Here is a 59,747-nt window from a genome sequence, read left to right as displayed (position 1 = left end):
CTTTTAGTGAAGAAGAAGGGCGGAATTTTTGAGTTTTTTTTTGCTCCAAAATAGAGAAAAGATGAAGCTTTGAGGGAATATTTATTTTTGGATTGAATTTTCTTTGATTAAGTAAGTTATTATCTTAAAAAAAAAAAATGCTTTTTTGTTTGTTTTCTTTGTGTTAAAATATGGAACTTAAAATTTTGAAACTCGAATTTCAGGATATCACACTACTAACCCTTATCTTGATCCCAGTTAACTATTACCTTTTAAGTCTGTAATTATTATATGAAATCTAACCATCTTACTTAGATATACCTAACAGCATTGATTGACAGTTAAACATCAAATTACTATTGACATTATCTTTTCCTAGTCACTACTCCTCTTTTGGAGTAGTAGCATACTCTGATAAGATACTGTAAATTTAGAATATTGATATACGTAATACTGAAATTTCTGAAATAACTGATTAAACTGTAACTAACTGACTGACTGTCTAACTAATTATCTGAAAGCCTCTAAACTGTCTGAGGAGTTGATGGGACAGACCCCCAAATAACTCTGACTAACTAAACCTGAGAAAGTACTGGAGTAACTGACTTCTCATCTTTTCTTTTTTCCTCTCTTCTAAACTATATAGATGTGCGGAAAAGTTTTTTGAATGATAAACACCCTCCACTTCTAACTCTTTAGGTTGAGGATCCGAATCAGCATGGTACTCCTATGATGAAGGGATAACAAAAATAATTTTTTTTCAAAAAAAGAAACTAGATTGACCAAGTCCAAATTAAAGCACTAAGCTTTTGTCACGTGTTAGGTCGATAAAAAGGTCAAATCATATCGAGTCTGCAAGAAGCTGTTTTCAAGGCTTGAATTTATAACCCTCTGATCACGCGACAACAAATCTTCCTATTGCCTACGCTAACAATTACTGATCAAGAAAATCTAACAAGGAGATCGACTCCATCTTCAGACACTTCTAGACATGTACAAGACTACTAATATCACTAATAATCACATCATACTCAGTGTGATCTCACTAGCGGGTTCTACAGAGGTTAGTATGTACCCATACTATAACCCTACCTTGAAAAATATAATCATAATAACTACAGAATCAATTCACCCGACTAATCACTTGAAAAATATTATCATCGATCATCAACACTGTTGATGACACTTTTGGAATGTAATTCATCAAAGAAATAATTTATATAACTCTTATATGAATTGATAGTTTTAAATTAAAACAGTTATACACATTAAGACGTTGAAAATCATTTTAATTATATTAACTATTTAAATCTGAATACAATTTCTTAATATTTTGATGTATTTTCGATTCGAACGTTTTAATCATAATAAAAATAAATAAGACCTAATTTTTAACTAAACCAAATATTAAACACCATAAGTTGTCATCATAAAAATCAATTTAGTGCATAGCTAACTTAATATTCAACAAAAAAATAATTATGCTGGAGACCATTTTTTTTTTTTCCATTTATCAATTGTGAATTGGTCCTACATTATTAATTAGATTGTGGTATATATGGTGAAACTTGCCTTTTTGGGACATATATATTATATAATCTCCTACTAAGATATACAGTATTAAAAAAAAGCAGGAAAATAATAAACACGCTAAAATTCGTCCACATAGCAAACGCACCTTTGAAGTCAACCACTTGAAAAGAAATTAGGAAAACTGAATTTTTACATTATGATTTTTTTTTTTTTTTGCATTTATTTTATTTGCAGCCGCAAAAAATAAACAATTAATTTTAGTCAAGACTATAGGCCAACCGACCAATTAATTTAATACATAATATGGAATTTTTCATTACTCAGTCAAATTACTCGCCAAACATGCCTTTATTTTCTTCTTTTTTTTTTCCCCTACACCCCACCCCCCCTCTAACCTTACCCCACCTCAACAACACTTTTCAATTCTCACCATACACTCCATGAAAAATAAACACAATATGTACGTATATATAAGTAAATATAACCCTTGATATATAATTCATCTAGAGCTCTCACTCCCTCTCTACTTCTTAAAAATATTATCTTTTTTCATACAATGCTTAGGTTACCAAATATTCCAAATCTGAACTTCCCTACATTTTCAGAAGAGTTTTTCCCTAAGCCATGTATGGTAAGACCAAATGAAGGTATTACAACTGCACCTGCACCACCACTAACGTTACATAAACAACAACTACGTGTCAGTCCCAAGCTATCTCCTGCGATATCCACTAAGGAAATATCGAAGAAGATTGCTCATAGTGTTACTACTAGTACTGATATTGCGATGGATCGTCATTGTAGTAATAGTAGTGGTAGTAGTAACAGCGATAGATTGGCTTCCATGTGGAGAGAAGTTCAAGGGTCAAGAAATTGGGAAACCCTAGTAGATCCATTGGACTCTCTCCTCCGATCGGAGATTATTCGATATGGAGAGTTTGTGGCTGCTTGTTATGATGCATTTGATCTTGATCCAAGTTCAAGAAGATACTTAAATTGCAAGTATGGGAAGAGGAGGATGTTGAGTGAAGTAGGGTTGGGTGAATCAGGTTATCAAGTGACAAAATACATATATGCTACTCCTGACATAAATGTCTTTCCAATTGGTGGCAATAATATAACTATTGGCACATCATGTGGAAAATGGATTGGTTATATAGCAGTATCAAATGATGAAGAAACAAAGAGACTTGGGAGGAGAGATGTGCTTGTTACTTTTCGAGGAACAGTCACTAGCCCTGAATGGATAGCCAATTTGATGAGCTCGTTAACTCCTGCTCGTCTTGATCCTCATAATCCAAGACCTGATGTTAAGGTTGAAGCTGGATTCTTGAGTTTGTACACCTCCAATGAGGGCAAAAAGTTTGGCCTTGCAAGTTGTCGCGAGCAATTACTATCCGAGGTAGGGAGAGTGCTAAGTAAGTACAAAGGGGAGGATATGAGCATAACTTTGGCAGGTCATAGTATGGGGAGTGCATTAGCCCTCTTACTAGCTTATGACATTGCAGAGTTGGGATTGAATCGCGACAAGCTGTTGAATACTACTGATCAAAGTACTGTACCTGTGACCGTTTTCTCCTTTGGAGGGCCAAGAGTTGGAAACTCAGGGTTCAAGGAGAGGTGTGAAGAGTTGGGTGTAAAAGTGTTGAGAATAACAAATGTAAATGACCCCATAACAAAACTTCCTGGGGTTTTTTTGAATGAGAATTTTAGGGTTTTGGGTGGGAAGTATGAGGTACCATGGAGTTGTTCATGTTATGCACATGTTGGTGTTGAAATCTTGTTAGATTTCTTCAAGATGCATAACCCTTCATGTGTACATGACTTAGGTACTTATCTTAGTTTGCTTAAGTGTCCAAAGAGGTTGCAAGTTCAAAGAGAAGAAGGCATTGATTTCTTCAATAAAGCAAAGGAGTTTGTCACTCAAAATAAATTAAACTTCAATGCAGCCTTGCAATGGAAAAATGCTGCTATGAATATGGTGAACTTGGTTCAATCCCAAAGGACTTAGAAATATTATGGCATGGTCTAGAGTGATATGTTTAACCTAAAACTATATAGATAGTTTTTTTTTTTTTTTGGGTTGAATTATATATAGATTTTGCATCCTCTAGAAATAAAGATTATGAGGTTTGCAATACATATATTGTACAATGATTGTAAATAACGCAAGAAAAATAAACTAGAAATAACATATATTGTCTACTTTGCTTATTAGTGTTATTTTAAAATGTTAGAGTTTGCATGTTGCCCGAATTTTGTTGATCCGGCCCTGAAAAGATCGTGGTGCAACCCATGTTTGAGATTTTTTTGGGGGGTATGTGTTTGGGCTTAGAATTTTCTTGTACGCACGTATTATATAAGTGTGATTTAGAGGGTTGGTTTTAATATGACGGTTCTTGTGTGTTATTGAAAACTTTGGCTCCAGCTCCTTATATTCCTCTATGATACAGTGAATTTCTCCTCCTCTGCCCGTGGATTTTCCCGTCAAGAATTTTCACGTAAATCTCTGTGTGTTCATCTTGTTTTTCTTTTGCTTATTCCTGTTTGATTTCATAACATTAAATATTTGATTTAGCTACATATATATGGAGTTTAAGTTAACCAATCCTTCACTATACTTAGTTATCAGAGAATTAGATTCACAATTTAAACTATATGATTTTAGAATTTTAGTAGAACTAACTCAAATGCTATATTAAACATGGGTTCTAAATATAATATACACATATTTAACGAATTTTAAAACACAAATACAAAATTTTAGATAAATTAAATCTAGTTACTGGGTTCAGCCGAATCCGTACATTGGCTTCTAGCTAGCTCCACCCTAGTTAATTATAGAGTCACCGACCAAAACATTTCCAAAAACAGAAAACAAGAATAAAAACAAAAAGGGGGATCATATGGTGTATATTAAAGTTCACAATTATTTCATGATGATTATGATATGTTATTTGATAAGCAGTAATAGATTAATTCTCAAACAAGGTCAATAGACAAGATCGACGAAATAAATTAAAAAATAACCCAAACCATATCTTAACCATTATTCCTCCGTCCAAAACTTATGTTCCTATTTCTCTCAACCTATATCCATTTTGACTAAAAATTTTTATAATCAAATGGAAAAATGCTCTGTTTTCACGCTGAACTATACACGAAATTATCGTGACACACCCGAACTTTAGGAGGGTCCTATTACCCCCTGGATTAATTAAAACCGTATTTTTGGCAACCTTAGTGCCTACGTGGCACATCAATGAATCAACACACTGAAGGCCCATGTAGGCACACGTATGTGCCGTGTATGTACCACGTAGGCTCTAAGGTTGTCAAAAATACGGTTTTAATTAGTCCAGGGGATAATAGGACCCTCCTAAAGTTCGGGTGTGTCTCAGCAATTTCGTATATCGTTTAGGGTGGAAATAGGGCATTTTCTCTAATCTAATTGAACTCAAGTTTCATAAAATTTAATTTAAACAATATATAGGAAAGACATTGCTAGTTACAGGTTAATTCCTATATGGTTCATATTGGCTTTATCCAAAACAATGCTATTAGCAAGATCTATCTTTTTCATATGAGTTTATGTTATGTAATATATATTGATGACGTGAAAAAACTATTTATACAATTACTCACGAAGAGGAATAAATGCAAGGGGTTGACACTTGACTCTATAAATGATGAAACATTATTTTGAAGATATTTGGAAATTAAAGAAGAAAGGTGGAAAAAGAAATCAAGAAAATGAGGGAAAAAACAAAATGTTTCACGATTTGAAATTAATTTAGACAAAGGAATTTCAAATTGGATCTTGAAGAAGAGACGGGTCAAGAAGCTAATAATTAAGTAGCTTTTCTCTCTAAAAAGTCCCTCGAATATATCTTTAAAAAGTCAATGTAGAAAGTATCATATTTATTTTTTTACGTAGTATCAGATCGATCATTTCAGTTCAGATTTTTCAATCTCGAGACTCCTCATTAAATTTGTCTACACTTCAGATGTTCAGTTGTGAGCATGAGCCATGAGGAAGGAGTACTGCAAAGAGTCGTCTCACATGGAGGGTCGTCAAAGGGATAGATGGGTGATCTCGTTAGATGGTTTAGAAACTTCTTGACATTCTATTGTTATATTTTCAAGTTTACTTGCACCTTGATGTGCACTACAAAAACAGAAATGTATTTTGCTACTAACTTCATCGCTAAATTGCTCGTAACTAACAAAATTTTGTAATAATTTGTCACTAAATAAAATTAATGATGAATTTTGTTATTCAATTTCAAAATTTGGTCGGTTGCTAATTCCTAATATATTTTTAGTAATGTGCAAAAAGTAGGAAGGGTATACCTTTTTCTCCCTAATTGGCCTAATTATTCTTTCGACTTTGTATCTACATAAGCTTTTTTTAGCAAATTTCAACAATGTTTGAGGTGGACTTTTGTGATTTTCATCTTTGAAGTTGCATCATTATGCTACACACATGCACATATAAATATATATATTTGTTTTTTCTCATGCATATAGTGTATGAATTATAATGTAAACATCCAATAATTTTAGAAAAGGAAAACGATAAACTCCAGGAAAAGGTGGCTCACCAAGATTAATAATGAAATAGTAGTTTGTTGTGTTCTATTCACACAAGTATTGGTCAAGGGCTTATACATATAGTCAGATTGTTGGAAAAAAGTCTAAAGATCAAGAGGGCATCTCCGACCAAATTAAAATGAGATTAAAAGAAATATTGTCATCAGATTAAAAAGTCTTTTTCTTTTTTTTGCATGCATCTTAAAAAAATATTAATTATGAGGACTTTTTGATTTTATTTTATCCTCATGTAAGTCTTAAAATATAATCTCTTTTTACTAAATATTTATTTTAATAATTTTATGTTTAATGAGATAATTTATTTTAGAATCACTAAGTATAATTTGAGATGCGTGAAGTAAAAGAAAGACAATGTTTTAGAATATAATTTGGATTCCTACAAAAAGAATTTCGAAGTGTACGTAAATTATTGAAAGGCTGTCATGCATGAGTGAGAATATCGAGGTCGTAAACTCATTTTGTATTCTCTCTCTCTCTCTTTTTTTTTTTTTTTTCTTGTTTTTCTTTTTAATATAGTAAGAATTAAAAGGATATATTTTACATAATAAATATAGAGTTTAGTCACGTAATATCCACCGATAATATGTATATATATATACACACAACAACAACAAACCCAGTGTATTCCCACATAGTGAGGTCTGGGGAGGGTAAGATGTACGCAGTCCATACCACTACCTCCGGAGAAGTAGTAAGACTATTTCCGATAGACCCCCGGCTCAAGATAAGATAAGTAATCACAACCATACAAAACGCATGGAACAAGATGACAAGACATAAAAACGCCCCTACAATGGAAAGTAAACAAAGAATAGTAGGCACTCGCAATACAACATGCAACAAGGTAGCCTAACAAGAGTAATACACCAAATAGGTAATGCCCTACCCTACCTACCCTAATAGTCACTAGCCTTTTATCCTAATACGCGTCCTCCAGCTCTTCCTATCTAGGGTCATGTCCTCAGTAAGTTGTAACTGCTCCATGTCCCGCCTAATCACCTCTTTCCAATATTTCTTTGGCCTACCCCTGCCCCGCTTGAAATCATCCAAAGCAAGCCTCTCACACCTACGAACTAGTGCATCTGTGCCCCTCCTGATCACGTTTCCGAACCATCTCAAACGGACCTCCCGCATTTGTCCTCCACCGAAGCCACTCCAACCCTCTTCCGGATAGTTTTATTCCGAACCTTATCCCCCTAGTAAGACCACACATCCAACGTAACATCTGCATTTTTGCCATCTTCAATTTTTGAATATGAGAGTTCTTGACTGGCCAACACTCCGCTCCATACAACATGGCCGGACGAACTGCCACCCTGTAAAATTTGCCTTTAAGCTTGGGCAACACCTTCTTATCATGCAACACCCCCGAGGCGAGCTTTCACTTCATCCATCCCGCCCCAATCCGGTGAGAGACATCCTTGTCAATCTCACCATTCCCCTGAATCATGGACCCGAGGTACTTGAAACTATCCCTCTTACACACCACCTGAGAATCCAACCTTACTACCACCTCGTTCTGCTCCCTCGAGCCACTAAACTTACATTCCAAATATTCGGTCTTGCTCTTACTCAACCTGAACCCTTTAGACTCAAGGGTCTGTCTCCACACCTCTAATTTATCATTCACACCTCCCCGAATCTCGTCAATCAAAACCACATCGTCCGCAAAAAGCATACACCAGGGCACCTTTCCCTGGATACGCCGCGTCAACACCTCCATAACCAAAGCAAACAAAAAGGGGCTAAGAGTAGATCCCTGATGCAATCTTGTCAAGATCGGAAAATGCTCTGAATCTCCTCCTACTGTCCTCACCTGGGTCTTAGCTCCATCATACATGTCCTTAATTGCTCTGATATACGCCACCGGGACCCTACTCACCTCCAAACATCTCCAAAGGACTTTCCTAGGGACTTTGTCATATGCCTTCTCCAAGTCGATAAACACCATGTGCAGGTCCTTCTTCCTTTCCCTGTACTGTTCCACCAGTCTCCGCACTAGGTGAATTGCCTATGTCGTAGAGTGCCCAGGCATAAATCCAAACTGGTTCTCTGAAATAGACACTAACCTCCTCAACCTCTATTCGACCACTCTCTCCCAAATCTTCATCGTGTGACTCAATAACTTAATACCCCTATAGTTGTTGCAACTCTGAATGTCACCCTTATTCTTATACAGAGGGATCATAGTGCTCCATCTCTAGGCCTCGGGCATTTTCGCCGACTTGAAAATATCGTTAAATAGATCCGTCAACCACCTTAAACTAGCCTCGCCAGAAAACTTCCAAAAATTCATGGGGATCTCATCAGGTCCCGTCTCCCTACCCCTTCATATCCTACGAACAGCCTCTTCGACCTTCTCCACCTTAAAACGTCTATAATAACTAAAATCACGACACTCCTTTGATTGCTCTAGCTCACCTAACTCAATAACTCTCTCCCCTTCATTATTTAAGAGCCTATGAAAATACGACTGTCATCTCTTCTTAATGTGACCATCTTCCACCAACACTCTACCATCCCCCCCTTAATGTACTTCACCTGGTCTAGGTCACGGCCCTTTCTCTCTCTAGCCTTAGCCAGCCTAAACAACCTTTTTCCCCTCCTTTCTCCTCTAGCCTCGCATACAAACTCTCAAACGATGCCGTCTTAGCAACCGTAAGCTTAGCCTCCTTACTTGCTAGCATGTACTCCTCCCTAAACACCCGCTTCTCTTCTTCATCCTTACTCTCAATCAATTTTGCATACGCCTCCTTTTTAGTCTCTACTTTCTTCTTTACCTCTTCATTCCACCACCAATCCCCCCGATGGTGACCGGCTCGACCCCTGGATGTACCCAACACTTCACTAGCAGTCTCCTTGATGCACCTAGCCGCCCTATCCCACATACCATCTATGTCTCCCCTACACTCCCGCACCCCTATACCTGCCAACTTCTCCCTAATCTCCCACGTATTCACCGGCATCAGGCCGCCCACTTAATTCTTAATCTCCCCTCCTCACCCCTACTCTTCTTACCCTTCTTTATGCCCAAGTCCATCACCAATAGCCTATGCTGGGTCGAAAGATTCTCACTCAGAATGACCTTACAGTCCTTACACAACACCCTATCCCCTTTCTTAAGTAGCAAAAAGTCAATTTGGGTCTTGGCTATCGCGCTTCGGAAGGTGATCAGGTGATCGTCCTTCTTTGGAAAGCTCAAATTCACCACCACCAACCCAAAGGACCTCGCAAAATCTAGCAGAGCAGCTCCCTCCTCATTTCTCTCCCCAAAACCAAAACCACCATGCACATCGCTAAAGTCTCCCGGTAACGCCCCGATGTGCCCATTAAAATCCCCTGCTACAACAATCTTCTCAGAGCTAGGCACACCTCTTACCACCTCATCCAAGTCCTCCCAAAATCGGATCTTCTTCTCCCCGCTCAAGACCACCTGCGACACATACACACTATATACGTTCAGGGTAAACCCCCCAAAGACCAACTTAATAGATATCAGCGTATCACTAATCCTCTTTACCTCAACTACCTGCCCTCTAAGCTCTTCATCTACTAAGATGTCAACTCCATTCCTACGCCTCTCGCTTCCAGAGTACCAAAGCTTATAATCATCCACATCCCTAGCCTTAGACCCTACCCACTTAGTCTCCTAGACACACGCAATATTGATCCTCCTCTTCCTAAGAATCTTCACCAACTCTATGAACTTTCCCTAGAGAGTCCCTATATTCCAAGACCCAACCCTCAGCCTATCAACTCTAGCAACACGTCTTTGTCTACCACCCTTAACACCAGACCTTGTTCCCACTCCCCCACCTGCTCTACTCACACCCCCCACCCCAGCCCTGACCCTCTCGGACATGACCCTATTCTACCATCAACAACCACCACCACTACCCCAAGAAAATAAAAATAGTGATAATAAAAATAACAGGAAGTATAAAGCAACGACAGAAAAAACAAGGCACACGCAAAGTAGATGGAATAAACAAGCAAACAAACAGTCAAGCAAGCAAGCAACAGTCAATCCCACAAATTAAATGAATTCAAGATATGAAATACTTAGGAAAAGTAGAAAGAACAGAATAATACAAAGAAACTAAATTGCCAGACGTAACTAAAATGTAGGAATTAACTAAAAGTCGAAGTAACTAAGAAAATAACAAAAAATAACAAAAATAAAAATACTATAAATACAAACAATAAAAATAGTAAAAACAATGTAAAGGAACCAAAAATAAAATTATAAAGAAACTAGAATATCAAGCAACTAAAATAGTAAAGCTTAGATATCACCGGAGTACTCCTGCGTATGTTGGTCACGGTAATTTTGGTGTCGAAAATTGGTCGCCGAAAATAGTCTAGCTGTGCGTCGCTGGAATGTCACCTGAGATTCCTTTCGGTGTTGCGGGGAGCTGGTCTCCCATGGACGTCTTAACTCTTGTATTAAACCGGTTCAGACCAGTCTTCACCCTTCCACCGTCGCCGGAGTCGAGCCGGTGGAAACCCTAGCTCCGCCGGAGATGACAGAGGCGCAATGACAAAATGAACTGTAAGGGATAGGGGACTTGGGGGGAGGGAGGGGGGAGAGAGAAAGAGAGAAGAAGAGTGAGGGAGGAAGCGAGTGTGGCTTCACCTATTTCCGGCGCTTCTACACCATTGCCGGCGTCGGTCGGTCAGACAGTGACCGTTGAAAGTGATAAGGAACGTTAAGAGAAGAAAGAGAGAATTGAAGTTAGAATTTTAAGTTTATGACACCTTAACTGACTGCATTCTTCTTAAATTATTTGTGTTTACTAATTTAATTCTTTTAAGAAATACAAAATTTGAGGTAAAGCTACTAAATTCTCCTAACTCATAAACGAAGAATCATAGATAATACCCTTGTATCAAATTTTCTTTAATACTATAGTTTTAAATAAGGGGAAATGACAGAAACGATACTTCAAATTAAACTATTTTCATGAAAATAGCCATGAAATTTAAATTCCACTTTCTAGCCATTTCAATTTACTGGCTTGTTCTATACCGTTTCTACACACCTTCTATACAGTTTCTATACAAATATTATATATATAAATATTCTATACGAAAATTATACATCTTTGATACATAGTTTATACAATAACTGTACATTTTTTTACACGTTTTATACAATAATTATATAATTTTCATACACTTTTTATATATTTTATACATATACATATTTGATAGAACTATACAATTTCTATACATATAGCATATACAGATACATATTTTATTTAACAATGATATCATTTTTATATAATTTAATTATTATTTCTAAACAATTAAAAAAGCAGAATATTTAATCAGTTAAAAAATTTATAGCAGAAAAAAATTGAAATATTTTTAAAAGGGTCGAATTGCCGAAGTTGAATACTATATCATTATTGTATATACACTGTATCGGTATAGTAGATGGATTGTATATAGACTACGTAGGCCAAAATGATCCAAATTGAGAAAGAATAAGAAATAACCGCCATAAAATGACGTTTTTTTACCCGACTGGATATTATATGTCCATATGCCCAAACTTAAACTATTATTTTTTAAAAAGGCTACACAATGTCTTTTTCCCTTTAAATAAATGAATAAATCACCTTAAGACACTAAAGGAGCTTTGGCGTAGTGATTTAATTAGTAAATTAGGATCCGGTAGTTAATATAGATTGTGATGGGATGGTTAAGATTTCTCCATTTTTAATCAAAGGTTTTAGGTTCGACTTTCGAACTCTTAGAATTAAAAAAAACAATTGCGAATGCTGGGTCTGCAATGCACGAATGTGAATTTTTCAGGCCCCAATACGAAATACCAGATACTGAGTGGAAAAAAAGGCAGCTTCGTGCACTAAAGCTCCTGCTATACACAACATTCGTGGAAGGGTTACGTTAGACCACTAGTGTCTGTTGTACGCGGTGTTACCTTGCATTTCTACCAGAAGTTATTTCCACGACTTGAACTCATAACTTCTTGGTCATACGAAAACAATTTTATCAGTTACTCCAGGGCTCCACTTCGCACCGGACAAAGATTTTAAGACATGCATCTAAGCATGGGTTCGAACCCTTGATCATGATTAAGCAAATGATGCGTCATACATTGAATTGGACTATAGATAATTTAAATATTTTGTTGCAGCAATTTGTATAGTAATATAACATTAAAAGATCTGATTAGGGACATAATCTAGACTTATTAGGCTTCTTTTTATCATTATTAAATTTACAAATATTAAATTAAAGCTGTCTGGAGATTAATTATATGCATGTTGAAGCTGACGATGCTAATGGAAGTCATGGTCAACGACTTCAACATAAATCATTTTTCAAAATATGATCTCCTTTATAATTATGAAGATCCTAAACAACACAAATGTACCAATCTAGAATTAACTTATTTGAGTTTGAAAAATCAAAAATAATTTATCACTTAGTTCTTAATTTGCACTTATTATTAATTATATATAGTATTTTATCAAAACATTGAATTTTTTTTATTTAAAGAATGATGATATGAGGCGAGGCGTAAACCTCGAGGAGTTGGGTCCTTTAATTTTTAATATTTTATAAATTAATATAATTAAAAATAAATATTTTATAGAAAATAGTACATAATTAATCAACTCTCACCTTCTTGTGACTCGATCAATATATTTTAAAAGAGAGCAAAAAAATTAAATGACTTGAAAGCTCGTCTCAATGCGATTTGAAAAGAACTAAAAGAAAAGAAAGGAACTAGGAAGAAGAAAGTACACTCAGTACCTTTCGATACTATTGCCTTCCCTCAATGCCTCAAAATGTTTTTTGGCTATGCCTCACCCCAAGGCGAACCTCAAGACGAGTCTCGGACTGCCTTTTAAAATACACATATTTTGTGTATTTAAATTAGCTATTGGGTTATGTCAAACACATATAAACCTATCTCTGCCCCGACCAAATCCTGACCCATTTACCCGATTTATCAAATTAGATTGGTTTACGTTTGAATTCATGATACAAGTTGGGACCATCTATATGAATCATGCATTATTAATCACATTTTTTAATTTAAATTCTTCTCAATCCTCGGATTTTTTTATTTTTATTTTTTAAAATGTTCAAGTTATTTTAGTTTCATCTACGAGCTAATGACATCGATTGGGATAATATAATATATTTTGGTAAAGGGAAAATAGTAGAAGTACTGTATATTGATTATAGCAAAATGGAATACATGTTTTTCATCCTTGGTAAGAATTAATTAGTTGATTTGCTTTATCTTTTTGGGACAATCTTTTTCCTTTAATTGATTATCACAATCTGAAAAAGAAAATAGACAAGTTGAATTTATTTACAAGCCAAGGTCTAACACACACAATATTCATATGGAGTACACATATGTCTTGGTAATATTTTCCTTCTTTTAGGATTGAATATTAATATTATATTATATTGTATAGTATAATTCTCTTAAAATGCATTTGCAAGTATAAGAAAGAAGACAGAAGGGAAGAAATATATTTCACTTTTTTTTTTTTCTTTTTTTGTAATGTTTCATGAGGTTAAGAAATAGGCTGGTTAATTAATTATATATTGGGGTACAAATTTTATATGATTTATTTCACAGGAGATTATTCTCAAGTTAAGATATATACCAGACCCGTAATACACATAAAACATGAGATTTTTTTTGTATTATCAATTTCTTCTTATATGATGTGTTTGATTTTGACAATTACTTTTTTTTGTGTGTGTTTGGTATATAAATAAAAAATATTTATATATAATCTAGACAAATACTATGGAAGATGGAGGTGGAACAGGGGCGGAGATGGGGGGCTATAAGAAATACCACTTACGCAACGTGTTTCTTTACTTGTAGTAGAAAAGTCATTTTCTTCGATTCTAAAGAACTTGTTTTTCTAAAAAAAGTGCTTTTCAAAAACTTCGACCAATCAAAAAAAAAAAAATCTCCTTCATACCATACATTCTGTATATTATTTAGTAGTTTAGTATTTTAAATGAAGCCAACTAATATAATTCTCTCAATTTTTTTTTTTAAATGCATACACACGATCGAGAATCACGGTGCTAATATTTCCTCTTAGATATACTAAAGTAGACAAGTAAAAATAAAAATTTATTTTTAATACAGCAGACCAATAAAGCGAACATTTCTAAAAACGAACATATATATATATGCATGTATGTATGTATATATGTATGTATGCATGTATGTATATTTTAAGTCTTGACCAACCTAAAATGCACTAGCTAGCTATTTGTCAAATTGTTGAACTAGTATACTACATATCTACAAAAAAAAAAGAAGAAGTATACTACATATATACACCTTTTAATTCTTCTAAAGATTTTTCAATAATCAGCATTATTATTATTATTATTTTGTTGTTTCCTACAACGTACGATCTAGTAGTACTATATGAGGACTTTTAGGTACAAATTGAAAGAGGTGCCAGCAAATTAAAGATTAATTAGTCCCCTATTTTAGTAGCTATCCAATCAATCACAACAACTTGATATAAAGATTAATCTCCTATTTTCTAGTAATTATTCATTTAGACATACATATATATAATCTTAGCAGCTATAATTTCAACTTCAAATTTGACATATATGATTAATTTGAAGCGAAAAGTAAGTTTTAGAAACTTTCAAATTTTCATCCACATAATTTTTACTTTATATTCATTTTCAGACACAACGTGCTACAAGTGTAGCGAAAACACTAGGATTATTTTTACTTTTGAAAAGAATAAGAAAATCATTAAGTTTAATTAATGGATCGAACATGGTATATATACTTATCAATGAGTTATATTTAGGGATGGACATGGTATGGTATAGTACGGTATTTAAAATTTTGGTATGGTAATTTCGGTATTTGATTTTTAAAAACATTATATCATTACCATACCATATTAATTTGATATGGTTCGGTATTTTGACGTTTCGTTTCGGTATTTTGCGGTATGGTAATCGGTAACCATAGCTTGTTTAACTTCGACAATATATACTTGTATATTAGAGTATTATTACTTCGGCTTTTCTAAAGCATGTCTTCATTGTATCATAATAGTACACATTAATGATGTAGAAATATTGAAAAAGAAGTACAAACGATTCCTTTTATTAGTCAATTACACCAAAAAGACATTTTAATCAAAATAGAGTAGCGAAAGTTTCAATGTCTAAATATTTTTATACTAATACTAAGTATTATATTTGTGTGTCTCTCTCTGTGTGTATATATCTATATATATAAAAGTTACTTATGTAACTATATATATTCTTCGGTATGTCATTTTTTTAATACCAAATACCATACCATATACCAAAAAAATTTAAAATGTATATCATATACCATATCAAATACCATAATATCAAAACCACGGTATTAAAATTTTCGATTTGATATGATAATTCGATATATATCATATCATGCCCACCTCTAGTTATATTAGTCAAATTCCTTTCATAAAGGTCATCAATATCCATTAAATGAAAACATAATCTTCAAAAATTCAAAAACATACAAGCATTCTGCAATCTTTTAATATTCCTACATTTATATGGATTAATATAATCTATCTGATTTGCTTAATTACTCCAATACTCATTTATGTTGGCAGTAAAACTTGGTAGCTTTTGTTCAAATGTATACATTTTCATAAAGATTATTTCAATACTCAAATTTCATTATTTTCATTTGATTTGTTGTACAATCTTATTATTATAATATAACTATATACATATGAGGACTTCTATGTACAATTTGAAGGACTTTTATGTTCATAAGAGTACTTTTTTGCTGGCCAATGATTAATCCAAATTTTGTCAAACTCAGTTATTTCACAAAATTATAATTAGAATAATAATAATTTACGTTTGGTTACAATTTCAAAAGAGCTTATGACAAAAAAAATTAACTTTTTTCAACTTGTGAAAAGTTGACGAAACACTTCAACTCTCTACAATAACCGAAATATATATATTTATATATTTTTTAAAATATTGATCAAACATGCATCTTATAATACTTACGAAACTCAAGTGATCCTAGATATGTATAATACTTGAGAAGCACGATTGTTTATACGCTACGTATATCTTTTTGACAACAATTATTTGGATAATTCATTATATTATAATTTTATTTGTAAAGCCCAATTATTCTCTTAATATTTTGGATTGGAATTGGGAAACAATACCTCTTTTTAAATGTCAAAAAGGACTATCCTTTAAGTCCAATTATTTCATAAAGTTTCAATATTTGACTAATTTTATACTTTCAAAAGATGGTTTGATTTTGTTATTTCTCTTTATTCTTCTTAATTAATTCACAAAAACGTACGTTATCAAAACTTATATATTAAATCTCTCCACAATTCAACAAAAGTGGTATATTGAAACTATTCATTTTGACTCTTAAAAAGACTAATTAAGAAAACCATTTAAGATTAATATTGAATATAAAATTATAAATATCCATCAATGAATTTTTAGTCAGTTTGAATTTTTGAACTTTAATTCCTTTCTTAAAGGCCATCATATCCATTAAATGAAAAAAATAAAATCTTCAAAAATTAAACATATTTTCCCACTATGGTCAAACATAAATTCCTTAAGGTAATTAAGAGTATGTCAAGTACATTTAATTTGTTCAAACATTCTCCCTCCACAAAAGGAAAAAATATAAAAACATACAATTATGTGGATAATTACAATCAGATATATAGTATAAAACGTTCATGATATATAGTAGCATAGGCAAGAATTGTTAGCAAAATTCAATTTCAAGATCCTTGGTGAACCAAGTAGTGGTTTGTATATAATTTATTTATTTTTATAATTTTTTCTATTTATTTTTAATCAACATATATATGCATCAAGCATGTCATTCTATTAATATAATTGTGTTTTGTATATTAATTTATATAGTGTTTTTTTTTATTTTTTATTTTTTATAATAGGTAGAAAATGGTGATGAATCGAAGGATTATAGAACATTTTTTGATTGTGCTATTTCTATGTTTGATGAATTATGATGGGGTTCGAGGCAAGCCTCCAATTAAAACGATTAAGGTATATATATGGCTTAGATGTATAGTAAAATAATTTTAATTTTATGTATATAAAGTAACAATAAATATTTTGTCGAAATTTTTATAGACGGAATATGGTGATATATTTGATTGTGTGGACTTTTATGATCAACCAGCATTTCACCATCCTAAATTGAAGAGTCACAATTACCATCCTCAGGTATATATATGTCTCCGTTATATTCTCTTACAATCAACTTTATAATTAATTCTAACAATAACAAAAATCAATGATCATTGAAAAAATTCGTATGATGAACAGATGAAACCCTCTTTGTTTATGATGAAAGTGGTTGATCCATCGAAATCGATAACCGATACGTTGGAGTCAATGAAATTACCCGATGGAGGTTGTCCTGTTGGAACAGTTCCTGTCAGAAGATTCACTAAAAAAGATTTAACAAGACATAAGCTTTTGCCAGAACCAGAAGATAACTTTGTTGCTAATGTAAGATTTAATTTTTTTTCATTGATAGTTATTTTTTCCAACTAACAAAAAAAAAATAGTGAAGATGTGATATACCATAATTATGATTATATATAACATATCTTTTGCACAGGGAAATAACTTCAATGATTCCAAAGCTAGAAGGAAAAAACCTTTGAAAGGTTACAATGTGGGTAAAATATTATGTGTATATATATGGATGTTACGAATAATTTTCTAATTTACAATATCATTTATTATCTTCAGACGGCTATTGTTTCAACAGTAGACAATCCAAATAACAAGTTTGGTGGAGCTTCGATGATAGCTGCTATATATAATCCTCGTAGCACAGGTCAACAACATAGTGCCTGTCGTTTGAAGCTTATAAAAGGAAAAAATATTATCCAAGTGGGTTGGAGAGTAAGTCAAATCAATTATTATTATTATTATTATTATTATTATTATATATTTTTTGTGAAATAAAATATTTTACCAAGGTGTCTATATATCATTATTTTTCATTTTGCTTTTTTAGGTTGACCCTACTCTATATGGCGATAATAGGACTAGATTATTCATACATTTCAATGTAAGTCTCCAATTAGTAATTTTTTTTTTGTTAGCTTCTTAATTATATGTTGTTAAAATTCATCCCTCAAATTATACATAATTTTTTTTTTCAAAAATTATATATTTTCAGGATGGTACAAATTCTTGTTTCGATTTGTTATGCCCTAGCTTTGTAGTTGTAAGTGAATTATCACCTTTTGGTCAACCATTTCGTCACATTTCTGATATTCATGGAGAACATTTTGACTGGGCATTTCAGATTAAATGGGTAATTTTTCTCCCTATATTATACAACTTTGTTTTTTTTAATTATTTATAAGTTCTAACAACTGTTGAAGGATCTGATACATATCTGTCGACACTTGTGAAGGATCCGATATATACACATTACCCTCCTAGGCCTCACAACTTTACTTGTGGAATTGCACTAAATTTATTATATATCAATTGCGCTATTTTTTTCATTGTTTCTAAATTTCGATATAATTTAATTCTTCATGACTGTATTTACTTTATATAATTTATGTTATGTTTTACTCGAACCAATGGTCTATTGATCAAGAACAGTCTCCTACCTTGTGACGGTAGAAATAACTCTACATATACTCATATATATACACATCATCCTTCTAGACCTCACGACTTTACTTGTAGAATTACACTGAATTTGTTATGTACTCATTCTGCTATTTTCTTCTTCGTTGTTTCCAAATTTCGATATGACTTCTTCATGACTGTATTTACTTTATATAATTTATGTTATGTTTTACTCAAACCGATGGTCTATTGATCAAGAACAGTCCCCTACCTTGTGATGGTAGAAATAACTCTACATATTTACTTGTAGAATTACACTGAATTTGTTACTTACCCATTCGTATTTACTTTATATATAATTTATGTTATGTTTTACTCAAACCGATAGTCTATCGATCAAGAACAGTCTCCTACCTTGCGACGGTAGAAATAGCTCTACATATAGTCATATATATACATGAACCTTCTATATATATATATATATATATATTTCTCTCTATATATACAGGACCAACAGAAAGGGAATTGGTGGCTATTTCTTCAACATATGACTGACCAATATATACCAGTTGGTTTTTGGCCAAAAGAGGTGTTTGATGATTTTGGAAATTATGCAACAAGAGTTGAATGGGGTGGTGTTGTGTATAGTCCAGCTGGGGTACTTTTACCACCAATGGGTACAGGGAATTACCCTATTATAAAAAGTGCACTAAGTATTGCATATTGCAGAAATATTGCCCTATTAGATGATAAGGGTCAATACATTGATATATCTAATTCTAATTTGCCAACAACTTCAACAAATTCTTTGTTGTATAGTGTGGCAGATTACCCAAATTATGGATTGGGTTCTGATTATAATCATACCATCCTTTATGGTGGACCTGGTGAGCTCTAATAATTGATTACTTCAATATATATTCTATTGTAATATTTTGAATTTGGTGCAATATGGGACACTATCTTGTTTTCTATTAAAAAAATATTATTGTTTGAGTACTTTGCAGCACTATACATAATTATGATTAATCTTTACAATATACCTAGTATATTCTCATAAATTAAAGTGGGGTCTGGGGAGCGATAAGTATACGCAGTTCATACTATTGCCGCAAAATGAAGTAAAGAGGCTGTCTCCGATAGACCCGGCTCGATATATAAGAGATAAGAACGACAAACTAATTACAGATGTACTGTATATATATTTAATTGCATGTAGATTTATCATTTACTAATTAGAAGCTTGAATTTCACTAGCTAGTACAAAGGCTATAGAGGACTGTGTCAATATATTTTAATGTTAGTGATAGTTTAACAGAAAAAAGACGTATAAACATGAAATAGGACGCAATCTATAGAATTTCAGAAAGAGTTAAGGGTCAAAAAATATTCGTATTTCGATTTTTTCGAGTTTTATATTCGAACTATCAGAGGTGTGTGAGGTTTTTAGCTACCTGAAATATCACCAATTCTTTATCAAAACATATCTCAATTATCCATTGTTTTATTTTCCTATTCAGGTAGAAAAATGGAACAATTAATAGTTGATGTGAGTTTCAATTAGGAAACTCGCGTAACTGATAGTTGAGAAATTATGTCATATAAATTGAATAGAGAGAGTACTAATTATATATTTGTATTGTTTTAAGGCAAATGTCTAATGCAAGTGAAGTTTTAATTCCATCTAAAAAAAAATGTATGTGATCAAATACTACCTTTTGAAGCACTTAAAGATCGTTTATTGGTAAGAGAGATAATGGATAATTAATTTAAAGATGAGCTTATTCCAATTTTCATGTTTGGTTGGTTTAAATACTTCTCCGTCCCATTTTACTCGTCTTAAATTGGGATGACACAGCTATTAGAAAAAAATAATAAATAACTTGACTAGTTTACCACAGTACCCCTATTAAATGATGTTTACATTTTAATTTTAAAAAAAGTAATTAATGCAAAGGGTAAAATATGAAGAAAAAAATTGTCTTGTCTTGATAAATAAAAAAGAACAAGTAAAATGAGACATCGGATTAAAAAATTTAGAACGGATAAAATGAGACGGAGGAAATACATGGAATAACTTATTTTGGGACCAGTTATGATGAGTTATCTTGGGATTGTAGAATTATATTTATCCCAAGAAAGGGGTAACTAATTAGTAGTAGTAGTACTTGTTGAAATTAAATACAAAGCTTTTACTGTTGTTGGAGGTAGAAGTGAATTTTTTTCAAATTGAAGAGTATCCAACTAGGTTTGCAGGCTATAACTGCATGCAAGTACTTGTTCACATACCAATAAATGAGGTGTGTATATTATAGTAGATATAATATACTTTATATACTCACTCCCACTCTTTAATGAATTTAATTCATATTGCACTACTCTCCCAACTTCTCATTAATTGCAAATGCGCATTTCACAGAAATGAAATTAATACACCCCCTTCACAGATTAAAGGAAATGTAATATATAATTGCTACAGCCCACGGTTTTGGGGTGGGCTCGAAGTTCGGATGTATTGTGGTCAAAAATTGATTGAGGCATCTCAGGAAGGCTGGAGAGTATCCTAATGTGGTCCGTTTGTACAAGTATCAACAGTCTGCCTTCTCTGCTCCTGCTGGGGAATCATTCGGCGGATTATATCAACAGAAGAAAAGAAGAGATTTCTAGTTTTTTGTTGATCAGGCGACTCCCGAATTTGAACTGGGGAATAAAGGATTTGCAGTGCTCTGCCTTAACACTCGGCCATGTTGCCAAAATGCTTTAGTTAGTCATTGGATTTCTTTAGGAAATTCATACTAGGTGATTTATATGAATCATTAATTTTTCTCTCCTCGAACTTCTCCCGTAGTCACATTATTTTGTATTTCAAACAAATATTTAATTTTAAGGTGGGAGTGGCTTCAGTGGAAGCCAAGATGAGGGAAGCGAGGTTGAGATGGTTCAGTCATGTGATGAGGAGGAGCATAGATGCCCAGTGTGGAGGTGTGAGAAGTTGGCTAGGGATGGTTTCAAGCGAGGTAGAAGTAGATCGAAGAAATATTAGAGGGAGGTGATTAGACATGACATAGAATATAATTGTGAAGGAGGCGGATTAGGGTAGAAGGTTAGTATGAGTCAAGGATATTGTATCTTTTGCTGTATTACTTGGTGTATCTTATTTATGGTATTATTGGATATGTCAATTTCTATTATATCTTGTTCTGTTACTATTCTTTGTCTAGATTGCTTTATTTAAGTTGGGGGTGTATCGGAAACGGCCTTTCTATCTCACATCTGAGGTAGTGATATCGACTGCGTATACTCACCCCCCCAAACCCCACTAGATGGAATGTATTGGATATGTTATTGTTATATATTTTTTTACGGGTTTAGTATGGCTTTCTCCAATTTAATGCCTAAAAGAAGGTGATGAATCCATATATTTTCTAGTGGAGGCCTTCAATTAACCAAGCTCCATTTATGTTCAGCACTATTGCATAAAACTAACTTTTTTCATTCAAGTTATCTTTTGATTTTCTGTTATTTTAATCTCATGAATATATGAATGAGTTTGGGATACAGTTAATTTCCCTTTAATAATTGAAGACATTAATTGTAATGTTTAATGAATGAATAACAGTATATGTTAGATGAAGGTGGTAGAGTACTACAACTAGTTTGCTAAGGGCTTGGAAAATTCATTACTCCTCGGTTAGTTTTTGCTTGTCACTTATTTTCTAATTAGATTTTTATTTTACTTGTCATTTTTGATATATCAAGAAAAGACAATCCTTTATTTTTACCCTCGACATTGATTGTTTATTCTCCAAACTAATTTCAAGACACAACAATAAACATCAATTGATAAGAATATTATAGTAATAAAATAGTCATGTTAATAGTTATACTGTCAATGGCTGATTGGGTGTAGTACAACAACAACAACAACATACCCAGTGTATTCCCACAAAGTGGGGTCTGGGGAGGATAAAGTGTACGCAGTCTATATATACCACTAACTCAAATAAAGTTGAGACGTTGTTTCCGATAGACCCCCGGGTCAGGACAGATAACAATATAACCACAAAAAATATAAAAATAAACAACAAAATGAAATAACACGCTGCTAGATAATAAAAGAAATATGACATCGACAGAGTAATACTATAAACTATCTATTCGAGATCACAAACATCCTCAGAATACTACGCACATGAAACTTACAGGAACAAATACAAACAACGCACTCCTCCTTATACTACGGATGCACTCCTACCTGCTAACTCTCTACCCTAATTCACGTCCTCTACAACTTTCTATGTCAAGATGTGACAAGTAAAAGCGAACGGAGAGAGATTAATTTTGTAGGTGAGTGAAGGAGCTTATTATAAGCTTTATTTTTAAAGGGAAAATTTTGTTGAAATGGAAACAGCACAATAAATTGAGGTGTTTAATGTTTCATCTGTAGTAGGGGGGATTATAAATGCCAATATGATAGTAGGATTTTTGGGTATTAAAGAGATATATCTACTTGTTTCATTAAATGCCTGCCCCCCTCTCTCCTTTAAATGTTGTTTGATGAAACCAAATTTATGATCTCTTTTAAGTAGACTCACCATCTTGCATGACCCTCTCTGCCAACAAAAATTATATTTCAACTATAACTAAAACAATTTATGTTCCTCATCATATATGTGCTTTTAATATTCCTTGTCCTTTCTTTTTTCTATTTCCTCCTATAAGTAAATTTGCCTTCATAACAACACTAACACAACAACAACAACAAGTCTACTTGTGATCACAAGTTGATGAAACATTTGTGATTATTCAATATAATGGAATTCCCTGAACTTTCTTTAGCTCCTTCACATCTTTCCAATTATGAATCTCATCATGAAATCAACCTTCCAATGAAGAGAAAACAAGAAATGATTCAACCAAGTGTTGATCTTCAACTTAAAGATCCTCTTCCTCTGGATTGGGAACAATGTCTTGATCTTGAAGTATACATATTCTTTCTTTCTCCGAGTTTAAATCGCTTTCTATTAACCGGTTTAAGTTATACACACCGACAATATTTCTATTAGCATGTATAGTATATGTTTCGAACTAGGAGTAATTGGTAAAGTTGCTGTCATGTGACCAGGAGGTCACGGGTTCAAACCTTGGAAACAGCCTCTGGCAGAAATGCAAGGTAAGGCTGCGTACGATATATACACCCTGCACATAGCGGGAGCTTTAGTGCACCAGGCTACCCTTCTTTTGCTCTTCTTTTTTTGTTTGGGTTGTATTAACTAATGATGTTTGTTTTGGAACAAACTTGCAGTCAGGGAGAATGTATTACCTAAATAGGAAAACACAAAGGAAGACATGGGATTGGCCAAAGGACCAAAAGCTAGACCTTGAACTAAATATGTCATCAAGTTTCAATCAACATCAAGAAACAATGGATGGTCATGCTCAATACTACTCAAAGAAAGTGAACAAAAGCAACAATAGCAGCAGCAGCAGCAGTATGATAGCATTGCCATGTTCAAATTGTCATCTATTAGTGATAGTGTCACAGTCATCACCTTGTTGTCCTAATTGCAAGTATGTCCACTCACTAAAAGATAATGCCACCACCTCCACATCAAAGTGTTATGACACTTTGAGCCTCTTGAACTAGCTAAACTTGTACTACTACTTCTACTACTACTACTTGTTTGTTGGTAGGAGATAAATGTTATTAATGTGGTGGTTACAAAGCTAATCCTCCAAGTAGTACCATATGTCATCTTGTAGTGAATTGTTTCTCTTTTTCTTTTCTTCCTTGTGTACTGAAAATCGTAAATAACTTTCAAACATCACTTTGCTGCATCTAATGCACAAGCTAAGGTTTATTTATTGGGACGAAGCGGGATTGAGAATTTGAAGTTTAATGGTTTCTATAACAAATCCAGGTTAATATTATTAAAAGGTTCAGACAGAAGTTATTGATTCACGCCAACTCATAACTATCACAATATATATCCACCCCCTAGTATTGAGATAATACATAAACACCTCTAAACTTGTCATGATATCAATTTTCCAGGGTTCCTTGTATTGGGTTCAATTGGTGTGAATGGAAAATGGAGGGACACAATCCTTCGAAAAAAAAACACACTGTTTCGAAAAAGGAGTGACTGTTCAGAAAAGACATGTTGTTTTGGAATGGACAGACATGACTATTCCGAAATGATACACCTGAAATGATACACCTTTTCGATGAACCATTGCCTCCTTTCCGAAGAGGCACTTCATGGCTATATAAACCTGCATTTTTTCCATAGGTTTAGTATGGAAATTTCTGCATAGAAAAAACATTTCTCTTGCTTCTAAAAACTCCGTGTGATCATCTCCCATTGAGTGAATTCGAAGAAAACCAGAACGTTTGAGATATCGCTAGAGCCTGGTTGTGAAGTTACTTTATCCTGAAAGGAAAATTCCTCAACCTCAAGTACTTGAGGGGAATTATTTCGTTAAGAACACTCCATGAATTTGGAAGACTTGGCTTATTCTGCCTCTATTTTTTTTCTTTAAGATAAAATAACACACTTCTTCAAGTAGTTACTCGAGAATTTTTTTATTTCTACCCACTTTCAAAACTTATTTTGAGCTATAGACACCAAATTTCTTTTTGATTTACTTTTTAGGGTTAGTCTAAAAAGTGGGTCAGGGTTGTGGGATCATGGGTTTATTTAACATTTTTAAAACTTGAGAAAAAATTACAACTTTTTAAAAACTACCACATGGTCCCTTTTGTATATTTTTCCATTTTCCAAATATTTTTTAAAATCAATTAATATTTTCAACTACACATTTCTCTCTCCTCAAAACCTTCCTTCTCCCGTTTTGGTTCCGATTTTTTAGAATAGAAAAATACGGTTGATTCTCGCTTCCTAAGGCGAAATTTTTTAATTTCTCTTGCTCAGGTAAGTGTAATTTTCTTCCCCAATCAGTTCTAGATCCATTTTACTAATTTTTTTCGATGACGCTTTGTGTTGGGGTTCTTCAATTTTGACAAAAATTACACTGTTCTTCGTTGAATCAGTCAAAATTTGGGTGTTTTTAGTTAACATTGTCGATTTCGCATGTTTAATCGGGTTTTGCTGTGGATAATGATTAGAAATTTTTTCAATTTTGGTAGTTATATTGCGTTTGATTTTGAATTTTTTGTACTGAATTGGACCCGTTTTAATGGCGTTCTTGTTGTTGTGAATTGCACTGCCAATGTTGGAACTTGAATTGCATGTTTGATGTGAGGCATTTTCCTATTTTTCTTAATAGACCAGTGGTCTATAGGTCGACCAATGCAGATTTTTCTTTGCTGCATTTGTTCATTTTTTTAATAGACCAGTGGTCGATAGATCGATCACTGCAGATTTATTTTTGCTGCATTTATTCATTTATTTTAATAGACCAGTGGTCAATAAATTGACCACTACAGATTCATTTTTTGCTGTAGATCATAAATGGTGAGAAGAGTTCATAGAGCGGTTAAAAGGCCTACTTCCACTGCTTCTACCAGTAGGAAGCGAAAATCCGAAGAAGTTTTGAAAACTTCCAAGAGAAAAAAACCCGTAGTCGATGAATCGGAGTCAAAAATCAAATCAAGAATCCTTTTTGATATTTCCAAATATTACGAAAGTAGTGCACACGAGAGTGAGGATGCTGAGGATAGCGAAGGTAAAAGTGAGGGGGAAAGCGAAGAAGAAAATAAAAGTGATAGCGGGGACGGTGGGGATAGGAGAGATAGCGGAGACGGGGAGGAGGATCCCCTATACTTGCCAATTTGTGCGAGAGATATCTCCGTTGAGTCGTACGGCCTAACAACCTGGATAGATGATCTTGGCTCTTTTCCTGCAAAGATTTCTGTGAGAGTAAGAATGGCGGTGTATCGAGAGTTTAGACGGGTTCTTGTTGAACAAAAGTTGTATTTTGATTTTAAGAAGACATGTTTTGGACACTTGAGGTATATTCCGGAACATTTTTAGTTTAATGGACAGATGGTTCATTATATGTTGCTGCGACGTATAAAAAAATGCATGAGATTTGGTTTTGTGTGAACGGTAAGCTAGCTTGTTTCGGCTTAAAGGAATTTGATTTGATTACGAGGCTAAATTGTTCAGCGTATCCCCGTGAATCAAAAATGAACAAAGTCCTCCAAAATGGAGAAAACTTTCATTTTAAGGTGACGAAGAACAAGAGCATTACTGCTGCAAAGTTGATTAGCCTGATGAAAGGTAATAGGCTAAATAATCAACAAAAGCTGAAGTGTGCTTTGGTTTGGTTTGTTCACGCGATGCTGCAGGCAAAGGACCCGTCAAATAAGGCAGATTCGGACCACATCAAGATGGCGGCTGATTTAGAATTCTTCGGGGAGTATCCATAGGGAAAAGAGTCCTTTGAGCTGACCTTGAGCTATCTTAAAAAGAAGACTGATCTGACCGAGCAGAAAGAATCTTTTGTCAAGAGGAATAATGCATCGTATACCTTATTTGGCTTTCCCTGGGCCTTTCTGGTACTTTTAATCAACCAACCTATTAATTTATTATAGACTCCTACATATTTATGCAGTAATACACAGACACTATAGACTTACTTGTGCTTCTATTGATTGTAGGTTTTGATATATGAGGCATTTCCTCATCTAGAAAGGTACGCCGGCAAGTCGTTGGATTCTCCCCTGCCCATTCCCCATCTTCTTCGATGGCACAGGTCAAAGTATGACAACATAATGGAAGGCGACCCATTTAAGTACAAAGGAAACAACACAAAGGTAAAATTATACTTATTTTGATACGATACTAATATTATTATATTAGCAAATGTGTTGTAATTTATTTTTATTTTTTCTAGATTGTGCACCCGTATCTTACTCCTACTGTCCGTGAGATGGAGCAAAGATACATGAAAACTTATAAGCAATACACAGACGAAGTTAAGGATACGTCCATCGATGCGTTGAAGATGTATCTAAAAGGCGTGACTGTCTTGACTTCATCAGCGGAGGTAGCGGCCGAAGACGAAAATTTGGGTGGCCATCATTATGTTCCAAGTCCACCACGCGCTTATGATCATGCTGGTTCAAGTGGACTTAAAACTTCACCAGACACTTCTAATGATAATGATCTGCGTGAGCGCGTTGCGCTGCTTGAGAAAAGTCTATTGGATATTGCTTCTTTTGTTAGAAAAGAGAGGTTGAGGAGAATCGAGAAGAATAAGAAGAAGCAACAAAAACAAGGTAAATTAATTTATTTTTTGGTCTTCCAATTTAATTTTGTTGCATATGTTTAGTAATCCTTTCAAAACAATACAGTGCACCTCGACAGACCCCCTCTTAGCCGGCATCAAGTAAACCTCGAAGAACTTACAGTCGCAGTGACGGACATAGCTGCAGCAGATGAAAAAGGTGAAGAAAAGAAGAAAGAAGAAGAAATGGAAGAGAAGAATACAACAGATGAAAAAGAAGAAGTAAAAGATGAAGAGATGACAGATGAAGTAGAAGAAGAAAATGAGGAGAAAATAAAATAAGATGGTGAAAAGAAATCATCATCAGAAGAAGAATAATAAGACAAAATCGAGAAGACAGTTGAAGAAGAATTAGTGGTCGAACAGGAGGTTGAAAACATTGGAGAAGAGAAGAAATCAGTAGAAGAAGAAGAGAAGGAAAATAAGAAGAAAGAAGTTGAAGAAGAGGAGAAAAAACTGGAAGAAAAAGAAGTGGATGTGATGGGCATTGTTGCGGAACTCAATCAAGAAAACTAGTTTTGTGGATTTGGAACAAGCAATTTTCTTATTGATTTTTTTTTTAGTGATTTGCTTTATGGATAATTGAATTACATATGTTTCACATGTTTTTTTTAGTGATTTGTTCTTTATGGATGAATTACATATATTTGACATGTCAATGATGGCATTTACTGATGAAATAATGTTCAGTTATTCCATTATCTCGTTAGATTAAACAGTTGGCTGCATTGCGTTACCAGTTCAGCTGTTGTCCTAATTGATAGTGGTTGATTGGAAACATAATAGAAGTTATTCACTATAATTTATAGACTTAACATACTATCGATTGAGTAATTCATATATTTACTTACCTTAACTATCATGGTTTATAGAGGTCGATGATAAAAAACGTAGACATAATTCTCTATTAATTATAGATTACACCCAGGATTGATTTAAGAAACCTTACATCTATTTATTCAGTTTCCTATATCCCTATTACACCTTTCCAGAAAGCCAACAACAATAACAAACCATACAATAAATTTTTTAGGCCTTTCTCTTTTTCCTCGACCAAAATCAGCCTTTGCTTTACTTGATCCTCTCCATTTCGACTTCTTTTAGTGATCCTTTCAAGTAATACCTTTGCTATTCGTCTTCTTTTAGCAATGTCATGAGTAGATCTCTATTTTCTTCGAATTTTCGAAGCCTTTGGAGTATATGAAACTTGGAAGAAGCGCCAAAAAAGTTTGATATTGATGGGCTGCTTGTTGGTGAGTCTTCGTCAAGCCACTTAAAAAAAGAGCATCCCCCATTATCCTTTCCAACAGCACAATTATAGAATTTTTGACCTGGATTTCAATCGGTGCGTGATGTCCTAAAAACAGCTGGATTGCCACAATGACATATGTAGGACACTTTTGCATATGATTTTTTAGATGGTTGAGACATTGTAGTTGTTTACAAAAATTGAAGTAAAAAAATATGAGAGTGCTAACACAAAAATAACCTTCCTTTTATAGAAGAAAAAGTGCGATATTACCGCTGGGTGTTGATTTGACGTGTACTTTATTACCGTTGTAAAAATCTAACATTTTGATTTTTTTTTTTACTGCTGCTCATGTTTCATAGACCTTATTAATAATCGATGCCTTCTTAGGCTTATGTTAGATGATTTACATAATAGATAGATAGTCTAGCATATACTAAGAGCTAATTCCTTCATAACCTCACTAGACGATGCTGCATATTCATAGACCTTAACTAGCACATATTTGGAGAAGGATTATTTAATTAATAAAATAATAAATAATTAAATTTTATGCAATTAAAGGAGTTTGAACAAGTCATGTGATCGTATGAGAGTCCACGTAAATTGGATAAGGTGATTAATGAGGTGTGAGGATGGGTAGTGGATGAACAACAAATATGCATGGGGCAATATTTACCCAAAGCACAATTGTGTTATGGAGAATTCATTTGTTCAACCACAACTCATCACCTCACGTCATTGATCACCACATTCTATTTATGTGGACTCTCATACGATCACATGACTTATTTAGGTTCATTCGATTGCATAAAATTTAATTATTTATTATTCTATTAATTAATTAATCCTTCTCAAAATATGTGTTAGTTATGGTCTATGAATAAATATCATAGTCTAGTTATTAATTTGTGGAGGTAGTTACGAGTCTATGATAGACTATATTAGGTCGAGTACAAAACTAATCCTAGTCTAGTATAGATTTAGTACAACTTCATTAATACATGAACTAGACTATGACGCACATTTATAGACCATGACTAGCATATATTTTGAAAAGGATTATTTAATTAACAAAATAATAAGTAATTGAATTTTATGCAATCGAACGAGCCTAAACAAGTCATGTGATCGTATGAGAGTCCACGTAAACTGAAAGTGCTAAAACAAGATGTAAGATGATGAGTTGTGGTTGAATAACCAACATCCTTAGGGCAATGTTTAACAAAAGAGAAGTATGTTGTGAGAAATTCATTTGTTCATCCACTACCCATCCTCACACATCATTGATCACCTCATCCAATTTATTCAAACTCTCATACTATCACATGACTTGTTCAAGCTCCTTTAATTGCATTAAATCTAATTATTTATTATTTTATTGATTAATTATTTTTTTTCAAATATGCTACTAATGGCAATAAACCAATACTGTATATCATTGACAAGGCTTACAGTCTATGACATTTACTGAATACAATCGATGGACTGGTATTATTTAACGCATCGATTATGTATTAGGTCGAGCATAGACATTGAGATAAGTATCAAATAAAATTCATCGACCATACATTTAATTTTGTATGAATTAACATAATCGTGGATAGACCAGATTAGCTTTCCATTGACATCTATGAATTAGCCTAAACGTCTGACAACTGTCCCGTTCATCTTCTACCTTGATCTTACGCAAAAATTCTAAAAAGGACAAAAATGGTAAAATTACAGTGCCACAAAATGCAGGAAACAAAAATTAATTTTCCATTAATTTACAACTGTTTGATTCATGTTCTAACAGAGGAAATTGCACAAAAATTTAAACGAGTCTAAAATTGCAGAAATTTAAAGGAAGACAGATATAGGAAAAACCAACATATTTCATTCATTCATTCATCATTGCAATGGTAGACCCATATTTACAGCAAAACCCAAACAAAAAGTGCAAAAATACAGAAGCTTGCATCTAACATAAACCTAAACATGAAAGCTTTCCATTGCAATGACATTAAAATAAACAAAAAAAAAAAGACATAAAAACTTAAAACTAAGGAGATTGGGGGGGGTGATCATCTCCTCCGGCTCCATGTTGAGCCGCTCCACAATCGCCCGTAAAAAATGGGCAATTCGCCGGAGTTCATGGTGGACATGCTCCTTGTCCTGTTCCAGTCCATAGAAGAGGCGGTTGAAGTCGTTACGAAGGAAGAGAAAGTCATAGTTACGGTTGATCCTCCTTCTGGGTCTTAAAGGAATGTCTGGCATCTTGTCGTCGATTTAATCTGATTTTGAGTTGATGAAGATGAATTTTGGGTGCCGTAGATGGGTGTTTATATAGACCAAAATAAAACCCTTTGGTCTTTCCGCCCTTTGGTTGGTAGACATGTGAATGGTGAAAATCGAAGAGAGCTAGCATATACCCAATCGACGCAAAGTCTGATTGGACGTGCAACAGCTTTTTGGATGTGTAATTAATGCTCAACTGCTCGCATCTGTCCTTTTGAATATTTAGGTTTTTTAATATACCTTATATATGATCGATAATAAACCATGTGTTAAATAAAGAATAAAAGAAATAGACCGAACACACAATATATGCAATACTTTACAAAGATCGATAATAGACTAAGAGTGCAGTCGATAAATCTGGCATTAATCAGACAACTGAAGGGTTGTCAAAATACATACACTGCCATGACTTACAAAAATACAAATTCATACAAGACTAACGACTATTTGTTATTGTTACAAGTGGTTCTCTTGTGCCCGGGTCTCTTGCACAGTGAACACTTGTTCCTTCCCTTTGACTTGAAAGTCTCGCCCACGCCATTAACGTGTTTTCTTTTCTTTCTTCCGAGCTTGGTGACCACGAGAGGTGGAATAATGTTCATGTCTAGCAATTCTTGTGGCACGCACCATTCGGACTCCAAAGGGACAACATTAATTGATTTCGAATACGCAAGGGGGTACTCTTCCACTTTATACAGGGGTGAAGAGTAATCATAGACTCTCAAACCATAATCTTTGTTGACACTCAATTTTTTGCTCTCCATTCCTAAAATTAACGTCTTCAGGCTTCTTGATCATTAAAGGGCACAAAATATAATTTTTTCATTTTTTTTATAATTGTTGACAAATTATTGATAATCATCCTTACTTTAGAATTTTTATCAATATGTTTTCGTATTTTTACTTTTGATAATTTTTTTAATAATCCTCCTTATAATAGTATTTCTATCAATTCATTATTATTTTTAACATTTTACAATTATCTGCACACGTACACGACATGACATCACATTTTTATAATATTTTTCATATTAAATTATATTTTTTAATATTTTCAACATTCTTTACATTTTTCATAATTACAAATCAATACCTGCATTTTGTATATTTTTACGGTCCGCAAATGCTAAGTCGGATCAATTATTTTTACATAGTATAATAATTTAATGTCTTATCGCATTCGACAATAACCACACAATAATGTCTTGTCACATCCGATAATGACTACATAATGATGTCTTGTTACATCCGACAATGACTACACATAATGTATTGTCACATCTAACAATGACAACTCAATGACAATATCCTTTGGATAATAATTTTATCCATTGGTTAAAAGATGAAAATCCTTTGATCAATACTCTAAGGATCAAAGGATGTGTTATTATATAAAGAGGGGACATCTCTTTATCCATCGGACAATAAGAGGTGCCCAATTTCATTATAAATAGGAGTGATGGAAAGGCATTTCCACACACACATTTATATTCTTCCTCTTTCTCAAAAAATCCACACATATTTTTCACCTCTTTCTCCTCTCCCTCAAACACAAAATTTGTTCATCTTTTTCTTTTTCTCAAAAACACATACATATACTCAAAATAAATACTTCGGCCGATGAAATTATCTTTCTGTCAGATATTTGAGGTCATCCCGTGATAAAAGACGGATTTTATTTTGTCAAATTCATTATTTTATATCAAAAGCCAACACATGGCCGATGAAAATATTTTTTCTGTCGGATTTTTGAGGCCACCCATTACAAAAGACGGACTTTATTTTCTCAAATTTATCTATTTTATTTCAAAAGAAATATTCTTGACCAATGAAAAGATTACCATTGATTTTTGAGGCCTCCACAAATAAAAGACGGATATTACGTATATAAATACGCAATAAAAAATTAAATATTTTGGGCAATGATGAAACTTTTATAACACCACGACAACACAAAAGGTTTTATAATTCGTATCTTGGCAAGAGGATTTAGGACGGCCGATTGGTTGAGCAACCACTTTGTAGTCATGGCAAGTCTAAAACTTAATCCGAGCCCACGTTATAACAAAATTTTATTTTTATATGCACATCTATATGTACATGTGTGCCCATTATTTCACTTTAATAATTATTTGTTCATTTTATTACTTTATCAAGCACTTATACATAATTCTCGAGCTTTATGTTTGTAGTTTATTTTCATTTGTATAATTGTATATAAAGATAAAAAATAGCGAAAACTTTACTTTTTGGGTGCTGGGGGGAGATATTCTTTATTTACATAATTTTATCACTTTTAGGCAAAACTTAGGCCGTTAATATTTACATCAAAAGATCAAGTTAATCAAGTAATTCACGTATTGTGTAATCTTTTATTCTCAAATAAATTTTACTTTTTCATAATTTAAATCAAATAAGAATATTACTTGTAAATACTTTGTCTTTTCATGACACATTAAAATACATTTCTTTTCGTACGTCATAAAATTCTTTTATTTTTCACATGTAATTTATACATTTTGTACATACCTTTTACATGTTTTTATTTATATAGTTAATATACATATACTTTTACATGGTTTTAAACATTTATATTTTTTTCAAAGAATTGTTTTATATTTAATACGCATACACTTTTATAGTATTTTAAATATTTATACGTCCTCCCTCATTGATAAGTTTAGTCTAACCAGGTACCACATTTGTGGATCCTGAAGGGTGCCTAACCCCTTCCCTTCGGGTTAATTTGAACCCTTACCTAGAGTCTCAATGGGTTTTCACAGACTAAAACATTAATCATACGTATTAACAAATAAATAGGTTTCCTTATTTTCCTTTAAAAATTAGGTGGCGACTCTATACAAAATTTCAATTCTTTAGAGTTCAATAAGTCATGTTTTGTTTGATCTTGGCAAAAATAGGGCATGACAATCTTCACCATGCTTCGATCGCAAAGCGGCCATCGCGTGAACGCATGGTATTTTGACCAGGTCAAACTTCCTGCAAAAACACGACCTTTCCAGTAGGTCGACTTTGGCCGTACAACCACTTCCGAACACAGTGTATTGTCTTTCATCCCCGCTTATGTTCTCCACATAGAAGGAGTCGCCCTCGCTCATATTGTCTCTTAAGATCTTTTCGACGGCCGGAACCAAATTTGTTATCCTTACATTTGAGGTCGTAGGCACGCCTCTCCCTGAATATTTCATCAAACCTCTTTGCAATCGAATTGAATATGAATGCCACGGGGTACTCCCTTTCATCAATCAACATAGCATTTACCGACTTGACAATATTTGTGGTCATCACGTCAAACCTATTGCCGGGGAATGCCTTGCTCCATTTCTCAAAATCAAGCTCATGCTTGAGGAAAAAGGCTGCCTCGGGACATTAGTTCTTGAATTCCACAAAATGGTCTCTAAACTCCTCAGGTGAATATGCCTTTGCCGCGTTGCAAAATAGATAGAGGTGTTCTTCGCAGTGGTGATTTACCCGGAGATTTTCACCTAGGTGCCTCATGCAGTACCCGTGATGAGCTTGGTTGTACGTCTTCGCGATGTCGTTGGCGATGCTCTTGTGCCTATCGGAGATAAAGCATAAATCTGGTCCATCAACCACAATAGACTTCAGCTTCTCGAAGAAGAACGTCCAAGATGCATCGTTCTCCTTGTCAACGACGTACAAGGCAATGGGATAAATATGGTTCTCTGTATCCTGTGCAACTGCGCTTAGCAGTACGCCCTCGTACTTGCCGTATAAATGAGTGTTGTCGACCGCAATAACCTTCCTCATGTGGGCGAATCCCCTAATGCAAGGCCTAACGATAAAAAGTAGTACATAAACCTACAATCGACCTTGTTCACCATGATGGAATAGGTAGTGCCAACATTAAGAGCATCGATCATGTACGAAAAAGAGGGCAGGCAGGAATACCCGTGCTCCGCTGTCCCTCAAACTATTTCCTTGGTAATCACACTCCCCAGCCAATATTTCCAATAGCTAGGTCTACTTTTCAAGTTCTTGAAAATGATCCTCCGAATCTCGCTAGTGTCTGGACCCTTTCCTTCGCGATACATGTTCACACACAGTGATGCAATGACTTTAGATGTGATTTTCCTATGGCAGCGGGTGACGTATTCGACGCCGCAACTGTGATCGGCGACGTATTTATAGATGGCGAATCTGTCCGTGCATTCATACTTCTTCGCTCGCAAAATCCACCCGCATCTAGGAAAAACACATTTCACCTTGAGAAATTTGCTGCAGCTCTTCAACGTAGCATAATCAAAATAATTTCTCTCAGCTGCTACGTCCAACAATAATTTCAGCTCCTTTTTACTGCTAAATGTTTGATTTACTTAAAAATAGTTTCGTCGGAGAAGGTGTGGTTGGTTTGTGCTCCCAATTCGCACTCTTCTCCTCCTTCTTCAAAGAGAATTGGATCTTTCAATTCCATTGAATCATTTTTCGAATCCATTGGATGAGCATCCAAACTCTCATCTTCAAATGAATCATGTTCGTCGATTGTCGACTGTAGTGGCGGGATTGTCGAAGACCCCGGAATGATATTTATTCTCAATAATGGCCTAGATCCATCGGCAGCGACATCCAACATATATAACGACACATAGAGATCATTATTTATGAACGTGGGACGTATTTTACCCCGTCCATTCATTACATAGCTAATCACAATGTTCTTTGGCTCGCATTCTAATTCTCCACTCTCAATTACGCTTCGAACCCTGTCGTCGTACGATCCCTTGCGACACAGCGAGATGGGCTCTGTTCCTTTGTGGCTGATTTCTACCTCCAACAGTTGGGACCCTCCTCCCACGAACCCATATAATTACCACTCACGACAACTACCTCTGCAACTGCCATAATAGACCACACAAATCGATAATAGACCAAAGTTTAAGTCTATAGATGGTCGATGACTGATCGATCACTAGTATGAATACATCCGTACAATGACACGAATCGACTGACTTTTTGATATAATCGTTGCCCACCTAGATCTGGGATGGAAAAATGTATGTCTAGGACTTCTAAACTACTGAAATATCTCTAATGACGAGCTATTGAGCAGATTTGGAAAGCTTTTCGAGCTAGTAGAAATGGTGAATTTTTTTTATGACTTTTTTTTCAAAAAGGATGGAACAACAATGGAGGCAATGATGAAGAATGAAGATTTTCAGTTGAGATGAATAATTTTTCGTCGAAAAAGTGGCCGGAATCGAAAATTATTGGTGAAAAGGAGAGCTTTTATTGGTGCCTTCTTGGACAATTTTCTAAATTAAAATAGGAAATATGAAAAAATGGTTGAAATATAAAAAAAGGTGGAAAATATTAAATATTAAATGGATGAGGTAGGGGACTAAAGTGTAAATTTTAAAATTTGTATGGTAGGTTTGTATGTAAGAATGGATGATGTCATAAATGTGTCTAAACACCTAATTTTCCAAGACTTGTGACTAATTTTTTCAAAGTTTCTAAATATCAAACTATCCCTAATTACTCATCATATATGCAACAATTATAGGTTACTAGACTAGACATTCAACCAAACTAATTGCTCTAGAAAGAGAAACGATAGACAAGGTTACTTCTAATTCAACAATATATAGAGTAATTGAATATGCCATTGCTACCCTATGCTATTTATAAAGTAATGACAAAAATCTAACTAATTATGTATCTTCGTCGGATATATTAAGAGCTAATTGTATATCTCGACAGATTTAAAACTCAAAAAATATATAGGGAGCTAATTATGTGTCTTTACAAAGAATGAAAATGTATCTTCGTTAGATGTATTATGTGTTTCGATGGATCCAAAATCGAAAAACATATATTGAGAGCTAATTATATATCTTTAAAAAGAAAAAAATGTATCTTCATTAAAGGGTCGTTTGGTTGGTTATATGTAACAACCTCAATTTCACACCACAACTCTAATATATATATTATACTTCCAAATTCGAATACAAATACGAATTCGAGCGACAAAGTAACCATGGCCAAATGGAAAATCTAAGAGTAACAGAGGAAGAAGGTAACTAGAAGGAGATGAGATAATAGATCATTGAAGGGGAGATGAGAGAATATAGACTAAGCCGAAGCTTCAACATAATTTGCACAATCTCTTCCGTAGGTAACTGCTCCCATGTAACGTGTTTGCTTAACTCGGATCCCAAATGAAATCCGCTCTTTTGTTGCGCTGTAGCTTCACCTCAGGCCCAAGTCCAAAGCCCGTGACAGAGTTCACAACAGTATAAGTCATTTCAGAATAAATAATTTCGAGATTAGTTACCCCAAAATTAGTTATCCATCAGGTTCTATTTTGTACTATCATTTTTGCCATCTCTTTATTTGCCACTTTTACATTCTTTTTTTTTGTTTTGTTTGATTTGTTTATGTTGCAATTCCATTCATCTTTGTTATGTCATTATCAACAACGTTGCTCATTGTTGGAATGAAATGTGATTGACACACCAGCATTAATCAATCCTAAATGTAATGCCAATTCAATCAGCAAAATGCAGCAATGTATATGTTCTCTCTGAACCTGCACTTGATTAAATGGCTTCTGTTTTGTTATTTCTTGTAATTGAATTATGAATTAGTTGTGCAAAATTAATGAACAAAATGCCACTGCCTCTATGGCGTCATTTCCTTCTTCGATTGCTCGTTGTAAGGAAATAGGAAGGAAGAAAAATAAAGGCAGAGTACAAGTTAGTGTAGGATATGTTCGCGACATTTTGTTTTCGCAAATGTTACATAAAACCCAACCTTCCAGTTCCAAATTCTGTGTATCAAGTAATGTACATGTTGATTGCTGGCATTGAACATGTCTTTATTTAATTGACTTCTTTGTGAAATGTATTCCTCTGTTTCACTTGTAATAGATAACGTGTGCGTTCAGGAGATGACTTCCAACTAGAAAATAGTTGAAAATGAACTTCATAAATGACATGACTTTCTTTTGTCTCTGCAGAATCACTTGAAGGGTGCGGTGCTCGTTGCCTGCTAAGCATACACCAAAATGAAAAAGGCCTTTGATCAAACTGTTTCTGATAGGTCCTCCATCATATGGTACTTCTCATTTCTCTATGTCAGAATTTTGGTGTTAGACAAAATATTATTATTCAATAGGTTCTTAAAGTATTTATCGTTGCTTGTTCATATTAATTCTGTCCCTTGATGTGGAATTAACTACTTTTCCCTCGTTTTGCAGCAAGAGAGGGGTGAACAAGAAAGTTCTTAAGGTTCCCTCAGTAGAACAAAAAGTAAGTTATATTCCTTAACCCTTTAGTTAGACTGATATATGCTTTTCTGTGCAACTACAAAACCAGATCTACTTTCAGCGAATACTGTCTTGCCCGTCGCTGACTTAATATTAAACACCCTTAATATGGGCTTGTGGCTGAGGTTTATCTCTTGAAGGAAGGAGCTGAAAACTAATATGTGGACTATGTCGTTTTATTCAAGAAACAATCGTCATTGATAAGCTTTTGAAAATGCACAAGAAATAGTGTTGAATAGTGACATGTGACTATGAAATTATAGTACGAACTTCTTGAAGTGTTAAGAAAAATGCCATGTTCTTTAGTAGCCAATGATGAATAAAGTTTTAACCTCAAGCCTAATGAAAAACATCATAAGGTTTAGCAGACCTGGGCTATTGCTTTGACAGAAGCATCACACCTCGATACAAGAAGTGCTAGTTTCAAAACTAGTCTTCTTTCCAATAACTTAGTAAAAAGCATGATTCTTCATGTTAGGCCATTATCTATATTTTGGTTCCATCTACGAGGTGGTTTTTCTCACTTGTGGTAGTTTGAATCTTGTAAATAGCTTTTCATTCATCTTGCCAGACATCATTCGGAGAAAAGGGAAGACGGGGAGTATCAAATCTGTTTGAGTTGAGAAACAAATAGGTTATGTTCATAATTTCAATATTTTTCTAATAGATCCTTCCATATGTAGAACATTGATGCCTTTATAAATGACAAATTGACGTACCCAAGGGTGTGATCTAGTGGTGAATGAAGTGGGTGCAAGACTTGGAGATTAGCGCTTAGATCGCAGAGAGAAAATTCATTTGTTGATTTGCCTGGATGAACAGAGTTGTACTATGTGGAATAGTTGAGGTGCACGCAAGCTAGCCCGCAGGCCAATGTTGTTACTGAAAAGAAGACCAATTACTCCATAACTATGTCTTGCATTTCATGTCCTTTTATTTTGGTACTATGTAAGTTTTATATGCATATGCCACAGCGAACCTAATTGCGTTTGCATTTAGCTTGGTGGTACTATGTAAATTTTATATGTGTATGCTATAGTAAACTTAATTGTGTTTGCATTTAGTTTGGCGGTACCATGTAAGTTTTAGATGCATATGCCACAGCAAACGTAATTGTGTTTGCATTTAGCTTACTTAGCACTGAATGGGTGCCCAAACGTTGTATCAGAGAATTGGGTGGAGAAAAATCTTACTTACCTGATGTGTTTGCCAAGCTTGTCATATTTCAACTCTAGTTTTTCTTATCGAATCATAGCTAACTAAAGCTGCCGGGGAGCGTGGAAAATATATTGATCTTCAATTCTTCATAGTATCTTTCTTAATAATTTTCTCATCTGTTGCTTTTTTGGTATCTTAAGGTGCTTGATGCGACTAGCAATGAGCCCTGGGGTCCCCATGGATCACTTCTTGCAGATATTGCTCAAGCTTCAAGAAACTCGTAAGCATGTTTGTACCGCATTATTGCTTTGCTTGCTTTGTTATATGTAGCCTAATAAATACCGATTGTCAATTTCAGGCTTCAACTGTTTTGGATTATTTAGTAGCCAATGTGTCTGAACGTGTCATGGATGAAATAAGGGAACATGCATGCCAAATATCTGTAAGTTTCTTCTTTGTTTTTAATACATGAGTATGATGGCATAATCTGCATTTTTTTCTATCTTGGGAAAATGGTTAATTTTGTCTTCTCCGGCCTTTATCACAGACGTTGTCTGATTTTCAATACATCGACTCTAGTGGAAAAGATCAGGGGAGCAATGTTAGAAAGAAATCTCAGAGTCTTGTTGTTCTTGTAAATGATAAGGAGAGGATACAAGAAGTCCACCAAAAGGCAGCTACGTACCAACCGGGATAAGTAAGTCTACTTCATCTGCACTACATTCATATGTGTTCCTTGTACATTGGTGATATATAACTATACCCAGCTATTCCTAATTACCCCCGCCCACCACCACCACACACACACAGAGAAAAAAAAGAGAGAAAAAAGGTAAATAAATTGGTTGCTACCGGTATGTCTCTACATTTAGTCATTGTTCTATATTCTTATGTCCACTGATATCTATGTTTCTTGTAATCCTAATCTTGGTAAAAAACGATGTGAATATAAGCTTTTTGGAATCTTCTATTTTCCGTATAAAGTGTGATTAAAACATAAGCTTTTCTCTAGCCTGTTGTTTTCCAGATGGAAATTGTTCATCTACATTTTGTGGATGCTCTTGTTTCTGGTTGACATTGACAAATTTTAGTCTGGATTCCAAATGATTCTTCTAAAAAGAAACTATTACGGTGGTGTTCGGGCTAAACCACACCTCGACTCCCAAAGTTTGTTAACAGTGTTGTAGTACCTCCATCAATTTTTAGCATATATGTATAGATGCTTAAAGTCAGTGGACGTTACCACTTTTAGGATCGTTTCACAGCAGTTTCGATAATATCAGTTATCGTACACTTGGACTCTTTGATGCATGTATTTTGAGTCCGTTTGATGTAGGGTAAGTTGAAGAGCAGCTATTCTCATTGGCAGGTTTGGTGATCCATACAGCCTTGATGGGGATCGCTATGGTAGATGTTATGATGACCGCAGCCGAGATGGAAACAGGGATGATGATCATCGTGGAAGAAGTCGGAGTATAGATAACTATAGTAATGGCTCAAGAAGTAGAAGCTCTGACAGAAACGGGGATCATGCTTATGATGATGATGATCAATACTCTTCTAGGTTTGTCTTCTCAACTTTTCGTATATATTCTAAGGCATGGTTTGTTGTGACATAGTGTAAGTTTAAAATTCCGATAGAATACTGAATAAGTTCTTTTCTAGCACCCTCTTTTATACCTGTCATTATTCTGAAATTGATTTGCAGTTTCCATCTATTCATTAATATTCTGACCTTCTTCACTAGTATTGCTTTACTTTTAATTTTCTCGGTTATCTATTACCTTTTACCAACAGTGGAAGCGGTGCAAGGGCTGAGGATCGCTCTCAAGATGGAAGGTGATATTATTGAGTCCTTTTAGTAAGTTTTGTTACTAGACATTGTGTGCGGTTTCTCTCTTGCATGACTTAAGCCTTATATATGTGTGTGTGTGTTTGTTTCTGTTAGGGCATGAAGAGTTTTGATGATAGACATGTGAATGAAACACGTTGAAGAAGCTGGTCCATTCAAGGTGAAATAGTCTAAGCTGGCACAGGAGTTTGAATGATATGATTATGTGTTCAAGACAAACTTAGATAACATTGATTACATCAGAAGCCGAGTTAGATCAGACTAGAAGTCTTGAAGAAGTCAAGTTGATCAAGGAGTTTAGTAAGAAGAGGATTTGAATTAAAAGAATCCTATCAAAACTAGGAGAGGTGAGGCGGTAGCAAAAGGGAAAAGAATTAACTGATAGAGTTCTACTGAAGAAAGAATTGAACATCAAAAAGGACTCTATCACAGGTTGGCTTAAATACAGCAAACATGACTCAAAGCCAGTACTCACGCACGTACTGAAAAAGTCAATCAACAATCAGCATACATACTTGAAGAAGAATCAAGCCTCTTACTTAGCAGGTCATAAACTGTGTAGTAGTTAGGTTCTGGTATTGTAATGAGTCATTGATTCTAGTCTCAGTAATCTATAAACTGAGTTAGGAGTTGTCGTCTTCAAATTTGAGAACTCGAAGACTTGGGAACACTTATCTTGGGAAGATTAATGTTTTTGTAGTAATAGGAGTTAGAAGTTTTAATTCCTAGGTTACAAGAAGTCTTGTAATTTTGTTGATTGTTGAGACTCAAGTATTTTAGTGAAGTTGGGTTAAATCCTGTAGAGGTACAGATCATAGTTTTTTACACCTTTCTTGAGCTGGGTGTTTATCACGTAAAAACATTGTGTTCAGTTTACTTCTGTGAACCACGTTTACTTACTTGTTCTACAGATAGGCAATTAGTAGGACGCGTACTCTAACAAGTGGTATCAGAGTGAGGTTGTCTTAAATAAGGCTAGCACCTAAGAAAAGGATTAACATGATGAATTCCGCACCTCCTACTGGTCACAGTGAGGGTCAGTCAACCACTAGACCTCCACTCTTTGATGGTTCTCATTTTATCTGGTGGAAAGCAAGGATGGAAATGTTTATTCAAGGTAAAGACTATGAATTATGGAACAGGATTACTGATGGTCCCACTATTCCAATGAAGAATGTTAATGGAGTACAAGTCAAGAAAGTAAGGAGTGAATTTACTCCTGATGACCTGTTGGCTTTAAAGAAAAATGTGAAGGCCAAAAACATCTTGGTGTGTGGTCTAGGACCAGCTGAATATAACAGGATATCCAGTTGTACTACGGCTAATCAAATATGGGATGCACTGGTAAATTCTCATGAAGGTACCTCCCAAGTAAGAAAATTCAGAATTGCTCTCCTGTTTACTGAATATAAGGCATTCAAAATGAAGAAAAATGAAACACTTCATGAGATGATGACAAGGCTTACCGCTTTAACAAACGAGTTAACTTCGTTAGGAAAAGTCATTTCTGAGGAAGAACAAGTTGAAAAGGTACTGAGGGTGTTACCTACATCAAAATGGAATATCAAGGCGACTGCAATTAGGGAGGCAAATAAAGAGCTTGAAGGGTTGACCCTGGATGAATTTTTAGGAAACTTAAGGACCTATGAAATGGAAATTGATGGAATCAAAGAACAAGCAGCCCCTGAGAAGATCTTAGCTTTAAAAGCTTTTGATAGTGATGATGAATTTGAACTTGATAAGGAGCAAGTTTCCTTCATAACCAAGAATTTCAGCAAGTTCTTCAGGAAGAAGAAGGGAACAGGTACCAAGAAGCATTCAAATAATAATCAAAATGGATGCTATAAGTGTGGAAAAACTGATCATCAGATCAGAGAATATCCTCTATGGGAAATAGAATGGAGAAAGGGTTGAAAAGGAACCAAAAAAAAGGGCCAAAAGAAAGGAAAAAAGAAGAACATTCCATGATAGCTGCATGGGGATCTGACTCTGATGATGATGAAGTTGATAAGACAACATTTATGGCTTTTAGAGATTCAGACATTGAGGAAGAAGATGATGCTCCTGAGGTAAGTTTACTTGAACTCAAAGAAAAACTGCATCTGTTTTCTAAAACTAGACTTGTTTCCTTGATGAGTGATTCAATTGACAGTCTCCAAGAATTAACTTTTGATAAGGATGAACTGTTCAACAGCCTTGCAAGTCTAAAATTTGATTTCATTTATCTGAAAGTTTGCAAACATTCTGTTGAAAAAGAAAATTGCACTCTCAAGAACCAAGTCACATTGCTAGAGTCTTCAAATAATGATCTTAAGTCTGAAATTCTTAAATTAACACTCACTGAAAATGGTAAAAAGGCCATGAGTAAAGAACAAGAAAAGGCTGAACTTGAGTTAACTAATTACAAACAAGAATGTCATAATTTGACTGAAAAAATGAACAAGCTAAGTCAAGAAGTTGCCAAGTTAAAGTTGAATTTGGAAAGAGCTAACAGGTGGACAAATTCTTCAAGAATTGTTCATCAATTGAGTGAAAGAAATCATAATCAAAAAGTAGGTTTAGTTTTTTTTTAAAAAGCTGATAATATGCAAGATCTATGTTATATCTGTGGCAATCTTGGACATCCTACTACTGAATGTCCTGTGGCTGCAGCCAGCAGAATTAGAAGCTAGAATCTAGCAACAAACTTTTCTCAAACCAAAAATACAAGCACTAAAATTGGTCAGAGAAACAGGTTAGGTTACGTGTTTCCTGCATGGACTAGAAGGAATTTAATTCATCCTTTTACCAATAAAACAGGGCCCAAGCTAGTCTGGGTTCCTAAATCTAACCATTGATTTCTCTTACAGGAGATGATGAAAGGAACCAAAAAGCACTGGTACTTAGATAGTGCATGCTCAAGACATATGACTGGCGACAAGAAAAAGTTTCTTTCACTCTCCAAAATAGATGGAGGAGGAGTTTTTTTTTGGAAACGGAAAAAAGGGAATCATCATTGGAGTTGGGAAAATTGGCACATCAAATCAAAAGTTGTGAAAGATGTTTATTTTGTGCAAGGATTAAAGCATAACCTGCTGAGCATCTCACAATTATTTGACAAAGGTAATAAAGTAATTTTTACTGCTGCAAGGGTTAAAGTCAAAAGGATGGATACCAAAGAAATTGTGCTTACTGCAAGGAGATACAGAAACGTGTACAAAGAAGACTTAATGGCAATACCTGGACCTGAGTTGACTTGTCTAAGTACAATAGAAACTAATCTCCTCCTTTGGCACAGAAGACTTGGACATGCAAGTCTAAAAAGATTGAACATACTTTCTTCCAAAGACATGGTATTGGGGTTACCTAAAACCAAGTTTAAGGAAGAAAATTTATGTAGTGCATGTGTAAGGGGGAAGCAGGTAAAATCTTCATTTAAGTTAAAGAATCATGTTAGTACTACCAAGTGTCTTAAACTGGTCCAGATGGACTTATGTGGACTAATGAGACAACAAAGCAGAGGTGGAAAAAGGTATGTTTTTGAAATTGTTGATGATTATTCCAGGTTCACCTGGACTTTGTTTCTAACCTCTAAAGAAGATGCCTTTGATGTCTTTGAAATTCTCATCAAGAAAATGGAAAAGAAATTGGGCACTTCATTAGTTTCCATAAGGTCTGACCATAGAACAGAATGCAAAATTTTTGGATTTATGTTCATCACAAGGAATAGACCATAACTTCTCAGCTCCTAGAACACCATAACAAAATGAAGTGGTGGAGAGAAAAAATAGAACCTTGAAAGATATGGCTAGAACAATGATGCTTGCAGCAAATGTTACCAAAAACCTATAGACTGAGGCAGTGAGTACTGCAGCATATATTATGAACAGGTGCATGATCAGACCAATGTTAGACAAGACTCCCTATGAGTTACTAAAAGGTAGAAAGCCTAACATTTCTCACTTTAGAACTTTTGGCTGCAAATATTTCATACACAAGAATGGTAAGGATAATCTTAAAAAATTTGATGCCAAAAGTGATGAGGGGATCTTCTTAGGTTATTCACCATATAGTAAAGCCTATAGGGTTTTGAATAACAGATCCAACTGTGTTGAAGAAAGCATGCATGTGATGTTTGATGAATTCTGTGATAAGACTAACCTGCAGGAAGGAAGCAATACTGAGGAACAGGTTGCACAATATGTTCCAGCGACTGAAACAGTCAAACCTAGAGGCATTTTCACAGGGGGAACTGAAGCTGAAGGTACATTGATAAGGGGAACTGAGCCATCAATTGACTCTGATCAGAACATCAGCAGTGATCCTAGCAGCTTACTTGGCTTGATCCCAAAAGGATTCAAATATCAAGGCTCACACCCCATTAAAAATGTACTTACTAATCTTAATTCTAGTATCACCACAAGATCTGGACTAAGAAGTATGTGTGCATTCAAGGCATTTCTGTTAGAGATAGAGCCAAAAAAGGTAACTGAGGCATTGCTTGATGTTGATTGGATCATAGCTATGCAGGACGAATTGAACTAATTTGAGAGAAGCAAAGTATAACACTTAGTTCCTCTTCCAAAAGAAATATCAGTAATTGGGGCTAAGTGGGTGTACATAAATAAAGTTGATGAGCATGAAACAGTCACAAGAAACAAGGCAACACTGGTGGTTCAAGGATACAATCAAGAGGAAGGAATTGACTTTGATGAGACTTTTGCTCCTGTAGCCAAACTTGAAGCTATAAGACTACTTATTGCCTTTGCTTCTTAAATGGAGTTTATTTTGCATCAGATAGATGTGAAGAGTGCATTTCTGAATGGCATTCTCAAGGAAGAAGTATATGTTAAGCAACCCCCAGGATTTGAAAGCAAGGAGTTTCCAGACTATGTATACAAGCTGGACAAAGATTTGTATGGATTGAAACAAGCTCCAAGAGCTTGGTATGAAAGACTGTCCAAATTTTTATTGGAACATGGACATATCAGAGGTAAAATTGACAATACCCTTTTCTTGAAAACTAATGGGAAGGATTTGTTAGTTGTGCAGGTGTATGTGGATAATATTATTTTTGGCTCAACAAATATGCTTATGACTTATGAGTTTTCCAAACTCATGAGTTGTGAATTTGAGATGAGCATGATGGGAGAGCTAAATTACTTTTTGGGCTTGCAAATAAAGCAGTCAGCCTCAGGAACAATGATTCACCAACATAAGTATATCGAAGAGCTTCTCAAGAAATTCTCCATGGAAGAGGCAAAAGAGATAAGTACTCATATTGCTACTGCCACAAAGCTAGACTTGGATGAAATAGATTCAGATGTAGAGCAAAAGATGTATCGAGGTATGATAGGGTCATTATTGTACCTCACAGTAAGCAGGCCTGACATTGTGTTCAGTGTAGGGCTATTTACAAGGCTTCAAGCTAAGCCAAAAGAATCACATTTAAAATCTGTAAAAAGAATCTTTAGATAGTTAAAAGGAACCAGTGATCTTGGCTTGTGGTATCCTAAAGGTAGTAACTTTAACTTGGTAGGATACTCTAATGCTGATTATACAGGATATCTGATGGAAAGAAAAAGCACTACAGGTATGGTACACTTCTTTTGATCATGTTTGATTACTTGGTCCACAAAGAAGCAAAATTCAGTAGCCTTGTCTACTGCTGAGGCTGAATACGTTGCTGCTGGGTCATGTCGTGCCCAGTTGTTGTGGATCAAACAATAACTCATGGATTTTGAGGTAGATGTAGGTTGTGTTCCCATTTTTTGTGATAACACAAGTGCCATAAACATAGCCAAAAATCCTGTCCAACATAAGAAAACTAAGCATATTGATATTCGCCATCACTTCCTTAGAGATAATGTTGAAAAAGGAAATATATCAATTATGTTTTTTTCAACTGAGGAACAAATTGCTGACATATTTACTAAGGCTTTGAGTAGAGAACACTTTGAAAAAAATAGGTTAGCATTGGGGATGATTAAAAGTGTATAAATCTCCTTCAATGATTGACTAGAATATCCTATGCCTTAGTGAGTGTTGATTAATTCAATCTTACACATTTAGTTGTGCATCCTAATTCCAAGATTTTAAAGCAAGGTGGTATAATTATGTGTTATTTTTTGCACATCGACTGGATCATTAAGGCACGAGTGGTCATGGACTAATTAGAACACAAGGTATGATTATTGTTTTCCATAGTAGCATTAAGAGAAATAGGTTATCTACATGGTTCACTCTGTCATGATTATAACCGCCAAAACCCAACAGTCCTCTTCTTCAAAAGGCTGGCAAACCTTTTCCATCAGTATAGAACCTCTACATCAACACGCTTCTTTGTATCACAGTCCCTTCACGTTTCAACTTCCTTCTCACTCATCTTAAATACGAACCTTCTTTTCTCTTCCATCTCTACTTCTTTCTCAACCTCTGAAAATCCAACAAGCTATGGTGCTTTCCTCATCCTTTCCTTTCTACACAAAATCTAAAACAAAACCTTCAACCCAAATTATTCTTCACCTAAACATTACTTTACCTTCCATTATCCAACCCCAAATCCCTATCAAGTTATCTGATTTTCCATTGTTTAAACCTTTACCACAACCATCCTTTCACTCCTTCTTCAAACCCTCTCTTTTTTCAAAACCCTTACCATTACCTGTGCTTCCTCTTCAGATCCTTAATCGCGATGACATTCCCATTGTTGATCTTATCCCTAGACGTTCACGTTCAACTCTGAAAGAAAAACCATCTTCTGTCCCCACTGATGTTGACATCGATACTCAGGTAAAATCTTCTCCTGTCATTCATTCATCCCGAAATCCATATACTCGAGGATGAAAACAAAGAGACGATGTTTCTTTGGAAGAGGCACTTAGGGAAAGTAAAAAGAAACGAGTAGTGTCTACTTTCCCACGTGAGCCCTCTCCTGATATTCTCCTCCACTCTAAAAGAAAATGCAAGAATATCATAGCAAAACCCTCAAAGTCCTTCTCCTCTCCCAAACCCTCATCATCCTTAAAATCTACTGTCAAAGTCACTACTGGTCAAGGGTCCATATCCTCTAAAGTTTCTCTAAAATCTACTTCCCATCCCAAGAAAATAGTTCCACATCCTGGTTCTTCTGATCCATCTGACTCAGATTCAGACTATCTTTCTGATACTCCTCTTGTACCTCTTACTTCCATTGACTCTGATGATGACATTCATGTTGATACTGCTGCTGATAAAACTTCTCAGTCAGACCATGTTCTGAACTTTCATAAATGAAAAATGACTAGAGGAAGAGTTGTCACTGGGTTTGGGGGTCCTGCAATGGATATGTTAGTTTCAAAACTGACAACACAGGGGTGGTCATCCTTGTTTCTTCAAGGTGATCATCAGATAAGATTTGGTAAAAATAAGGTGTATGAGTTTTATACCAATGGAGTTACAATTGGGGAAATGATTTCAACCACGGTTCATGGGAAAATCATTAATCTTTATCCTGCTGATCTGGGCAGAATTCTCAGTGTTCCAACTGGTGGTTGGTGTCATTATGTGAAGGGATCTTGGCCACCTCTTGATAATCTTCCATGCGCTCTTAATATCTGTAGAAAATTCTCTAGGAATCCTCTTTTTTACTCTCATTGTAGGGTCATGAAAAATGAGATAACCCCACTCTATCAGTGCTATTTTGATGTGGTTCACAAAATGATCTTGCCTCGACAGGAAAGGCGCACAGTTGCAAGTTTTCTTGATCTTACCTTGATGGAACTATTGGATTCTGAGATTCCAATAGACCTCTCTCTACTCATCATTAAGCATACGCAAAGGGTACTTGTTAAAGATACAAATGGCCATGCTCTGCCATATCAGTTCTGGCTTGCATCTATTTTCGATGATTTTCATGTACCTGTCAAGGTATGGTCCTTGTAGACGACTAAGGATGCGATTGGACAACTGAACCATGCAAGGTTACCTGCTACCATGAGACATGCTGACAACCCTATGCAAAAGTTGTGAAATGCCTTAGAGGCGAAGCAGGGTGAGCTAGAGGGTGCACAGGCTGCATTGGTAGCTGCCCAGGCTGTTCATGAAGATGAAAAGAGGGTTCTTGAAGCTAAAATTGCATCCCTTACAGAAATCTTGGATAAGGAACGTGCTGAAAATGCTGATATCATTAGGAAGTTAACCTCTCTTATTCCTTTCACCTCCTTCAATTAAAATCCTTCATAATCCTTTAAGCCCATTCACTATGATACTCTCCTGTTTACCTTGTTTCTCTTTTTGTTTAAAATAGACCTCTTTTTCTTCACCTGATCTACTTCTGCTTAATTCAATGCATCATTTTCTCTTGCTCTGAATCTTGCTTGTTTTAGTGATAGCCCCAATGACCATGAATTATTAAACAATTTTTACTTGATGGCTCAGCTTTTTGATGATGTCAAAAGGGGGAAGAACAGATTATACAATGCTTATAACTCAATTGGACTAACCTGTTTCATTCTACTGTGATTCTGATATTTAATTCCTTCTTAAGTATGTCAGGATTCTCCAATACTGAAGCTACTATGTTTGACATCATCAAAAAGGGGGAATTTGTTAGGGCATGAGGAGTTTTGATGATAGACATGTGAATGAAACACGTTGAAAAAGCTGGTCCATTCAAGGTGAAATAGTCTAGCTGGCGAAGGAGTTTGAATGATATGATTATGTGTTCAAGACAAACTTAGATAACATTGATTACATCAGAAGCCGAGTTAGATCAGACTAGAAGTCTTGAAGAAGTCAAGTTGATCAAGGAGTTTAGTAAGAAGAGGATTTGAATTAAAAGAATCCTATCAAAACTAGGAGAGGTGAGGCGGTAGCAAAAGGGAAAAGAATTAACTGATAGAGTTCTACTGAAGAAAGAAGTGAACATCAAAAAGGACTCTATCATAGGTTGGCTTAAATACAACAAACATTACTCAAAGCCAGTACTCACGCACGTACTGAAAAAGTCAATCAACAATCAGCATACATACTTGAAGAAGAACCAAGCCTCTTACTTAGCAGGTCATAAAATGTATAGTAGTTAGGTTCCGGTATTGTAATGAGTCATTGATTCTAGTCTCAGTAATCTATAAATTGAGTTAGGAGTTGTCGTCTTCAAGTTTGGGAACTCGAAGACTTGGGAACACTTATCTTGGGAAGATTAGTGTTGTTGTAGTAATAGGAGTTAGGAGTTTTAATTCCTAGGTTACAAAAAGTCTTGTAATTTTGTTGATTGTTGAGGCTCAAGTATATTAGTGAAGTTGGGTTAAATCCTGTAGAGGTACATGTCGTAGTTTTTTACACCTTTCTTGAGTCGGGTGTTTTTCACGTAAAAATATTGTGTTTAGTTTACTTCTGTAAACCACGTTTACTTACTTGTTCCACAGATAGGCAATTAGTAGGATGCGGACTCTAACAGTGTCTATGTAGCATTAGATGATATGGGCACATACATATGCAACATTAAGATTAATTAGGGAATGATTCCCTTTATGACAAAATTTACATGTTCAATTTCAATGTTTACGGTATGCATCACGAGAGAAGTGTAACGCCCCGCAATTCGGGCTATAATATAGACCATGATTTCGATGCGTTGTTAATCCCGAAGCCATAAAATCCTACACCAATACGGCATGTTAATTATCGTGTATCATGTGAAATCCACTCAAGCTTGACTTTAGACCATAGAGGTCCTACAACTCAGGATGAGTCAAAACTATTTTGATCGACTAAGTTTTAGTGGACGTTGTAAAGTGTGTCAGTTTCCTTTGACCATAACTCTCTGTATATGTCGAATTAAGGAACCTACTATGTGTTAAATGATAGATATTCGAGTTAGCTTTTCAACAATACCAATTTGGCTAAAATCCGACACCTGAGCAAGAAGTTATGACCTTTCAAAGTGATAAGCAACGCCTAATCAATCGCCCATGGCCACTGGAAAGCATTGGTGATAGCCTAGGCGGCGCCTATGTGAACATAGGTGATAGCCTAGGTGGAGCCTATGTAAACATAGGCGATAGCTTAGGCGGCGCCTATGTGATCATAGATGATGTGATGGGCGGCGCCTATGTAAGGAATTCTAGTGATTTAAACACTCTATGTTGAGGACAAAGTGGTCCTTTTCCACCCTTACTTAGCCCTAAAACACGAGATTTAGTTCCAAGGACCCCAAAATACATATTCTTTCATCAAAAGTGCTCAAGTTTCTCCTTAGGGTTTCAAAATAAAAACCCAAATAGTTCAAGATTCGACCGTAGGTTTTCGAAGATAATTACATATTCGGAATTACCAATCCGCAAGCTTCAAGAAACATCTATTATCCTTGGAAATAGAGGTACGTGGGGTTATCCAAAAATCTCATGGGTGTAGTTTTATGAACATGCATGCTTTTAAATGGGGGTTTTCAATCAAATGCTAATATCTTGCTTTCAATATGATTTCTAAGTCACTTTCTTTATGTCATGGGAATTGTTTGCCTATATACTTCAATGGTTGAAACCATGAATATGTGATTTGAGATTTTTCATGGAAGTTGATAAATATGAATGATAAATTGTTTTTAAATTCCTATGATAATGTTTCAATACTCCATATTATATTGTGATCAACAAAAGAGAGCATGAATTTGAAATAAATATTGTTCTCCATTTGTAAATGATGAAGCACCTTGGTTTTTACATGATTATGCATATATGGATGTGATATTGATGGCTTGCAAGTCGGGTATGACGATACCCTTCAAAAGTATGATATGTGATTGAAAAAATTAAATGAAATTTGAATGCATTGATTTTACATGAGAAAGGTGGATGCCCGAAGAAGGCGTTTGAGACACAAGGGCTCATTGCTGGAATAACGTGTTTGCCGACACGAAATATTGGTACCAGACTAAGTGATCCGTGTACTTGACTTCATGTCATTCCCAAATTGGGACTATAGGTAGGAGCCCGAGCCAAGTGATCTTGGGCACTATCATTGGGTCGGGACACGATGCTGTGTGGTCTTGAGTGTCTCTCCCTCACTTATACTCTAATCTCGACGGCAATCGAGGTTTGACAGTTGGTGTAAATTATGTAGGGTATTCCACCTAGCTCAGTTGCATTTCATTACTGTTGGGAAAAAAAAACTATTGCATTACACCCATGTGCTTTCAAATGATTTGATACGAAATTGCTTTATAATGGCTCTCATCTATACTTTGTAAAAATATTATGTTTTGTTTTGATATCTCTGTGTGCCAGTACTTTTGTGCTAACCCCCTCCCCTCTCCAACCTCTCAGGTTCAGAGGCCCAGTCTAGGGGTTAAGAGAATCAGTAGAACTTTCAGATAGAGTTGCAGAGACAAGTGGTGAGCCTTCTATGTTCCGGAAGGTCTTATGTCTTACAATCCTTTTATCTTGTATCAGTTTGGGGTCTGTTGGGGGCCTTGTCCCAGTTTTCAGATAGTTACTTGTTTCAGTCATGTAGTAGAGATTTTGCAGACGATTTTCGAGATGTTGATTGAGATTGTGGGACGTTATTCCCCATTATTGTTTTCATATGATTCTTGACCATGTTTCCGTTATATTGTGTTTCTTCCGCATTACTTTGATCATATGAATTAGCTGCATGATTACCAGACAGATAGGGGTGTTTCGAGCCTCAATGGTTCGAAATGCTCGTCACGGCCAGGCCCTGGTTCGGGTCGTGACAAGAAGGTTTTCTGAACAAAACCCTGATGCACCTCCCAGTTATGAGGAAGCTAATGGTGAATCACGAAGCCCCACACACAGTGAGAGGTAATAGTTGTGTGATAAGATTCGTAAACCCGGCTTCCTTTTCTTGCAAATTCTGTATTGATCTTTATTTTTCATTGTAAAAGGAATGCGGAAACATCTTCCCTGTTGTTCTGTTCCCGCCACGAGAAAGACGCACGGAAGAGGTATTCCCAGCGCGCGGAGTGCTCCTAAATCTTCCTCACCCCACGCAATTGAAAGTCCAAACCAAGCAAACACCACTGCTTCATTGTCCACTCCAGTACCAGCTGCTGCTCCACCGGAGAACAAGGATATTGAGAGCTTTGATGAATTTGAACCTCGGGTTTCTTTTTCAGGTAAATGACCTACTCTAACGATAAGCAAGAAAATTAATACTTACAAGACTGTTAGGCCAACCTTCTTGAAGGCCAATGTTGTTTTTCTTAAAAATACTTATTTTTCACCAAAAGTTTGACCAAACACCTTCATTTTCGAAAGTGTTTTCTGTAAGCAGAAGCTGAAAAAAACTATCTTATCCTAAAAGCATTTATCAAATGATTTAGTCAAACGCAAACTGCTTTAGCAAAGCACTTTGATAAGAAGTACATCTTAAACATATATACCTATATCAAGTACTAATAAATTTTATAAACAAAGGGGCATAAAACACGAAGTTTATTCAAGTGTAGTCATCTACTTACTGAAGTTTGTGCATTTGTTGCAGATGTTTGAAAACCCTTTTGGTGATGGTCCTTTCAAAGCTGCACCAACCTCAGACGCAGAACATTTCTCCTCCATCTTTCCTTCCTAACTCTAATCAAAGCCCTGAACCACCAGTCCCTCAGACTGCTGAGGTTCCGGGTATAACATATGCAGCACCCAACCACGATGTTCATATATTGGCTGATATTCTCCCGCCTTCTGCTCCTTCCTCTTCTCTTCATCCACCTAATGACCGTGCACTTCCAAATGTGCCAATTGCGGCACGGACAGGGTTTCCATCTTGCAGTGGACTAGCTGCACAAACAACAGGTTATGCAGTTACCCATGCTCGGGATGCTTCACTAACAGGTTTTGCAGCTCAACCTGGTTTACAGTCACCACAAACCAGTTTTCCAATCCATGGGCAACCTTTATCTCAGATTGGGTTTTCTGGTCAAACACCACAGACAAGTTTTGGGCTGCAAAGTGGTCAACCTGCATCTCTTAATTGCTTCCCATCTGCACCGGCTTCTTTTCCGCACCCTGGAAGTCAGGTAACTGCTGGTCAGTCTCTGCAGACAAGTGCTAACGTTGGAGGATGGGTGCTGGTATTGGTCGTGCTGGTGCAGGTGGCAGGGGCTGGCATCGGCATGGGTATGTGTATGGGTGTTGTTGCTCCTGGAGCAGGTTCAATGGGGCTATATGGAGCAAACCGGTCTATACTTTTTTGGTATTTCATGTAGCATTAGCAGATAAGAGGATAGAATTGTAGTTCATAACTGATGTCCCCTATTCGGATCACAGAGATAGAGAGGGGTCACAGAGATAGAGAAAGCCTGCTTAGATGACTTTCACATTTTTCGTGGCTGTTGTGTACAGTTTGAGGATCACCTATCTCAGGTGTCCTTTTCGCAACTCGACTAGACATCTGGAGCGTGGACAATATAAGACGAGGGCCCAACATCGGAAACAATAAACTGGGTGGATCTGGCTCTGATACCATAATAAAGTAATGGACCTTGAGCCTAACTCAACCTCAAAAGCTAGTTAGAGGATTGCTCAAAACCAAATAAGGAGATCAAAAACCCTTTAACCCACCGATGTGGGACTCCAACAATGTAGATTTTTTTGGAAACATTATTGATTATGGTACACCTGATTTCTGAACAATAATTTGATCATTCAGCTTATACATCGATTGTCAGTCTTTTCTTATTATTGTCATATTCCTTTTTTTTCTAAATAAGAAATTAATGCAATTAGCGAAATGGTATTAAAGGAATAGTTACCTACCATCATGTTAGAATCCTTCCATTGGAAAAATTCAAACGTACTATTTTAAATCCTTTAATCATTGTTTAGCGAGTTTTCAAACGTAGATAAATGTTCCTTTGAACTCCAAATTTTCACCACAAAGTTGATTTGATTTGGGATGACATTTTAGACACAAGAAAAAATGAGTTTGATCAAAATTTCCAATATGATCTTTCATTAACTTCCTTTCAAATTAGACACAAATACAAAAATAACTTCAAATAAGTATTTTCTTTTAAAAATATCACCACTTTTTTATGCCGATAATCCCAAACTGATCTAGAATATTTGATGGTATTTTTCGCTGCGATAGATAAATATAGCATCCATCACCAATTTATGCTGTTAAACTTTCTAGTTTCTAGTCGAATAAAATAAAAAATAGAGATGAAACAAATGATGAGAGAGCAATATATATAGTTAGGATAGAAAAGGTAGAATTTGGTGGCAAATTGGAAAGTCTTTGGAAGATCTGAATTTGTAGAGAGAAAGTTAGCAGAGCAGACAGAGAAGCTGAATTTCTCATAGTAAGTAGTACTTTTCTATGTTTGTCATTTAAGGTTGTTGGATCCCTTCCTAGTATTCCTAAATCTATTGGTGTACAATTAAATCCCCTGAATTCATGCTTAATATGTCTGTCTAGTTTCCCATTTCTGCTTATCAAATTAAGTAATTAAAGAAAACACAAACCCCATTTCTCAATACAATTGCTTGCTCTTCATATGCTAGCAAAAAGGAGAACTTTACATTAATCAAAGAATAGGTTTTTAGTTTTAGAAAACAAAAAGAAAATGGTATGCTAGGCTACAGTAGCTTTCTTTGTTGAGGAAAGAAGAAGGTAAACATGAAAAGAAGTGCTTTAATTGATCTATAAATTGGCTTGATGTTGCTCTAAAAGAGAGAACTGAGTTGGGTTGGCAAAAAGCGATCGGAAAGCGAAGCCCTTCCTTCCAATCCAATATTCTAAAGATGGTAAGTGCGACCTGTGTGGTTTCTGAGCAGCAGCAGCTTTTAATCGTTCCCAACACTTAGATTGAGTAGAATGTAAGCACGACCAAACTCTGAATCCTGCCCCTCCCAGCCTTTGAAGCATCGATATAGAAATCGAATATCTTGCTCACAATTGGCAAAGACCCACAGTCATTCGACAAGCGGTTAATGCCCTAAGAGAAATTGGCGATAAGTCTGTTTGCATATCTTTAGTCCAAAATCTCTTAGCAAACTCGAGGGTTCCGTTCTTGGATATTATCGATTTTGCTACCGAGATTGTTACCCCAACTCTTCCTTAGCTCAACTCGATGGTTCCGTTCTTTAGAATTTCAATTGGCACACACAACATTACCCCAACTCTTCCTTAGCCTCTTAGACTGCCTTGCCTGACCTTGAGCTATTCGCTTCGTGCCTTACTTTTGCTCTAACGAGTCGGATATTCCAATGAAAGAGGGTTCTCTTTCCGTGTCTTGTCACCGAGAGGAAGAACCGCTATCTATCTATCCATATACGGCCAGGCCGTATGCCCATGGGTACAGGATTCTTCGAAAAAGCGTGGGCTGACTCGGAGACCCCGGGACCTTGGCTTAGTAATGAATGTTCTTTCTGCTCTAATTGTTACATTCGCCTATTTGTTACTATTACTTTAATTGAAAATCTACTTACTGGAAATAAGCATGCATTCTTATGCTAATCGTTTTGTAGGAAGGTGTTGCACCGAGCAAGATGGCGTATGAATTAGATGAGCAAAACAGTAAGAGGCCTCCAAGAGCCATAAAATGCATTCAAGTATTCGTTCAATACCTATAGTTTAGCATCCGACCTTGAAAATTTTATAAACCTTGCAGACGTCGGGTTAGGTCTCATTGGATTTGGCATCCTTTTCACGTTTCTTGTCATCATTTTGTTCTTCGACAGAGGTTTGCTTGCTCTCGCTAATGTCAGTAATCCATGTTTTATCAAACTACCTATCAACTGATTTCTTCTTCATACCTTGTCCTAGATACTTTTGTTGCCGGGTGTAGCACTTCTTTTGGGCTTGCGTTCTACATTACAGCTCTTCAAAGTAAACTGCAAGGTAGGCGCATTTTTTGGACAAGTATAGTGCATTCAAGCAATTGAGGAATACATCCTGTTATAATTCATTAAATGTTTGGTAATAGAATTTTCTGCTACTTATATTGATCAATTTTCTGTATATAAGAACGATCTCATATTTCAGTGGTGTAGTTTAATTGATCTAGCAGATTTATCTCTTCCATGTGATCGATTTGGCATATATCATGCATGTTGTGATACCTAATTGTTTGGCACTGCTAAAGCTTCGGTTGTTAAATTCGAACATATAATCTCTATGTGGCTTAAACAAGACTCTGAAAACTAGTTGCTCTCTAGCACGAGGTTATTTTGCTGCTTTTTAGATAGATTTTTAATTTGTTCTCTGACCCAAAGCCTGTTTAATCAGTTTTGCTTTCTATTTAAAATTACTGAAGAAAGAAGATTAAGAAGTCCAGGAATAGGTCACAAAGGAGCAGAACCTATGAAGGGATGAAACGAACACAAAATTTTAACCCATAAAGTCTTAAATATAATGAATAAAAGGCTACCAAGGAAAATGATCTGATTGTCTGTGAAAAGGTCATGAATATAAAAATGTCTGGAGAGGCTCCGTTTCTCTTTTGTGAGACAATATAAACTTCTTGTTTTAGTAGAAGGAAAGGGAAAAAAAGGTTCAATGCTCGCAATCTCCCACGTGGATTAAAATTCTGTCATTTATAAATTGCATCTTCTGCAGATCTTTCTGGTACCCACGAATGCAACTTCAGATTGTTAAATATCCAACTAATAGTGTATCTATTAATTTTATTCCAACTTCTCTACTTTATCAGTTATAAACCACACTGAAGTATTCCGATTGCTTTCTTTTAGTTTGACTTATTTCTTTCGATTTGTGTAGAAAAATTTATGTTCCATCTGCAGTTTATGATATAGAGCTTGTTTAGGTGGCTTGGTTTACATTTCTCGTGGTCATGACAACTAGGCTTAAGTTACTTTCTAAAGCAAACTGCTAAGCTCTTTCCGGAGAGTAGAGAGGGAAAGCACATCTTAGGTTCGAACCCTACCATAAATTAAAGCCTAGTATTTAAGTGGAGAAGGGTCGAAGGATGGGCTATTATGCACCAAGTTTCGAACTGTGCACCACTGGCCCTCGGGAATTTCTCGATCATCTAAAAGAAAAACGTAGATAGGAAATTGCCGAGAGCTGCTCGTGTATGTAGTGCCAAATGATACGTTAATGTTCGGAAATTAACAGCTTAGCCCCTTCTGCTCTATTGACCTTCTCACCTATCTTTCAAGGGCTATTAATTCTCTAGGGCAATGCATCTCAACCTTTGCATCCATGCCTTGCTGTTTTATCCATCTTATGTAATTTCACTGTTAGATCGAATGGCTTTATGTTCTCAATTTTTACTTGTTTCAGAATGAAGACGGTACTGGTCTTCATAATGTGAGGGAGAGAGCGAGAGGTCCTTGATGGTTGTCCGAAGTGTTGCAATTTGGTCCTCAATGCTTTGGTTGCGCAAACTGCACTTCTATATGTTAATTTGTGCACAAGGTTCCTGGCGTTATCGGATAAATGGTCCTATTTTTTATAATTCGCATTTGATAATGGTTATGTGAAGGGCCAAGGGGAGAATGGAGGGAGTAAATATGTCCAGCGTGCGCCCCTATTATGTACCCATAGGGCACCACATTTTGGTTACGGTCAAATTTATCTCATAGTCTATACTCTTTAGAAATAGAAAAACAAAAAAAGGACAGCCCAGCCCGCTATGCGCGGAGAGTGTATTATGCGCAATTTTTCCTCGCATTTCTACTAGAGGTTGTTTCCAAGGCTTGAATCCGTAACCTTCTGGTCACATGGCAGCAACTTTATCAGTTACTCCAAAACCCACTTTATTCTTTCTTCACTAAAACCCGGAGACATGGATGTACTTATGCATCATTAGGGGGCAAGTTTCTTGTTCTAATATTAGTAATTAATCTCCGATCTGGAATGCTAATACGTGGTTATCATGGCGTAACTAGGAAAAAAAAAAA

At 35.3% G+C, this 59,747-nt stretch overlaps 4 protein-coding genes and 1 long non-coding RNA gene across 6 annotated transcripts in view; 4 read left to right on the top strand and 1 right to left on the bottom strand.

Annotated features, from left to right (window-relative positions):
• Window positions 1-2,068: 2,068 nt before the first annotated feature.
• LOC107865672 (galactolipase DONGLE, chloroplastic) lies at window positions 2,069-3,523 on the top strand. Its single transcript, XM_016711882.1, has one exon. The coding sequence runs from the start codon at window positions 2,069-2,071 to the stop codon at window positions 3,521-3,523; it is 1,455 nt and encodes a 484-aa protein (XP_016567368.1).
• Window positions 3,524-16,859: 13,336 nt separating this feature from the next.
• LOC107866540 lies at window positions 16,860-19,744 on the top strand. Of its 2 annotated transcripts, XM_016712575.2 has the most exons (9): window positions 16,860-16,973; window positions 17,124-17,235; window positions 17,323-17,415; window positions 17,518-17,703; window positions 17,816-17,872; window positions 17,950-18,105; window positions 18,221-18,274; window positions 18,386-18,523; window positions 19,301-19,744. In XM_016712575.2, the coding sequence occupies exons 2-9, from the start codon at window positions 17,131-17,133 to the stop codon at window positions 19,688-19,690; spliced, it is 1,179 nt and encodes a 392-aa protein (XP_016568061.1). In that variant the 5' UTR covers window positions 16,860-16,973; window positions 17,124-17,130; the 3' UTR covers window positions 19,691-19,744. The 2 variants fall into 2 exon arrangements, with proteins under 2 accessions (XP_016568061.1, XP_016568063.1); XM_016712577.2 differs by lacking the exon at window positions 17,816-17,872.
• A 3,631-nt stretch (window positions 19,745-23,375) lies between these two features.
• On the top strand, window positions 23,376-24,547 carry LOC107866539. Its single transcript, XM_016712574.2, has 2 exons — window positions 23,376-23,774; window positions 24,098-24,547. The coding sequence occupies exons 1-2, from the start codon at window positions 23,607-23,609 to the stop codon at window positions 24,437-24,439; spliced, it is 510 nt and encodes a 169-aa protein (XP_016568060.1). The 5' UTR covers window positions 23,376-23,606; the 3' UTR covers window positions 24,440-24,547.
• Window positions 24,548-40,249: 15,702 nt separating this feature from the next.
• On the top strand, window positions 40,250-40,800 carry LOC124896928. Its single transcript, XR_007053271.1, has 3 exons — window positions 40,250-40,326; window positions 40,405-40,488; window positions 40,594-40,800. It is a non-coding gene; the product is annotated as an uncharacterized LOC124896928 (long non-coding RNA).
• Window positions 40,801-59,686: 18,886 nt separating this feature from the next.
• Window positions 59,687-59,747, bottom strand: part of LOC107864410 (translation machinery-associated protein 7) — a 5,437-nt gene continuing 5,376 nt past the window's right edge. Inside the window, exon 3 of the mRNA XM_016710763.2 lies at window positions 59,687-59,731. Within this exon, the coding sequence (XP_016566249.2) occupies window positions 59,687-59,731 (45 nt within the window). The remainder of the gene's footprint in view (window positions 59,732-59,747) is intronic.

This window comes from Capsicum annuum, chromosome 3, assembly GCF_002878395.1.
Source record: "Capsicum annuum cultivar UCD-10X-F1 chromosome 3, UCD10Xv1.1, whole genome shotgun sequence".
Taxonomy (NCBI): Eukaryota; Viridiplantae; Streptophyta; class Magnoliopsida; order Solanales; family Solanaceae; genus Capsicum; species Capsicum annuum.
This window is presented reverse-complemented; position numbering and strand designations above follow the sequence as displayed.

What these genes read in the sequence shown, in the direction of transcription:
- LOC107866540 (XM_016712575.2), top strand. Translation starts at nt 17,131, where the DNA reads ATGGTGATGAATCGAAGGATTATAGAACATTTTTTGATTGTGCTATTT. An exon ending in GTCACAATTACCATCCTCAG is followed by an intron (nt 17,416 to 17,517) that starts GTATATATATGT and finishes TATGATGAACAG; the next exon opens with ATGAAACCCTCTTTGTTTAT. An exon ending in GGGCATTTCAGATTAAATGG is followed by an intron (nt 18,524 to 19,300) that starts GTAATTTTTCTC and finishes CTATATATACAG; the next exon opens with GACCAACAGAAAGGGAATTG.
- LOC107865672 (XM_016711882.1), top strand. Translation starts at nt 2,069, where the DNA reads ATGCTTAGGTTACCAAATATTCCAAATCTGAACTTCCCTACATTTTCA.
- LOC107866539 (XM_016712574.2), top strand. Translation starts at nt 23,607, where the DNA reads ATGGAATTCCCTGAACTTTCTTTAGCTCCTTCACATCTTTCCAATTAT. An exon ending in AACAATGTCTTGATCTTGAA is followed by an intron (nt 23,775 to 24,097) that starts GTATACATATTC and finishes ACAAACTTGCAG; the next exon opens with TCAGGGAGAATGTATTACCT.